We start from the raw sequence: 72,089 nt of genomic DNA, 5'->3' as shown, positions 1-72,089 counted from the left end.
ATGCATCTTTGTTGGAAAGATGTGTTTCTTGTAGGCAGCAAATAGACGGGTTTTGTTCTTTAATCCATTCAGCTGGTCTGTGCTTTCTAACTGGAGAGTTGAGGCCATTAACATTCAATGTGACTATTGATAAGTAGTAACTGTGCCCTGCCATTTTCCCAAAGATATTTTCTAATATATGCTTTGAGCGTCCTGTGATCTTTTACTGTGAGGTTTTCTTCCTTTACCTTCTTTCATATTGATGGCTGTGTTTCTGTGTTTCTGTGTGTAACACACCTTTAAGCATCTTTTGCAGGGCTGGACAAGTGGCAACAAATTCTTTCAATTTCTGTAAAATCTGTTACTTCCTGAGAAAGAAGGAAATTTCTTCACGATTAGAACATGGAAATCATGCCTGAGTTTGTAATTTGCTGCCCTGGAGAACTCAGAATTCAAGACTGTAAGATTAACTCCAGCCTGCCTGAGTCTCAAGCCTGCTGTCTGCCGGCCCAATAGATTTAAAACTCGCCAACTGCCAACCTGCCAACCATCCATCAGATGAGCCATTTCCTTAAATGTGCCCTGTCATCTCTCTCTCTCTTTTTCTCTCTCTCTCTCCCTCTCCCTCTCTCTCTCTTTCTCTCTCTGCCTCTGAAATTTCCTAATAACACTTGCTCACTGCAATTTACATACACCTTTTTCTTGTTTCATTTGTAATTGGTTGAATAATAGTCTATGCCCATTTATCCAGATCAGTTAATATAAATAGAATTGTTTTCAAAACACTTTTTAGTGCCAATGTCCTGTTTTTATTGTCATTCTGTAAGACCAAGTGCTCATCTACTAATGCCCAGATTATCTATTATCTTGTTCTCCCTTCTTGTATAAAAGTGATGGTTTATCCCCCCCAAAAACACACATATTATCAATACATAGAGATTGTTCTAATTCTGAGATAAATCTAAATATTCTAAAATATCAAATAAGATAAAGACCTACCTTTACGATACTTATTAAAAAACCTTCACAATTAGATCTTCCTAGATTGCTATTTCCTCAATTCTAGAATAAATTCTATATTCTATTCAAGTCAAATTCCTCATCATCCCAAGAATTAAGCTCACTGGTGCCCCTTTTTTATTCTGTTATTTCTTTATTTCTCACTATAATGACACACTCTACTCTTTTTTAAGGTTTATTTTCTTTTTTGAAAGTCAGAGATACAGAGAGAGAGGAAGATGAGAGTGGGAGAGGGAAATCTTCCATCCACTGGTTCACTCCTCAGATGACCACAATAGCCAGAATTGGTCCAGGTTGAAGCCAGGATCCAGGAGTTTCATCTTAGTCTCCTACATAGGTGGTAGGGTCCCAAACACTTGAACCATTTTCTGATGCTTTTTCCAGGCAACTAGCAGTGAGCTGGATCTGACATAGAACAACTAGGATACAAACTGCTGCCCAAATGGGATGTTGGCATTTTAGGTGGTGGCTTACCCACTGTGCCATAACAACAGTCCCATGCACTGTGTTCTTAAGTCTACCTAAATCCTTCCCTTCATTGGAACCCTCGCTTGTACTTTATATTTGCCTAAAAATTCCTAGACTGTTCTAGTCTACCATGAAGTCCCTCTTATTTGAATGCTATATAATCTAACACAGACTAGCATAGACACACAGAATCAAAAACATTAAAAAGATTTCAGAGTTCTTCCATTCCAACCATTACCAAGGCATGAAATACTTTTGACAATATTCTCAACAGTGGTCTTTCATTCTCTCCTGCACACCTCCAGTGATGAGGAATTCATTACCTTCTCTGCATTGTATTTCACTAACAGATCCTACTGCAAAAAGAATCTTCTGCTATAGTTTGCCTGATGGGTGTCCCAAAGGTCCATATGTCAAAGACATGTCCCTGTGATGCTGCTACTGGAGCATGGGAAACCTTTTGGTTTAATGGGAATTCCTAGGGACATATGGGTCATATAGGTATGGTCTTATCAAGTAGTCTCATGTGACCTCTTGAGTTCTCACAAGAGGGTTGTTACAAAAGCCTGAACTTGGTTCCACCAAATCTCTCTTCGTCTCTGCTTCTGGCTCAAGATGTGCCCATGTGTTCTGTAGCATGATTTCTCCATTGGCATCTACCATTTTCCATTTTGTCTAAGACAGAACTAACCCAATGTAGGTGCAATGTCCTTGAGCCTCCAAAACTGTTAGCTAAATAAATTTTTGTGTCTTATAAAATTAACTGTGTCAATCTTTTCATTAGATTAACATGAAGCTGACCATTATAGAAAATTGGTGCCCAAAGTGCGGTTGTTACTGTAATTAAGCCTGAAAATGTTGACCTGAATTTGGAAATGGTTAATAGGAAAAGTTTGGAAGAATTTAAAAGAACAGACTTGAAAAGGCTTAGAATACTATTAGTTGAGCAATACTGATGATCCTGGTGAGGGCTCAGTATACCAGAATGTTGATAGAAACATGGACTATAAAGGGCATGCCAATGATGTTTCAAATGGAATTGAGTATTCTTTGGGGGTACTGAAATAAAGGCCATCTTCATTATACCATAGCAAAGAATCTTGCTTCATTGTGTCCATGCTTAGAGTATGTAGAAGGTGACATGAAGGATGGAGTAGTTTGATGGAGGGGATATCAAAACAGCAAATCATTCAGGCTCTAAAGTGGATGCTATTGGTCACTTTCAGCCAAATTTACAGTGTTCAATATGGATCAGAATGAAAACATTTGGAAAATTCACTCACTAGCCAGAACAAAAGTGAAAAAGCATGCATGGGTGTGGTCAAGGGGGATATAGTTGAGGAATAGCTTAGTAAACAGATTAGTGGTAATGTTAACCATCAGAACAATAAGAAAGTTTCATCAAGGGCATCTCAGAAATCTTTAAGGCTGTTCTAGTTCCCACAACAGACTCAAGTTTAGAAGTGCAAATTTGTTTCAAGGACTTTCCATGGAATGATCATTTCAAGGAAACACTCTGGAGTGCCCTGTGTACCCTGAAGTGTCTTGGGATTTATTTCTGTATGCGTAGCTGGTAAAGCACTCCATTGCTGCTGCCACGGTTCAAGAAAGTCCATGTGCAATACCTGACAGTGGCCTTATCTATATGATACTGGTTTTAAAATGTATCAGAAAGCAAAAGTTATGGGTTCCATGGCAGCTTCCAGGAAGGTTGCAAAAAAAATGGCCTCAGGGGACAGGAATTGTGATATAGTGGATTAGACCACCACTTTTACATCTGAGTCCCTTATTAGAGTGCCAGTTCAAATCACAGATGCTCTGCTTCTGATTCAGCTCCCTGTTAATGTACCCAGGAAGACAGTGGAAGATGGCTTAAGTACTTGTGCCTCAGTCACTCATTAGGGAGACCAGGATGGACTTCCTGGCTCCTGGCAGACTTGGCAGTTATGGCTCTTTGAGGAGTGAATCAACAGATGGAAGACCTCTCTCTCTCTCTCTCTCTCTCTCTCTCTCACACACACACACACACACACACGCACACACACACACTCCCTCCCTCTCTCCCTCTCTCTCTCTCTCTCTCTCTGTTACTTGTTTGGATAAATAAATCAATCTTTACAAGAAAAGAAAAAGAAGACTTGAGAGGCCAGGAAAAAGGTGTGCTGCTAGATTGGATTCCCTGCAGAAACCCCCTATCCCCACCCCATCCCATGGATGGAAGTTTAATGAAGCTGTGGATGTAGAACTGCAGAATAGACCTGAGAAGTGGAGCAAATAGCAATGTACAATATCTACCAGGAAAAGCTGCAAATAGCATACTACACAGTCTTGGAAAGCTGCAGACATCAGGGCAGTTAAATCCACAGAGGTGGGACCTGTGAGATCAGAAATTGTAGGGTTTTCAGTGTGTGACGCTAGCCTGGAAAAGCTGCAGACATGTGACTATAACTGTGAGAAATAAAGCATGGGCTGAATCTAGGAAAGCCATGAGGGGCAGAGCTTCCAAAGGCCTTGGAAGCCTAATCCCTCTCTGTCCTAGTATGCACAATATGGTGGAGCTGGAGCTTTAAAATTTGACATCTAATCTGCTGGATTTTGAGCTTGCTTTGAGATGATTACTTCTTTACTATTCCTCGCCTTTGGAATAGGAATGTTTACCTGATGTCTGTCCTGCCATTTTTGTCTTGGAAGTAGGCAAATGGTTTTGACTGCTAAACTTCACAAATGCAGAGTTTGCCTTGAGGCTCAGATAAGATTTTTAGATTTTGAACTTTGAATTAATACTGGAGTTAAGACTTTAAAAGCATTGAGGATGGAATGATTCTTGTATTTTAAGAAGGATATGCATTTTGAAGTGTCAAAAAAAGAATGTTTGAATATGATTTCTCCCCTGAACTCCAGCAGAAAAATAATCCCTAGTATCTTAAAAGGGTGGGAATTCAACTCAACTATAGTGTTAGATGTGGAGGTCTTTGAAAAGTGATTGGATAAGATTAATTCATGTAGATGGATATCCAATGATTGAATTCTATAGATAGACAGATAAAATAGGCTCTCTGCCTCTTACCACATGGTGCTTTGTGCCTCCTTGGGACTCTGCCAGCAAGAAAATCTTCAACAGATGAGGTTCTTAGACTTGCACCTCCAGAATCATGAACCCAAGTAAATCTCATTTCTTTATAAAGTTGATGTACTTCAAGTATTTTGTTATAATAACAAAAAGCTAACACATCCCCCACATTGAGAGAAATATCCAAGAAATGAAATGTTACCTATGGGATGTGACTTATAACATTCTTTCTTAAAAAGATTTGTTTATTTATTTACTTAGTAGAGAGAGAGATCTTCCACCCACTGGTGCACTCTCCCAAATTGCTGCAACACCAGGCTTGGGTCAGGCTAAAGCCAAGAGCCAGGAACTCCATCCAGGTCTTCCTTCCAGGAATTCCTCCACATGGGTGCAAAGTGCTCATATATTTAGGTCATTTTCAACTCCACTTCCTGGGATGTGCATTAAGAGGGAGCTGAATTGGAAGCAGAGCAGAATGTACAATATTCTTTGTCAATATATAGACTAGTAGAATATATAAATTTATCCCAGTATAGATAGTAAATTTTACATAAAATAGTAAATTTTGCCTAAAAATTATACATTGGAACAAATAATATGGGCAGAAATTAGTTTCCTTTTTACTAGACTAACATTTCTTAATGACTTCTAACAATACTTGAGACAGGTTACAAAGATATGCCCATCCAAATTTTTTTTAGTTAATTATATAATGTTTTATATCTGCCCTTGTCTTCATTGTCTACCAGATTATGGCATCCTTCAGTCAGACACTGGCTTACCGTCCTCTTTTATCTCTTTGCACTTACATCAGTGCAAGTAGCTCTTTTCATGGAATTGCTCTGAAATAATCACTGAACTAAATTTAAAAATTATTTAAGTAAGCAAACGTACGAATCAGTAAACACTCTTAAAATTCTTTGTAGTATCAAACTTTAAGATCAAGCTATAGAGAAAATCTGCTGTGACTCTTCTTTCTCTTTCTTTCTTTCTTTTTTTTTTTTTTTTGCTTTATTTCTTCTTGAAAATATATGCCTACCAACAAATAGGGAATTTCTTTATTCAAGAAAACATGTTAGTCTTTTCTTAACTGAAATATTTTTAGAATGAAGCTGACAGATGTAGATAACAGTAAAAAAAAAAGTTGTATCAAGATTTTAAAATGAAATTATAAAGCAAGCCCACTTATCTAACTGCAAATTGTTGGCCAACCATAACTCAATCCAGGTTATCATTTGTGAGCTTTAAAGAACAATGGTTCCTATGTGGTCACCTCTTTTTTTGTTTTTGTTTTTTTTTTCAATTTTATTTATTTATTTGAAAGGCAACATGATAGAAAGAGAGGAGGAGACAGAGAGAAAGAAAGAGATCTTTCGGGGCCGGTGCCATGGCTCACTTGGTTAATCCTCCACCTGCGGCACCGGCATCCCATATGGGCACCAGGTTCTAGTCCCGGTTGCTCCTTTTCCAGTCCAGCTCTCTGCTGTGGCCCAGGAGGGCAGTGGAAGATGGCCCAAGTGCTTGGGCTCCTGCACCCATGTGGGAGACTGGGAGGAAGCACCTGGCTCCTGGCTTCGGATAGGCGCAACGCCAACTGTAGCAGCCATTTGGGGAGTGAACCAGTGGAAGGAAGACCTTTCTCTTTGTCTCTCTCTCTCTCACTATCTAACTCTATCTGTCAAATAAAAAAAAAAAAAGGGAGAGAGAGAGAGAAAGAGAGATCTTTCATCAAAATGGCCATGACAGTCGAGACTGGGCCATGTAGAAGCCAGGAGCTAGGAACTCTATCCAGATCTCCCAAATGGGTGGCAGTGGCCAAAGCAATTTGGGCCATCTTCTCCTGCCATCCCAAACACATTAGCAGGGAGTTGTATCAAAAGCAGAACAGCCAGAACTCAAACCAGTGCTTATACGGGATGCTAGCGTTACTGGAAGCAGCCCAACCCACCAAGCCACAGTACCAGCTCCAGTAATCTCTTAATGTTACCCCTTTCCTTATTCCACTGTGTTGTAAATGAACTTGCATCTAGTGCTTCTACTTTTCCAGAACATTGGATCACATGAACATTAGGGTTGCTGTGTTTGTTTTTAACCATCTCTTATATATTCTTACACAGAAGGACATTAAAGGAGTCATTCTTTGTGTATATTCTTCATTTTCTAATAATCTTGCAAGGTATTTGATAAAAAAAGACATGGAATATGTATCAAAGTGGTAAAACAAATAGTCAGTCGTGGAGATACACTAAAAGATATTGGTTTAATTGTACTGAACAAGAAAGAGAAAAATGAAAGGAATAATTGGCAAGACAAGCATTAAGATGATCTGCTAGGTTATTTCTTGCATTGCTAATTTTAGTTTATCAAAGAGGTATATCATAGTGTAACAGAAAAAAATCTTTCATGTATCAAGCATTTAATTTTTTGTATGTAGTCGCTTTATGTTTCTCCAAAATGTCCACCAGCAATCTTTCTGCCAATATAACCAATTAAGTTTCATTCTATAATAGCCTCAAAGGTAACAACTATAGTTTCTTAAAGGGACAGCCCACAATAGTAGGCAGCTAAGCATTCCTCTACTTTCCATCAGTACTTCAAGAACATGGTAGCAGCCCACCACTGTCTTATGGTAGCAACACTTGAATGGCTGCAGTTTGTTTTTTTTTGTTTTGTTTTGTTTTTTGCTTTTTTTTTTTCTCTCTCTGCCCTCTTCTGATAAGCCAATATCAACACCAGACTCTCATAGCAGCAGCTATGACAATCAAGGGGAATTCTGAAGATTCTCACTCACCTGACTGGCCACAAGGCACACAGAGCAGTGATAATTGTGCCCTAACATAAGGAACCTATAATGCCAACTTTCTATCCAGAAATTCAGGAAGGGAATACTACATTAAACAGAAACTAGAGATAAGATCAAAGAACAGCTAGAGCTGGATAAAGGAACACTTTAAATCTGTGTGTTTTGAGATCACTCACAAGCCGAACTTTACTTGAATGAAGCCAATCAAAATCAATGCAGCAAAGATTTAAGACTAAATTACAGAATAAACCACTAAACTTGTATCTGGATGATATATGATTGGAGGAGACCAAAAGAGCTCTGGAGAGCTTTTGAAAACTAAACTGGCTTTGGACATCACACAGGGGAAAAAAATCATATATTTGAAGTTTATACCTTATTGGACCTGCTTTAAAAAAATGGGGGTGAGGGGTATCAAAGTTCTCCAGATTTTCATAAGTCTGTGTCTCATAATGGAACAGAATTCTTTATTTGAAGATTTCAAAAGATACAATTCAAAATTACTCAGTGTACAATGTACATTGTACAATGTACTGGGGAGACTGAAACAACTTTTAAGAGAAAATGCAATCAGTGGAGATGACAACTCCATATGACTTGCATATTGGAATTCTCAGAAACAAGCTTTCAAATACTCTATAACAATGACTCAGGAAGGAGGGAAAAGTCTCTTGAAGCAAATGGAAAAAAATAAAGTTCTCAAAAAATAAATAGAAACTATCAAAAAACAAATGTAAATTTTGAAGCTAAAAAATAAAATAATTAAAATAAAAAATCCATGGAGGATTACAAAAGGAGAATTAAAAGAACAAGTGTATATGAAGCTAAATCAATAAAAATGATCTATTTTGAAATGAAAAAGGTAAAAATGAGTTAAATAGGTGAACACAGCCACAGGACATGTGAGACAAAACTAAAATTCTAACAACTATGTCATAAGTGTCTCAAAAGTAGAGGAAAGTATGTTTGAAGAAATTATGCCTGGAAATTTCCCAAATTTGGTGAAAGTCATGCATTTACAGATCAAAGAACATTAGCAAACTCTAAATAGCACAAATGTTAAAAAGGAAACCTAATTGTAGCCAGAGATAAAAGAACAGAGAACCAAAAAAAGACAACTATGATGGTTATGGCTATGAGTATCTCACTGGAAACCATGAGGCCCCTATGGCAATGGAGCAGACTTGAGGTGCTGCCTCATTTGATCCCCTGAAACAGGGGTCTGGGAAGCAAGCCATCCAAATTAACTGGCCTGCCTCATTCTATGGTGAGAAAAACGCAGTAACGATCAGTGCCTGGACAACCCTGTGACGGAAGTTTGTACTCAACCAATGTTAGTTAGAAAATGAGTAATTGGGTGAATGAATAAGTAAGGGAATGAATGAATGTTTCAGCACAGGCAGTTTTCTTGTACTTGTCCCCATTTCGAACCCCCAGCGCAGCCAGGCCCGAGGCCACGGGAGGCAGGGAAGAGGAAGGCGCGGCCGGCGGCTGGCAGGGGAAAGGCCCTACCCGGCACTGCGCTGGAAACTCCCTGCTCAGCTGTCCCTCCCGCCTTTACATAAATTCTCTGAATCACCTTTGCATAGAAAATAAAAGTGCTTTGTAAGGAAAGTCTGGAAGTGGCGGCGGGCTCTCAAGGCATCCCGCGAGGCCTCGGTCGCTGTCTGGGGGGGCCCCTGGTACGGCCTGCGGGTTGGGGCTGTCCTAAGAGGTTGCCATGGCCTGGGCCGGCGTGGCCGGCAGCAGCGTGCTCACGCCCAGAGCTGTGGCATGGGGTGGCCGCATGGGGTGGCTGTGGGGACAGCAGCAGCAGAAGTACAGCTTGCAGCCCGTAGCCAGCAGGGCGTGCAGCAGCACCACTGTGGACAGCAGCGCCACGGCCGACAGCCTGCTGTCCTCACGGACCACTGGCCAGAGAGTAAACACCAGCCCGGCGGCCGACAGCATCAGGGCCAGCGCTCCCAACAGCCATTGCAGCCACGGCACAGGGATGAGCCACAGGACCACAGTGCGGATGCAGACGACGAGGGAGTAACCGTAGACATACACGGTCTCCAGGAAGGTGTATGGCCCCACGCGATCCCGAACGGCCTTGCGCCACTGCAGGAAGTCCCACAGCACCAGCGGCAGGAGCCACTCATAGCAGTAGATGGTGATGCCTGCCACGGTCACTTTGTGGAACTGGGGGCTGTTGTGGATGGAGGGGTCCCTCTTCTGGGCCAGCACCAGGGTCAGATTGCCGGTGACAGCAAGGACGGACGAAGGCCAGGGTGGCACAGATCCAGAAGGGGCCGTAGAGATCTGGCCGGTTCCGCAGCCCGTGCCGGATGCAGTTGTGGCCAGGCCGCGCAGCAGGGAGCCCTTGATGCAGTCTTGGACCTGCCAAGTGTCCACGTCAAAGAAGCTCTGGTAGTAGCCAAAGGTCTCAAAACCCTCACTTTAAATCTGCATTATTCTCTCACATGTGGGTTATTTGGGGCTAATCCCTAAACCTCATATTTGAGGAAGTGAGACAAATCACCAAGCAAGAGAAGGTAGTACCTTCAATTTGAAGAAAACCAGTAAGTGGAACAAATGAGATTCTGACTCTGAAAATACTTAATAAATCTGAACTGGGACACAAATGAAAGACATTTAATTTATTACTTGGAATACATTTTTACAAACATAAGGTGCTGGGTCAAGAAAAGATAAAGATATGGAAAAAAAGTCATGATTTTTGTAATAATTCCTCCTTGAAGAAAAAAAAATAACAGGAATTAATTATAGCTGATGAAGGAGTTAATATATTTCATATTATATCAAAATATGCAAATAAATTAAAAAGGAAAATAAGCAGTAAGAAGCAAACAACTTTGAACTTTTTTTAAAGATTTATTTATCAATTTGAAAGTCAGAGTTATAGCAAGAGAGAAACAGAGAGAGAGGAGAAAGATTTTCCATCCACTGGTTTACTCCCTAAATAGCTGCAAAGAGTAGGGCTTGCCAGGCCAAAGGCAGGAGCCAGGAGCTTCTTTTGGGTCTCCCATGTGAGCGCAGGGGCTCAAGCACTTGGGCCATCCTCCACTGCTTTCTTAGTCCCCTTAGTAGGGAGCTAGATCAGAAGTGGAATGACCGGACTTGAACCAGCACCCATATGGAATGCCAGCACGGCAGACAGCAGCTTGACCTACTTTGCCATAGCACCAGCCCCAACTTTGGACAATTTTATTTCCAAACTTTTTATTTGCTTTTTCTGCTATAAAATCAGTGAGGCACAAAATAATACTGTGGTAAATTACTTTATCTCAAAAAGTATAATATAAAATGAAGTAATATATGCTAACTTATCTCTGATAGTTACATTATACTTCTCATATTTAATTTATATTTCTCCCAGAACTTACCCTTTTTCAGCTTTACCATTTATAATTTATCATATTTCTAATGAATTGAATCTCTTCAGTTATACATGATTTCCAGAAACGCTTGGTAACCATCTCATTGTTTTCTGCAGAAGTAGCTTTGGAAACAGTCAGAGTTTCCTAAGCATGCTTCCGCTAAGTGCCTTACAGCCTCAGATGTCTCCTGAACTGATGTCCACAGTAACACTGAGGAAGGCTTAATGATTTGTCCCTTGAGATTTTTCTGTTGGACTCTAAGAATGAAAGAAGTCTCCAGTAATACCTTTATGAAATGCGTAAGTCATGCTTTGTTAATGTTGATGAATTAAAGAAAGGCAATTTTCTACAACTCACCCTTTCTTGTACCAGCAACAATGCTCATAAGAAAAAGAAAGATTCCATTCTGGATCATCTCAAGCTGTAAAAAGGTAGCTGTTACTTATGCAGATATGCAAGCATATAGAACTCAAGCATGCCTCCAACCCTATTTCAAAACACAGAATTTCACTTCCTTCGGGAGAGATTTCTTGCACTAACCTATATAGCATTTGACACCTACATATTCCTCAAATTCCACACTTGATTCTAATATATCATTTTCTAAAAGTATTTGATCTATATTGCATACAATGTTATTTTAAAAGCAAATCAGTGTATTTAATATTATATTATAAGGATGAAGAAGATAAGTATTTGCGTCAACAGAGGTAATTTCAAACCCAGCAGATTTTTTTTTTAGATTTTAACAAGATTGATTAGAGTCGAAGACCTCCAGCCAGAGTGGCATGAGGGACACCATGAGAGGCAAAACCTGAAGGGACGGGTGGTATTGGGGTTTTTAAGTACAGTTTTGGAGAAAACAAAAATTTGACAATCAGGTTGACATTCAGTTACAAGGCAAGGACAAAACTCATCAAAAGACTCGATTTGTAATCTTTTTACACTGTCTGGCTTGCTCATGATAAAACAAAAGAGCCTTCAGGAGGATGGGATACCTAATTTTTTTTTACAGTAAGCTGGAAGATCAGAAGGAAGGAGTCACCACCCCCTTGCTATTCTTATAAGATTGGAAATTCCTAAGGAATGGGGCAGTTACTTTTGCCTTTCTAAGGGTAATTTTCTGGGGAAAAAACATTTTGCATCCTCAGTTTCCACTGGGACCAACCTGACTGCCCATTAACCCATCTGACTCCTCACATTTCCTCTCCCAGAAGAATGGACCCTAACTTCTGTTAGGGGAACTGGGAGATGACTGCTCTGGCTGCTTCATGCTGAAAAGGGGCGTTGGGAATGGCAGTCAAGACAGGATTCCAGCAAGAGATGGCCTCTGGAGGATTCGCAGTGCCAGCTTGCAGAAACTGCCTCCATCCAAAGTTTCATGTGCATGGCCATCTATCATTTCACTATTTCAAGTCTGGAGAAAGATTAGATACACAGGATCTAGAACAAAGGACAGAGTCATTAACTGAGGACCCAAGAAAGTTGCTGTCTAAACCACCAGGAAGTTTTCCCACTGAGAGGCAAATAGAAACTGACAGGAAGGGGACTTGATAATAATCAGGTGGGCTTAACAGCCTGGCCAGGTATAAGGCTCAGACCTCTCTCTCCACATGGAGTGCTGGAAGAGGCAAATGAGGGAGGTGTGGACCTCCTTAGGGAAGGAACCCTGTTGACTTCTGTTACCTAGCTGGCCTGGGAGGGGACCTGGCATCTCTAAAAGGAAATCTACCATTTTGCCTGCAATGTTACTGACCCCACTTGGCCATCCCCTCAGCAGTGGTTACTTTGGAAGCCGGGCCAAGTGAGGTTTTTTTTTTTAGCTAAAAGCCAACAAGGTCTGTATCTCTGACCCAGGAGTCCTTCAACCCCTAGGGCAGTTCCATTTCCAGGGACCCAGCTCATTGCTGGCAGAGCAGCCAGGACTTTTCATAGGCTGACTTCTGCTGAAGCCCTGGGTTTCCACATCAAAAAACCAATGCCATTTGTGGTGGACTGGTCTGTTAGGTCTCCTTGATGGTAGATCACTGTGTAAAGCAGCCATGAATCAGCCTGCGAACTGTCTTTACATTGCTTCTGCTGCCTACCTGGCTCTTCTCCCTCCTGGTTTCTGATAAAGGAGACCACAGAGGAAGCCTTTGAGAGGATGCAGGTGGGCCGGCGCCACGGCTCACTAGGCAAATCCTCCGCCTGCGGTGCCGGCACCCCGGGTTCTAGTCCCAGTTGGGGTGCTGGATTCTGTCCCGGTAGCTCCTCTTCCTGTCCAGCTCTCTGCTGTGGCCCAGGAGGGCAGTGGAGGATGGCCCAGGTCCTTGAGCCCTGCACCCGCATGGGAGACCAGGAGGAAGCACCAGGCTCCTGGCTTCGGATCGTCCCAGCGCGCTGGCCATAGCCGCCATTTGGGGGGGTGAACCAACAGAAGAAGGAAGACCTTTCTCTCTGTCTCTCTCTCACTGTCTAACTCTGCCTGTCAAAAAAAAAAAAAAAAAAAAAAGAGGATGCAGGTGAAGGAGACATTCAGTTCCATTCCTAATCTTTGGTGGTCTGTGCTAGGAATCTATAGTCACAGGCATGTTCTGAGAGTGGTTTTTCTATGAGGTAGACAAAGCCCATGAGGAAAGCTATGTCCTCACTTTAACATAAAACATGATGACAATCTTATCTATACAATCTGAAGTCATTAGTAAAACTTTCCCTTTGTTTGGTTTGAAAAGGGAAATTTTGCCTATTTATTGTGCCCATGGCAAAGTAAATCTAGGTGTGAAATCGTAATTTAAGCTCTCATTTTGGCTACGCTATTACTACAGAAAAATGTTAGCCATCCCCTTTATAAGGTCTAAAGATCAAACTGTACATCCTGGAGAGTCCTTCAGAATAGAATCAATTTCCCATCTTGAAGAGAATAGAGAAATGAGGAAACAGGTCACCATTTCCAGATCACTTACTGTCAATAACTTAATATCAAATGAAAACTTAGCAAGCAAAGTTTAACTGTTAAATAACAACTTATGAAAACCTTTATCAGAAGGTTCAATGCCTTCTATAAATTCTACAACAATAGTACATGTATTTGGAAACATTGCTTAAATATCTAAGGCAAGTGTAACTTGTTTGATCAGCAAATCCAAGTTCAAATATGTCAATGACTTAAACATTTTTAGTTTCTTTCAATCAACAAATTTAAGACATCTCATACAGAGATTTATTTAGGTAATGTGAACCAAAAAGTTATCTTTGAGTAATTTAGCAGCTGACCTTTGACTATCAGGTGCCCTGGGACTATGTCCATTCTCTACCACAAGACTGCTATATGGCTTTGGCCAAAGACATTACTCAGCCAAGATTCCATACCATAAACTAAAATTGTGAAATTTCTGTAAACATCACCTATGAATCTACAAATGCTCACGGAGAAAGATATGATATGTCACTTAGATTTATTTGGTTGCAAACTAAAGAAACTGACCAGCTAGCTGAGGTTAAACTGGAATTTATTAGAAGGATGTTGTGCGGTCCCACAGAAACTATGAGATGGTGGTTGAACAAGCAGACCTAAACAAGCAAGCAGCCTGCAGGTTCCAAGTAACAGGAAATAAGGAGCAATCTCCTCAGGTAGTCAATTTTTTTTTTTAACCCTTAATTCAAAATTCATATTCCTAGCACAAAGGATCCCTTAGGCCTATCACCACACATCACTGTCTAGAGGACTTCAAGCTTCTTGACTTAAAGTTTTCCTAAACTGACTCATCATGAGGAGGATTTATATTCAACAACAAGGGTCTATTACTAAATAGATTATAGTAGATTAATTAGAAATTAGATTATCTTAGGGTAGATTTAGAAGAGTTGATTCTAAAAAGCCATGGAAAATATAAGCAAAGAGCATTTAGTTGGATATTTAATATAACATAGCATTAGACATTTTACTGTAGGCATTATTTAAGGAATTTAGGATTAATATTATAAATGCTTTTCTTTATCAAGGAATGGAAATAATGGAGCACTGATTATGAGAACTGGTGATTCCATAGAAATTATTTTCAATAACAACTTGTGTTAATGGATCTGCCCTAAAATACTCAAAATAGCCAGAGAAAATACTTAGATACACAGGTTGGGTTGGATTTTTCAACTAATGGAGACAATATTGGCATGGTGTTTGTTCCAGCAGAGCCATCATTTAAATTTGATGGCATATGATACTATTTTTACCTAGCAGGTATCACCTCTTCCAAATCCCTCCTAAATTCCACCACCAGAAAGCCACTGCTCTGAGATGAGTTTTTCCTCTCTTTTCCATTCATATGTTCCATTGTTTGTTCATTATCACATAAATGCCCATTAGATGTAATCATCCATTAGAAAAGCATTAATATTGAATGCCTTCCTCTCAGAAGGCAACACAGACATCTCTGGGATGGTAAAGTTAAAAATCAACCAAAGAAAGTTCGGCACTGTGGCATGGCAAGTAAGGCTGCCACTTGCAGCGCCGACATCCCACATGGGTCCCAGTTCAATTCTCAGCTGCTCCACTTCTGATCCAGCTCTCTGCTGTGGCCTGGGAAAGCGATGGAAGACAGCCTAAGTCCTTGGGCCCCAACACTGGAGACCCAGAGGAGGCTCCTGGCTTCTGGCTTTGTATTGTTACAGCTGTGGCCATTGCGGCCATCCAGGGGTGAACCAGCAGATGGAAGACCTCTCTCTCTCTCTCGCTCTCGCTCTCTCTGTCTCTCTGCCTCTCTGTAACTCTTTCAAATAAATAAATAAATCTTAAAAGTCAAAGGAACTAAAGACTCACAGAGAGGAAAGCAAGGGAAAGAGGGCGCTGCTTGAGGCCTCCTCTGCTGGAAATAGTACTTAGCTTTCTGCCCTCCCCATCCAACAGCCACTCTAAAATCAGTAGGGTTTGATTAAACTGAAAACTTACTTCTACACTTATTGGACGTTAAAACTATAGCCTTTTGTTTTATAAAATCAACCTTCAAATTATTGAAGTCTCTGTTTTGCTTGTTTAAAATATTTCATGTACCCATTTAAATAAGACTTGTTATGTTTGTTGGACTCTTGAATAATTATAACTTTTCTAATACTTCCAATTTATCAGTATCTCATTTGGTTTCAACCTATTGACTTTGTTATAAAAATTATCCATTCAGTCAGACTTGTCTTTTTTAATATTTGTAACATTATTTATTTCTCTTAACAAAACATAATAACCTTTCTAAAATGTTTCTCCTATACACATACATATTACAAGCTTCAAGTTTCATTGCTTTGTAGTAAATGATAAAATACAACTTTTGGAATGCTCTGAATTTCTTATGGCAAGAGTCTCTATGGGTTCACTGGATTTAACTGAAAGGTGGTCACAAGCTTACACCTAAATACTCAGATCATGCTTAACACTGTCTTTGCAATGCTTAAACACCTTCCTAAGAGTGAACAAAATGGACAGCTGTTACTTTTGTGCATGATATTCTTAGCAAACTCCCTGCTCATACTGAACCAATCGATTATTTGGCTTTATTCTGTCATGGTAGTGATAAATATCTCCTATATAGTAAACATGAAAATATTCTAACAGAAATACATGAAAAGAGTGTTTAAAAATATTCCTCCAGAGTCAAAATGCCAGGGTACTTGTAGTTTTATAGTTAGCTTGGCAGTCATAAAAAGCCCTGTTGAGAGCATTACAGTAAACCATACATTGAAGCCAAAGTAAAAATAGTAGTTTTTATAAGCTAAGAACAAAGAAGTTTACCCACAGCTGAGAAGTTACAAATAATTCTAGTGGAACTTTTAACTTGGAAAAGGAGCATAACTATTTACCAATGGAACATTCCAAACTGAACCGCCCCAGGGCTGAGTGGCAATGCTGCTACCTTTTACAGTTTTCTTCCATCTGTCTCTCACTGTCTAGATTTTGATTTCAGACTCGTCGTCTTCTCTTTCTGAGCAGTACACTTTTTTGACAGTAGAGGGCACTTTGAATTTAGACAAAGCCCAAGAAATCTCTGAATCTTCAGAGAGCTTTTGTTTGATTATCAAGAAATAAAATACAATTTTAGTCTGTGTTTTAGATGATGCATATTTTAAACTGCATGGTATAAAAATCTGTTTCTATTATGTGAAATCATTTTCTCCTTTTGTATTGTTTCATAAAAATACTGTAATATGAATTTCATGCAATGTCACTGTTTGGAAGAGATCCGTGGTAATATGACAAAAAATTGTTATCAACCTGTGAATGAACAAATCTTTGATTTTTATTTAATGAAAAGAGCCATTGAAGAACAAAAATGCATGTATACATTAAGCAAAAACCTCAAAAAATACATCAAAATACTAACATCACAGTGTAAAAATATAAAATAATGAAATCAGAGGCACAAGAATTCCATTCATCCTAGTTCCTTTTTAGAAAGCTACTTAAAGGTTATTCTTGGTGAGAGTTAAATTTTCATTTATCACTTTATTAAAATTCTTTTAATCTAGTATTTGCAAATAGTATTAAAATAATCTGATGGTCAGTTTTCTTAATTCTTTTTAAGGAAATTCTTTTCGAATTTGTGTGAAATGCATCAACATGTTGCTGAAATTTATGCAAAATACTTCATCTAAATATATATGTCTTTCTAATACAAAGAAATAACTTGATAACATTCCTTTAGGTAACAAATGTAATCTTACTTATAAATATTCTACTCCATTTCAAAGAACCAAAAACCAAAATACAATGCATTTTAAAATTTCAAAATAGTCTATTACAATTTCTGTATCTTTTGTCACCACATCAAATAATTACTTCCTTGATTTTTAAGGCACTAAGTTCTTTCACCCCTCCAAATGTTCATTTTCCCATGCACTTGAATACCTGTTGCCGTATTTGGAGAAGTAAAAAATTTGAAGTTTGACTCTGTTCAACCCAACGAAGAATGGACCTACTTGGTGACATCCCCAGTTTTACCCTTCATGTAGTTTATACTTGAAAAGAGGACATGAAAGACACAGAATGAATCTATCTAATTCTCTAGCAAGTAAACAATGTGCCTGAAATCTTCAATGGTAAAATGCCCAAGTGTACAAATACATAATTGTTTGGCAGAACAGTATGTGAAATATTATAAACTTCTGGGCATAGTTAAATGGTCATATGGAGTAGTTTTAAGTGAAAGTAAACAGGATGAATACAAATGCCAAAAGAAATGTACAATTAGTTTTGCCTGAGAATTTAACAGAGACAAATCCGTACTTTCAAAAAGGGTTTATTGATTGTTTGCTTATCTAAATAAGGAAAAATAAAATTAAATGCTTCCACTTACCCTGACATCCAAAATTATGAGAAAAAAATAATATAGAGATGTGTGCCTCACATGTAACCTTGCCCTGTGTAATTTTCATAAATGAAAAGCAAATAAACAGCAATTGTCTGTACCCTAAATGCACTGAGTGTCCAGTCATATTTATCCTTACTCCTTGCCTCATTTATTATTGCTGGTAAACTGTGTATTTGCCACTAACACTGTCTGAATAGATTTGAAACAGTAAGTGTAACGGGCTCAAATGGACAGTGCCTATTATCTCTTCCCTTTTCTCCCGTGCCCTTTTATGGCCTATAACTTCATTCAATCTGTAGCTACATTTATGTTCCTTTTACAACAAAAAGGGTCATAATGCTGCCTCTGATAATACTGAAATTGCCTAATTTGTTCATCTTCTTGCAAGGCCTCGGAGCTGGTCACCTTCTCAAGTTATGCCTGGGTTTGTCCCCATCAACTTTGGTGAAAATTAAGATTCCCGTTTAGGCACCGGCCATCTCGCCCACGAAATGCCTCAGGGCTGGACGAATCAACCAGAGAGAGAGGTGGTGGGGACGAGGCGAGGCCTAGTCTCACTGGCCCGGGGAACTCTCTCTCTCTCCCCCAGCCGCAGGGACCCCCACTGGAGCAAGCCGAGGCGTCCCCAGCGAGCTTCTAGGCGGGGAGGGGGCAGTTCTGCAAATCCCCAAGGCTGGGAGCAAGCTGCCCTGCCGGTCAGCTGACGCTGCGAAGGGGAGAGTGAAGGAATGAGAGGAATTTGCTTGCTCAGAAGATGGGAGCGATAGGGACTCCCCATTCCGACCCCGAGCGCGAGCAGGCGCGGGGGCGAAGCCGGGCCTCCCCGCAGCTGTTGCCACTCGGGCTGTCAGCGCGGCGGCCTCTGCTTGCGGCCGCGCTGCTGGGACTCTGATGGCCGTGCGGGGCCGGCCGCGGCAGCTGCTACTGCCTTGACTGTTGCCCCTGACCCTTCTGCTGTTTCTTCCTTGATTTTAGCATCAGCTTTTTTTCTCCCCCTCTCCTTTTTCCTGGCAGCACCTCTTGCAAAAAGGCAGAAAACAGCCTCCACATTTGCTAGATAGAGCGCGTGGGTGCGGGGGAGAGAGGCCGGGGCGGAGTGCTCCAGGCTTCGAACAAAGCTGGGATCCCGGGCCCCTCCTGTCCCTTCTCCCCGCTCTGGTTAGCGGTGTCCTTCCCGCTGCAGCAATGCTTTGTCAGCCTCGTGCCGGGAGCGAACTCCCGCACCGTCTCCTCCTGCCTGCTGACTTTGAAGGATGCTTCACCCCTCACCCCCTCCAACAAGGGAGAAGAAATTCCAAAGATAGAATGGGGAGGTAAGTTCTCTAAGATCACTTCACGTATTGCAACCCAGATTTTACTGGAATTCATGTGATTGAAAGCGGATCTTCAAGTCCTGGGAAAATAAAATAACACCCAAATGGAAGAGTATGGCAGGTTGGGGAGCAATTAACTGCTAATTTGGAAGAGCGCTTCTTGAGGATTTTCCAGACCTGCCCATTCTCATCACTTCCTTCTCTGAGCTTCTCCTTCCCCCTTTCAAGGCCAAAAGCTGGGTATGATTCAGCGCATAAAAATATGTCACAGCAATTGGAATTTACCCTTTGACCCTCTGCTCACTCAGCACCACCTCTGTCCTCCCCCAACACCCTAGCTCACTCTCGTGCACGCGCGCGCGCGCACACACACACACACACACACACACTGCAATTCACTTGCGAGCTCTGTTTTCGCTAAACAGATGGCTGTGTTACTGGTCAAAACTGCCTTTTGTACACAGGATAAAACTTCTAAAATTCTTAAGATAGGACCTGTTTGCCAAAAGAGCTGAAAGCCACATTTTCTGCCCTGCGTACCTGATTCCTGAGACAGTTTATTAGGGAGGGAGATGGTCTATAGATTTTATATGCAAAGGCACAAAAAGAAAACTGTTAGTCAATAGTAATCTCTCTTTTAACACCAGTCTTATTCTTTATGAAATGTGTTTCTGTGGCTCAGTGTGGGATGGTCATATTCAGTATTAAAAATGAGGAAGCACAATTCTTTCAGGGATTCTGGGGTTTAGATTTAAAACATGTAGGAAAGGGGGAGAAAGAGGACAATTTTCCAGTTCTAAAAACCTGTTCACCTCTCCAAATAATTTTTCCTTGCTTTTGTGCAGTGAAAGCCCCATTACAAGCTATGAACAAATAGTGCTAAGTGTTTTGTACAGTTTCTTTTTGTGTATGTGAAGCCCAAAAAGCCAAGAAAATGGGCAAAAAACTGATCCAGGCCACCAGGTCCAGTTCAAATCCACAGAGACATTTCTAGTGCTTTATTTGAACTATTACTAAATGAAATGCTTTCTTCCTTAGAGCTTGGCTGAGCACTAATTTTCCAAAACACAAATACAACTTCTGGTGAAATGTTAGAAATAGCTTAACTGTGGCACTACAACATTGCACATTCCCAAATTAACAATGCTGCTTGGCCTGAACATGGTACCAGTCCTCCAATCACATTTGGAGATTCTCCAAAGATCCAGGAAACATTTGAATCCAGAGGGTGGAGAACAAAATGAACTAGTTAAATGTTACTTTCTCCATGACCATAGTGACTGGAAATGACGAATTGAAGCAGTTTCTGGTAATTCATTACCAGATGCCTAAGTAATGACTAACTGATACACTAAAAAAAGAAATTGCCAGACAAGAGTTAAGTCGTTTTTAACATTAATATAATCATGCTCTCTCTCTTCTCTCTCTTTATTTTTTTTTTGAAACAATTATTTCTATCCTTTGTGTTTGCACAACATGCTGCTAATACTGATGAGAAATTACAATGGGAATACAAATACGTAAAGAATTAGGCAAGTTCTTTTCTAAATTAGCACCATTTCCCCCAAATCTGGGAAAAGATGTCTCCAAATTTCCTGTAGCAGTTATTCATATTTGTTCATAATAGTTCTATTTGTCATATCACAGAAGATGGTAATTCAGCGATATTTAGTGAGTTTTTAGGCAATGACAGTTTCTCTGTATTGTTTCTACATGATGATCAAGATTTTCTGGCTTTTTTCTTCTTTTTTTATACTCTCAATTTTTATTGAAATTCAAGGATATAAAAACTTAAAAATAAATATGCAAATATACTTAGAAACTTATCATTTTCACAGATCAGTGAGGTCCGCCATTTTTCTTGAAACCTGGGCACCAACTGTTGGTCAAAAATACTTTTATGGAATTCTTTGTACTTTAAATAAACTACTACTCCAAGATCTACCATATGTATCTCATTTATCTTGAAGGCACAGAGTTTCATAGACCTTTTGGTGAGCTTTGCACTGAAATATTTGTCTCCTATGTGCAATCTCCAGCAGTTTTTCAACTCAGTGCAGACTTGTTAATCACTTTCATCAAATTAGGGTAAAATATGTATCTTAAAGGGTTTGCCAATATTTCATTTTGTGCAAAAAGCAAATCATTTTGAAAAATCGAGCATAAGTTTAATTTTCTGCTCTTTTTACCAATATTACATCTCTATGTGGGTTTCATATAATGAACATCACAGAGGGGAAAAATTGTTGTTTCCTTTGGCATTTCTCATTTTAGGTGGTAGAAAAATATGCATCTGCTTTTCCTGTGGAGAGGGAGATAATATGATAACCTTCTGATTATATACATAAGTGGAAACTGATCAGCTTCTCTTGTGGTTCCTTTTTTTTAAGGGCATGTTCCAGTTGGATTGTGCTAATGCACATATTCATGAATCTCTCCAAACAGGATTCACTGCTCTCCAGGGAACCCTTGAAGTATGCATCATTGTTTCAATGAAGTATCTTCATTATAAAACATAGGGACTATAAAAGGTGAATACCATTCACTAGTGCTTAATATAATCTCTCGCTTTCCTTCCACCTTGATTTTTCTCTGTCTTTCCTTCCCTGCCTCTCATGTCCCCTTCCTCCTTTCCTTTCTTCTTTCTTTCTGTCTTTTTCTTTCTTATAACAAATAATAAAAATGACAAAGAATCATTAGAGATATCAGACACAATAGGGAAAGTGCTTTTGTTTTCAAAGTCCAGCTTAATTTCCTCTGAAAGGTTTTATGGATGGAATAGAAAACTTAACTCTAAAGCTCAAAAATGCTTATATTTGTATAAACATTTTATTTGATGCAAAATAGGTTAGGGAGGGCCGGCGCCGTGGCTCAATAGGCTAATCCTCCACCTTGCAGCGCCGGCACACCGGGTTCTAGTCCCGGTTGGGGCGCCGGATTCTGTCCCGGTTGCCCCTCTTCCAGGCCAGCTCTCTGCTATGGCCAGGGAGTGCAGTGGAGGATGGCCCAGGTGCTTGGGCCCTGCACCCCATGGGAGACCAGGAAAAGCACCTGGCTCCTGGCTCCTGCCATCGGATCAGCGCGGTGCGCCGGCTGCAGCGGCGGCCATTGGAGGGTGAACCAATGGCAAAGGAAGACCTTTCTCTCTCTGTCTCTCTCTCTCACTGTCCACTCCGCCTGTCAAAAAAAAAAAATAGCTTAGGGAAATTTCTGATCTGTGCATATGCATAAGTTTCTTGCCAAAGGTGAGAGATACAGTAAGTAGGAAAACCCTTTAATGTAGGCAATGAAGGCACTGTGGTAGGAACAATGTGATGAAAAGAGGCCCCAAATTTCTTCAGCTCGTTGACACTATTACAAATGGAATTCTTGAACTGGTCAGTCTTTAATTCGCACTTACACTAATGCACACTACATATTCTATATGTCCCCCTTGTTTTTAGAGTTCTTCCAGAGAACCTGAGATTCAGGGAGTTCTACTAATGTGCATGTTACAAAGAGGCCTTTATTAAAGAGAGCATGAATGGACTTCTGAGTGAGACTACAAAAGCTCCATACTGCAGTCGGGTATAATGGGGTGCTTTATAGGGAAGGAGCACTGTCTTTTGGCTATGAAGAACAGTTTAATACATCTATTGCAAGAAAACAAAGGAGTTGTGTAGCTCAAAAATTAGGGTATTCACATCCAGATCTATTACTGGTGGAGTGTAGAGAACTCAGAATTCAGTGTAAAATGATATTGTCATCCAACATAGCACACTGTGGAATGTGGCATTCCTTGGATGTAAGCTGTATAATCATCCAAATAGGTTGCTCAAGTCACAAATAACTGGCACTCTGTGATTCTCTAGTGATTAACAACCAAAAATAGTAATTCTTAGTGACACTAAAAATAAGATGAGACATCTATGATTAAGCAGGAAATGACAAATGCAATTCAAGACACTATATATTCAAGTTTTATCAAGTTTCTCAGAGAAAATTAATTGAGGCTAATATTTTTAAGAGTTATAAGGGGCATAGCACATACCACATTTAGCCAATGATTTATTGTTGCAATTTAAATCACTGATTCAAATGGACAGGCAAATCTCACAACTCTGTAGTCTAACAGGCTCTGAGCTGAAAGGAGGGGGTGGAAACAAAAACTCAACGACTCAGCAGCAAGCTACAGAAGCTCCTAGTGTCAGCTGAATAGGCTGACAGGTAAACTATAGTAATACTCTCCCTCCTCACCATGAGAATTAGCAAGATCACAGCCAGTTCCATGCTTCTAAGTAACTGAATTACTTTCAACCCTCTTTTACTGTGATTGCTGCCAACGGTTGATACCGTTGATCATACTCTCATTCTTTTGGCTTTCCCCCTGTCCGCCTTTATCACTTTGCCCTAATCCTTTATAGCCAGTGTTATACTTGACTTCTTGAGTTCCATATCTTCAGCCTGCTCTTCAAATGGAGGAACTCCTCTCAATTCAGCTCTCAGTCTCTTGCTGTTCCCATTCTAAGCTGCTTGCTTTAATTATCTCAACCAATTTTATGATATTAATTATTTATCTACTGATGATCCTGGCTCAATAGCCCAAATCATGATCTTTCCTGTGAGCCCAGGCTTATATAATCCACTCTTTCCTAAAAAGCACTTGGATCGTTCATAAGCACTCTGAATTCAACATGTTCAAAGCTGAATTCATATCATCTTCCCCCATCTCACACATTCTATATATTTTCTTTCTCCCGTGTTTCCTTAGAATGGTATCATCACCCAAAGTGTTGCTTATGTCAGAAAATTATGGATCATTCTTCTCTTTCATCCTGTATTACCCACTAGTCAGTAGTTTTTATCCTAAACTACAGATTTTTCTCCAGCTCCATTACAACTCTCATAGTTCAAACTACTGTGATCATTAGTTTTTGCCACAAAATTCAGCTCTTGTCTCTGCTTTTAATTATACTTTCTTCAAATATTTCCTCCCCATTGTTCTAAAATACAAATTAGCCATGACAGAAGCAAAACTGTGTTTGTGTTGAGTAGAGTACAAGGGGAAGAAGATACATAACATTTTGCATATCATGGTATCGCAAATATTCACCCAATCTTTTAGCAAATCTGGTTGAGTCTATCTTCGATGTATGTTTTAAATGATAGTATGTGAATGAATTGTCCCTGCTTGGCCTCATATGTTAGACCTTATTTTCCAGGAGTCTATTCTTTTTTTTTTAATTTGGTAAATTTATTTTGAACTTTTTCATATATATTATTTTTACAAAGCTGAAATTCCATTCTATGGGCACAATGTCATGTGCTTATAGTCTATACTAAAAGGAATATAATAATATTTAAGATAAATTGTACTGTCCCTGAATGTTGGATTTTCTAGAACTCTGAAGGGAAGTGCAAGGAAATGTTAGACTATGTTCTTGGTGCAAATATAAATAACAGACTGATCAGTTTGATATGTTATTCCATTTGCAATAATGTGAATGAAATGGAGAATTGTGTGCCTGTTTTCATTTTGTGTGTCAACTCAAAACCCTCTAGTGCCTTTCATTTCAATCAAAGAAATGTCAAACTTTTAATGGCCCATGAGGACCTATATGAACTATGCCCTAGGGTGACCTATTTTATTTTATCCCCTAAAACTCCTCCTGTAGCACACCGAGGTCTCAACATTTGGCATCATAGACCAAAGGAATTGGGAAGACCAAAGTCAATAAGCTCTTGGTACGATATCCAAGTCCTGCAGCTGTCTGGCTTGGAGACCTTAGGCAAATCGGTTTCTTCATCTGCAAAACTAGAATAAAATGCTGACTTTAAAGGGCCATTGTAAGGTTTTAGATATGTAATAAGATATACAGCTGCCATGAAAAATGTGCTACATATTTTTACTTTTTCCTCATTTAATCATCTTCAAAACCAACTCACAAAACATTTCCTATCTTGAAGCAATATATAATTAGTTTTTCCTGAAAAAATGATTTTTATTAACTTATAAAGCTAAGAGTTCATACTTATATTCTATAATAGAGACTGGATTTTAAAATACATCTTTGTTGTTTATTTTATCATCAAAAAGTTCAATGAATTGCCATTATTTATCATTATGATTTAAAATCATGAATATTCTCATTATCCCACCTCTTATCTTTATATATTAATATAATTAATGGTTCTGAGTCTCAATTTCTTAGCCATAATATAGGATAAAAAACTACCATGCAGCTTATAGCAGAAGGTTAAGCAAGATATACAGGTAAGACAGCTCAGTGGTGATGACTGGGTCCAGCAAGGCAAGCCACCACTTGCTCAACCAGCATTCTGTATCAGTGTCAGCTGGAATCCCAAATACTGTGCATCCAATCCAGCTTTCTGCTAATGCACATAGGAAGGTAGAAGATGATGCCCCAATACTTGGACCCCTGTCTCCCATGTGGGAGACCAGGATGGAGTTCCCGGTTCCCGGCTTCAGCCTGGCCCAGGCCTAACTGTTGCAGCCCTTTGAGAAGTGATCCAGCAAGTAAACCATCTCTCTCTCTCTTTATCTCTTCTTTCTCTCTCTCCTGTTACTTTGCCTTTAAAATTAATATTTTTAAAAAAAATGGTAATGAACATAGCAGAAGTAATGGAAGTTATTTTAGAAGTAGTAATTTTTGTCTCCCTACAAAAGCCTGAGTCTTGAAAAAAAATTTTGAATGATCTTGGAAACTCTTCTTTATTATTACTCTCTTCATATTCTTAAGGGAAAAATAAATTTCTTTGTTCCCAGACTATTTTTCCTAGCAGGAAAAAAGTAAGAATATCCTGCCAAAGATTTCACAAAATATAAGGATACACTTAAGAGCATTCATCGATGGAACTTAAAGTTTTATAACACTGTTTATCTGGTTAATACTGAAGACAAATGATTGATAAACCAAACTATAAAAACCTGTCCCAGGGGCTTTTGGTTAGACAGTGATTAAGAAGGCACTTGGGATGCCTGCATCTCATCGCAGAGTGCCTGCGTTTGAATCTCTGCTCCCCATTCCAGCTTCCCAGTAGTGTTTACCTTTGGAGGCAGCACTGATGTTTTAAGTGGCTGGGTCTCCGCCTCCTATGTAGGAAACTCAGATTGAGTTTCAGGCTTAGACTTCAGTCTAGCCCAGCCCCAGGTATTGCAGGCATTGGGGAGTGAACCAGCATATGGGAGATTCTCTCTCTCTCTCTCTCTCTCTCTCTGCTCCTCTCCCTCTCTTTCTATGTTATTCCATCTGTCTCTATGTCTCTGCCTCTGCAATAAACAAAAGAAAAATAAACTGTGCTGTAAGCCGTGGTGGTTTTTCTCAGTGATATTAGAATATAAAAAAGAAATATTAAACCAAGCTTCCAATAAAACAACAGCGGAAAAAGTCCACTCAGGGAAGTTACACTTTCTCTGCTCAAATGCCTGTGTGTGTGTACGCTCACACTTCTTCATATCTTGATTTTAGTTCGTGAGGATAATTGTTCTGTGAAAAATATTTTCCTAGCAAATATAACCATCAGCGATTGAAAACAATCCTGGGGGATGGGACAGGGAAGTCAGGAAAATGACTGGAACAGGACATTAGCACACTTTTTACCCAATCTTTAGTCTGGGGCAAGGTCAGCCGACAATGCATTTTCCACCTCCTGAAGAAGATACACATCATCATTAAAGTGGCAAAGAGCTGGGCTATATATCAAGCACATACTCTGTATTTTGCTTGAATTTCACTACATGCATTGTATTATTTTACTACCAGATCACACAGTTCTTCCATATGAATCAAGCATCAAATGCATTTTTTGATAGAGTCAGGAAATCAGTATGAATGAGATAGCATTTTTATAAAAGTCAAAGGAGAATACTCAAGGCCCTTCAGCCAGATTCCTCTGAGGCTAAGATTCATTGTCATATCAAGGAGGCTGCCATGGAGAGACTTGGTTTTTAAAGATGCAAGTTCCATACACAGCTTTAACTCTCACTGGTGGTATACAACAAAAATAATAATGACAATAAATAGCAATAAAGAAACCAAACAAAAAACCCACAAACAAGCAAGTAAAAACCTCATTCTTTGCATATCTTTTATGTGCCCTGGTGTTCCATGGGAGCAACTAATGCCACATATCCCCTGAACTCCATGTCATAAAGCCATAGGGGATGCACTTGAATAAATATATTGCTCCACTTGTTTATTTTATACATGTTTATTCTTGCCCTTTTACATCTCAGGCACCATTCTAGACAATGAGAACAGACACAGAACAAAACAGGTCCCCCAAACACTACAGAAAACTGACTGCATAGAACTTATATCCTAGTAAGTATTAGCATACATGCAGCAAAAGATATAATCAAGATAAGTAGTATATTACACAAGTCCTGTGGCTAATATAACCTACAGAAAGAGAATGCAGGCTCGACTTTTAAATATGTAGCCTTAAAAGGCCTGAGACAATGATATTCCAAGAAAGACCTAAAGAAGGTAAGAGAAAACTCAAGCAGATCTTTAGAGGAGAATTCCAGGAAAGAATAGCAACTACAAAGACCCTGTGGCTGGAGTATAAGGGATGCAAGTGAGAAGCAGCAAGAAGGTCCCTTACCTAAAGCACCTGTGCAAAAGGAAGAGCAGCAGGAGATGGGACCAGAGAAATGAAGGAGGGGCAGGATTGTTCAGGACCTCAATAACATGGTCTCCCTTGATATCACAGGGACACAGTATGTTGAGGGCATAAGGCAGGGAGAGAATGACAGAAGCAGAGAGAACAGTAACACGCTGTTGTAACAGTCCATGAATGAGTCGATGGTATTGCTAAGGCAATGCTAAGAAGTTACCTGATCCTGGATAGATTTTGAAGGCAGAGCTGACTGCTGTTACTGATAGGTTGGAGAAGTATTTCTAATATCATGCTATAAAACGTGGAAGAGGAATTTTGGTCTCTTTTTTTTTTTTTACTTACCATTCACCACTTTTAATTATGCATAAAACATAGATTAATTTTGTCTCAAAGGTTAGGAAAGCCTTTACAGGAAAATGGCATTTGACTTTGAACTTGCATTTTAAGAATGACTAGAACTTTTCTAGAATAATAACTTTAATGAAATCAGTGTCAATGGGAGGTGGAAAAATTGCATTCATAAAACACAAGAGGGTATTGCTTCATGACCTGATAGGGAGAGTGTGAGTGGTACACATAAATATATGCACCTGCGCCAAGAACTTCTGATCACACAAAAAGGAGACGAAATTCAAATGAGTCGAATTTAAAAAGAGAAGAACAAGAAGAAGAAGGAAAAGAAGGGATGTAAACATGGCTTTTCTTTTCAAAAGAAAGAAGATGCTTTTATAACTTGCTCTCCTGTTTTCCATTTCTCAATTCTTGTCTCCTCTGTTTGTTTCCCTTATTTTGCTCACAGGCGGTCTTCATGAGGCATGTGAAATGACTGCCAATAACTTCACCAAAAAGACAAATTTGTTTTTTCTGTACTCTAATATTTTCCATCCAGTGGAATAAATCCTGTTATAAGGAAATAGGGTAGTATAGTTGGTTTACTCTGTACCCTGTACCCATGTCTGCCTCACAAAGATGCAATGGGATGGTGAAATGATGTCATGAAGTAAAATGGAATTGCTGGGCAGATAAAGCAACAGGCAAACACTGTAGCTTGCAAAATAGGTTAGTCACATAAAGGATCTGATAACACAAGTGATAAGTGTGTATTTTTTACCAAAAAGCAACAAACAGATTTTTAGTTCAGAAATTAACATGATCAAGTTAACCATTCTAACAGTTAGAAGTAATCAGGAAAACAGATTAGAATGGTAAGAAATTAGATTCAGTATTGTAGTTTACATCACTGGTCCTAATCCTTTATTCATCGCTGTATCTATGTGTTTTGTCACATGAAAAAAGAGGCAGAATATTTTTACTCCTTGATTTTGATCACAAGTCAATATGACTTGCTTTTGCAATAATATAAAGTAAAAGAATGTTGTACAAGTGCACTAAGATTCAGAGGCTTTTAGAGTTACTGCTTCTGCTAATGTGGTTTTACCACTGCATACTTGGGCTAAATGCTTGTCCTAGCAGGATAAAGACAGACATGTGGAGCAGAGCCATATTTTCCAACTTAACATAGCCTACATCAACCAATTCAGCCTGCATCAGTCAACCACCAGATGAACACATAACCAGCCCAGATAAGTGAATCAATCACAAGCAAAGTTCAGCATAGACAGTTGACCCACTAATTCAGGAGAATAAATTATTTCTGTTTTAAGCAACTGAATGTTGAGTGATTTTTTTTAACAAAAGTGTGAATTTGGCCATAGTTAACTAGAAACATTCAGAACTCTGACATTGGAGTGTAACAATAATCACCAGAAAAATGCAAGGAACTAAATCAAGACCATTTTGGAGGGGTTGAAGAAGGGCATCTAAAACCTGAGAGGTATCTAGGATGTTTCCAAGCATGGTGACAAAGTTTCCAACTGAGTGAGGAAGTACAGAATTGGAGATGGCAATGCTCAGTTAATTTTTAAAACTGGGTCTTAGTCTAAGTGAGAATATAGAAAGCAAACTAGTTTCATGAATTTAACAACTAAGAAAAATATGTAGAACATGAGAGAATCAAGATCCTGGACTGCAATAATAAATCATAAAGAGAAGCATCAGAGTTAACTCACTGAAGCCTATGAGGATAATAGAGAAATTAACTAACTTGAGTTTTAAAAAACATAGTTTGTCAGTTGAAAGGTCATTGGCAACCTTATTGTTATCAACTTGGACGTAGTGGGAAAGGGAAGTAAACTGGGGTGAGTTAAGCATCAATGGCAAAAGGTGGCTCCCAGGTAACAGGAAAGGATAATTTGTTTGACATGATGACAAGTCCAAAGGGAGCATGGTGTATCCTAATGAGAAGGCTAGAGACATAAAGTATAGCAGAGAGGATCACCTGAGGAAAAAATTGGTCTTTCAAATATTTGTGATGCTTATATTAGATAATCTTGGTTAATAATAATGTAATATTTATTTACTGAGTACAAGATGGGAAATAATAATACTCAGGGTACCGAGAATTAAAAGTGTATTATCATTTTTAAAATGCTAAAATAGACTATGATATATGAAAAATTATTATGAATAGGAAAACTATAGGCTTAAAGATATTATATAACATTTCCAAAGTCATGAAGAGCAGAATTTTGACACAAGCATATTAATTCTTTTGTATTAGTCTAAAGTACTCAGTAACTTACAGAACACTAGAAACAAATGTGTGTGTGCATTGTACATACACACACATGTACATTCACATATACGAATAGTATGAATGGAGTAGGCAGATTAATTTCCCAGTGCCAAAACAACACCTTGAAATAATTTCCCACATATTAATAGAGAAATTTAATGGTTAAGAACTCTGAGTCACCTGAAGGTTGGAGATATCAAATAGCATTTCTCTGCAGATGACTAGATGGAAATTATTCTTGGTTCTTTAACAACTATAGTTACAGAAAATTCAACTCCGAAATTCCCATTGTAAGTAGTATAGTCCCTTACCTTTAATAGTTGAACATTTAAAAAGGAAATTACTTTGGATTTTTGTATTGTGTTTTTTTGTTTGTTTGTTTGTTTTTTTTTTTTTTTTTTGAGAACTAAGACATGTTCGTGTACAAATTTACCTACCTACCACCCAGGAAATAATTATTTTAAAATATTTGCGTAGAGGCAGATGTTGCAGCACAGTGCTTAAACTGCTGCTGGGAGTGTCTGTACTACCTACCAGAGTGCCTGGGTTCAAATCCAACATCTGCATCGGATCAGCTTCCTGCTAATACATAACCTGGGAGGCAGAAAGTTATGGCTCAGTCAGTTAGGTCCCTGCCCTGCATGTGGAAGAACTGGATTGAGGTTCAGGCTCTTGGTTTCAGCCTGACCCTGCCCCAGCTGTTTCAGGCACACAAGGAATGAACCAGTAGGTGGAAGATCCATTTCTCTCTATTTCTCTTTCTCACTTTCATCTCTCTTACTCTATGAGACTTTAAGTAAATAAAAATAAACAAACTCAGGGGAAAGGAATTTCCTTTTAAAATTGTATATAAGTTGATACACTTAGCATGAATTAATGGGGATTCCAATACAATCCCATCAAGGTGGCATGTACCAATGCCATCTCACTAGTCCAAGTGATCAATTTCAGTTCACACTTGATCACACTGATAGGTCTAAGAGTCAAAGGGATCACACAAACAAGATTAGTGTCTGCTAATACTAACTGATAGAATCAAAAAGGGAGAGAACGATCCAACATGGGAAGCTGGATACACAGCAGACTCATAGAATGGCAGAAGTCCTAAATAGCGCTCTGGCCTCAGAATCAGCTCTTAAAGCATTCGGATATTACTGAAGAGCCCATGAGAGTATTTTAGGCATGGAAAGCCAAGACACTCTGGCAAAAAAAAAAAAAAAAAAAAAAAAAACACTAAATGAAAGATCTCTGTGAGTGGAAAGAACAGGTCATCAAAGAAGGAGGTACCTTTCTCTGAAGGGAGGAGAGAACTTCCACTTTGTGACTATGACCCTGTCGGAATAAAATCGAAGTTGGCGAACTCAAAAGGCTTCCATAGCCTTGGCAACTCATGACTAGAGCCTAGGGAGATTACTGATGCCATAAATAAGAGTGTCAATTTGTTCAGTCAACAACAGGAGTCACTGTGTACTTACTTCCCATGTGGGATCTGTCCTTAATGTGTTGTCCAATGTGAAGCAATGCTCTAACTAGTACTCAAACCGTATTTTACACTTTGTGTTTCTGTGTGGGTGCAAACTGATGAAATCTTTACTTAATATATACTGAATCGATCTTCTGTGTATAAAGATAATTGAAAATGAATCCATGTGAATGGAATGGGAGAGGGAGCGGGAGATGTGAGGGATGCGAGTGGGAGGGAAGTTATTGGGGGGGAAGCCATTGTAATCCATAAACTGTACTTTGGAAATTTGTATTTACTAAATAAAAGTTTAAAAAATGAATTAATGAATATCAACTGCTTTCCTTTCTTGCAAAATATACAGTGTTGGATATCATAAGATCCAGAGTCTTCACCTTTATTATTTAACATTGTACAACCAAATAAGTGCTACAAATGTTACAGATAGATTTAATGTCTATTCATTCCATGATATACTTTGAAACTCATTTTTAAGACATTCATTTTAGTATGATTTTCAATTCGAAACAACATTGAAAAGAAAGTTTAGGGATTTCTCAAATACCCTATGCCCCTACTCATATATAGTCTCCCACACTATCAAAATCCTGCACCACAATGATACATTTATTTCACACACAGACATATCATTCCTATCCAATATCTGTAGTTTATATTAGGATTCATTCTTGTGAGTGTACCTTCTTTGGGTTTTGATGGATATATAACATGTATCCTAAAATATAGTCCATAAAAATATGACAAAGGTCATCTGTGCTTTGCTTTTTCATCCTCTTCTGTCTGCAAACCCTGGAAAATGTATATCTTTGTATTGTATTTTTTGTTTTGCCATGTCTACAACATGGTCAGAATCATAGAGTGTGTGGCTTTATCATATTGACTTTCACTTAACAAGGTGCATTTAAGTTGCCTCCATGTGTTCTCATGGCTTGTCTTACTGCATTGGCTAGGGCTTTCCAGTACAATATTGAAAAGCAGTGCTAAGAGAAGACATTTTTGTCTTAATCCAGATCACAAGTATACTTTTCAAGTTTGTCACCATAAATTATGGTCTTAGCTGTGGGATTTATTAGATGTTCTTTATTAAGTTGTACAAGTTACCTTCTTTTTCTGGTTTTCTGAGAGTTTTTACCATGACTGGATGTTGGATTCGATCAAATGATTTTTCTGTATTTACTGATTTGTCTTCTTTAGTCAGTTGATGTGATTAATTGCAATGGTTGATTTTTGAATGCTCAACCAATCATGTATAACTGAGGTAAATATCACCTGGTCGTGATGTGTAATTCTTTTTTTTACATTGTTGAACTCAATGTTTTGATATTTTATTGAGGATTCTTGCATTTATGCTCATGAGAAATACTGCTCTTTACTTTCCAATTTTTGTAACATATTTTTAAGCTTTTGGTATTAGTGTGATGCTCATCTCAATAATTAACTAGGAAGCATTTTTTGTTTCTATCTTCTAAAAATATTGCAGAAAACTGATAATCTCTTCCTTAAATATTTTTCAGAATTCACTAGGGAACCCATCTAGGTGTGGTGCTATCTATAAAGTTATTAATGGTTGATTCAATTTTTGCAATAGATACAGGCTTAAGTAAATTGTCAAACTTCTTTTTGTATGAAATTAAGCAGATTATGTTTTTTAAAGAATTGCCCTATTTAAAGTAGTTTATCCCATTTTCAGCCATAGATGTGTTCATAATAGTCCTTTGTGCTCATTTTAATTATCATGAGATCTGTATTTCCATCTTTTCTTTTATTTCTGATACTATTAATTCAGGGTTGTTTTTTTTTGTTTGTTTGTTTGTTTTTTCTCTTTTTAGGCTGACTAAAGGTTTAACAATTAATGGACCTCTTCCAGGAGCCATCTTTTAGTTGGGCTAATTTTTTCTGTTGGTTTTTGTTTTCAATTCACTGATTTATACTCATTTTTTTTTGCTTAGCTTAGATTTAATTTGTTCTCAGTTTTCTAGTTTTCTCAGGTGGAAGCCTAAATTATTGGCATTATGTCTTTCTTTTTACTTAAATATATGCCTTCCATGCTATAAATTTCCCTCTTAGCTCTACTTTCTGTGAATCCCAAAAATTTTTGGTAAGTTGTGCTTTTATTTTCATTTACTTCCAAATAACATTTAATTTCTTTTAAGACTTTTTCTTTTACCCATGTGTTATTTGGAGTTTTGTTACATAATCTCCAAGTCAGGTCTATCTATTGGTAATGAATGCTGTCCTTTTTGTTTGCCTGATAAGTATTTCTCCTTCCCTTCTGAAGGATAATTTTGCGGACTATAGAATTGTGGATTAGTGATTTTTTTTTGTTGTCTTTTATAGTCACCAGTAAGTATTTCATTCTACTCCTCTAGCATGTGTGGTTTCTGATGAGAAATTACAATAAAATTGTAACTTTTGCATCTCTGTAGTAAGGTATTCTTTCTTCCTGATTTATTTAAAGATTTTCTTTGTATATGTGATTTTTTGGGGGTTTGATATGATTTGCCTAGTGGGTGTGTGCATGTACACATGTATGTTTGCTTTCATGTTTTATTTATCCTGTTTGATGTTCTGTGGATTTCATGGATCTTTAGTTTGAAGTCTGCTACTAATTTGAGAAAAATCCTCATTCATTATTGCTTCACATATTTCTTTTCTTCCTTCTCCCTTTCTTCTGTTATTCCTATTACATGCATTCATATTTTTGTATCTGAGTCTCTGCTGCTCCTCTTCCAATCCAGCTTTCTGCTATGGCCTGGGAAAGCAACAGAAGATGGCACAAGTGCTTGGGCCCCTGCACCTGCATGGGAGACCAGGAAGAAGCTCCTGGCTCCTGGTTTCAGATGGACCCAGTTCCAGCTATTGCAGCCATTTGGGGAGCGAACCAGCAGATGGAAGACATTTTTCTCTGTGTCTCCCTCTCTCTCTCTGTAACTTTACCTCTCAAATAAATAACTCCGTACATCTTAAAAAAAAGAGAGGGTTGCTGGACAGTATTAGCCATCTACATGGTGATAATCAAATGCTGGTTAACCAAAAGTTAAGGGGCATTTAGAAGATCAATTTATTGTGGTTTGGAAGAACATTTAGAGTCACAGATTTTGGCACAACTTGGAAGTTGCTTATCATAAGCGTTTTTAGAAATTATCTGAACCTGTTCAGTCAGAAAATTGGGCTGTAAATCCCAAGATACTAAATATTTCTCCTAAAATATCAAGAACATATAGGTTTAAATTGGGCTGGAAATTCTGCAAGAAAAGCACTTTTGTAGTATTGCAGTATTTCTGACTGCTGTCTGTTCTAATCCCAGGGTATGCATACATAGCTTCACGAATGTGCAGCATCAAGCAAATTACCAATCTTCGCACTTCAAAAAGTGACAAAAAACAAGAAAACTCTTGATTGATGAGAGTTAAAATTTGAGGATTATTTTATTTAAGGCAAATGATCCAAACTTTATTAGAATGTAACCACATAATGTAAAGACCTCAAATAAATAATTTATCCATGAAAATTTGTCACTTTAATTTTCACACATGTGTTTTTTATCTCTGTGCCTCAATACCATATCACACTTACATCTCTGGCTTTTTTTCCTTCTATGTGTTACAAATCATATTACAGCAGAGTTTCAAGACTACCAAGTGTCATGAGAAAGGTGATATGCACAAAAGAGAAGAGCACAGGAGCGTCTGTCTGTTCCCTGAGGCTCCCCTCCCTAGCCTTTTCAGGTTGTCCTCCTTGCCCACTGAGCCTCTTCCAAAGGGCAGCAGCCTGATAGCTGTCTACAGAATCATTGTAAGAAATAGCTAATGACTGCAAAAATTAAGAGGGAAAAAAGAAAGGAAGGAGGAGGGATGGAGGGTAGAAAGTATCATTATGTGCTTAAAATTGTGTATATGAAATCTGTTCTCTTTATATAAGTAAATTTTTTAAAATGAAGAGATAGCTGAAATCTAGTTTTCACTATAAATTAATGTGTCTCTATGATATCAAGGTCCTTCTCGCCTTTATCACTTTTAAATAGGATTAAAATTTAAAGTAATTTTAATAAGAGTAAAAATTAGAAGCTCCACTGTTAATCAAATGCACTTAATTAGTAGAGTGATTCATTACAGTAGATGGAAAATAAGAAAATAGTTAAACATTAGAGGAATATGAGTTTAAGATATTCTAACCAAAAAAAGTAGGGAATGAGGAATTTACAGAATGCTACATTTCAAAAAGTTACATCTTTTTGTAAGCATTCTAGTTAGTTTCCATGATACAAGTAAATAAATTCATATAAAAAGCATTTTGTAATTTTAATGAGGATCACTTTTGTGCCAGGAGGTTATGTTCTTTACCCACACTATTCTAGTCTAAAGACATGTCCTCTGCTCTAAAGAATTCACATTTTAGTATATGGAAACAGAAGTACAAAGCAAATGAATCAAATATATTACACAATCCTTTTACTAAGGGTGAATTATTTTTTTAATTCTAAAGTTTTTCATAACCTTATATTGTAATGTTTGCATAGACTTTCCGTAGAATTTTAAGTAAACAAATCAAATTTTATTCAGTTTTATTCAGGAAAAAAAAAAAAACTCAAACTTTAAAATTTAGGCTCCATGCCATGTTGTAATCAAGTTTTGTGTTGAGAGATGTAGATCTTTTTGTTTTGCTTTGTTTTTTACCTGGAAACCAAAAAAGAGGTTATCTATCCCCTCACATATCAGAAATCTTTTGAACAACAACTAGATTATATATTCATATCTTTCAAGAATAATGGTTTTGCTGGTAATAGACAGCCAACATTGATAAAATCCAGCCCTTGTCTGGGAGACTCTATCAGGAAAGAGAAAGTAAAAGACGCTAGGAAAGAAAAGGTATATGGCTCACATTTGGGAAAAGAAGCTGTTGCTCGCTTCAATTTTCTTCAATTAAGATGGATGTTACTAAGGATGTTAACCCTGTCATTCTGGTTTAAGTCTAGTTTGAGTAATTCTATTGTGCCGACTTAAATTCTTTCTGAGTCCAAAGACATCCTTCATTCTCACCTCACCGCACTTTGTGGTGTTGCCACACACAGCTAAACGGAGGCCACGTTTAACCCTGGTGATGTTACTATCTCTAAGTTGAAACCTGATCTTTCTGTATAGTATCGGTATAAATTCACTTTTAGGGTAAAGGTTTTAGAACTTGTAATGTAATAAAGCAAAAGAAGCCATGTGACATTCTTAACAGAGGATACGAAAAAAAAAAAAATCCACATCCATAGAATGGATTGACTCTGACAGGGTCTCTGCAGTAATGGGAGTTTCTTTTTGCTTGCCCTGGTTGCAAATGTAAGATCATTATCATTCGATCTTTGAAATACCAACAAGCAAAATATGAAGAGATTTCGAGTCACCTTTAAAATCACCCCAAAAGTTCAGTCTCAATTATCTACAATCAATGTCATTCTGCTTGACTAAAAATTGGTGCTAGAAAATAGATTTTAAGAAGAGGAAATTTTAGAAGTACAATTGATGCTGACAGTTTATCAATGGAAGTTTCTAAGTCATGCTCATTTATGCACCAAACCTCTGTTTATTTCACCACTCCATCTGCTTTACACTTTTGCCATATTTTTGTAGGGACATTAGACGCTATTCAAGAGTAACCTTTACTACAAATCCTTCAAACTCTTTCTTATAGATTGCCTTTACAGATATGAATTGAGCTTCATGCACAGTAAGATTACAAAAATTTTTGCAAACATTTAGAAGTTCCCAGGGCAAGTTTCTTATGTTTGTAATATCTGTGAATATAGCCACTGAGGGTTGGCATTCCTTAAATTTAAAAACTTAGTTGTCAATGACAATAAATGCATGACAGCTATCATATAATTACCTATATAAAATGAATGTAGATTTTAAGATTTGTTCAGTTAGGGGCTGGTGCTGTGGCTCACTTGGCTAGTCCTCCGCCTGCAGCGCCGGCATCCCATATGGGCGCTAGGTTCTAGTCCCGGTTGCTCATCTTCCAGTCCAGCTCTCTGCTATGGCCCTGGAAGGCAGTGGAGGACGGCCCAAGGACTTGGGCCCCTGAACCCGCGTGGAAGACCAGGATGAAGCAGCTGGCTCCTGGCTTCAGATTGGTGCATTGCTGGCCGTAGTGGCCATTTAGGGTGTGTACCAATGAAAGGAAGACCGTTCTCTCTGTCTCTCTCTCTCTCACTGTCTATTTGTCAAAAAATAAATAAATAAAAGATTTTAAAAAAGATTTTTTCAGTTAAAAATTGACAAAATGACAAAAAGAAACAGGCCATCTAACCACAGTTGGATCAAGGATAAATAAGGTGATTTGTAAAGGTGGAAAAAACACACTACATATAAAAGTTATAAAAGTTAAAACGATGTTTTTATTTAATTACTTTATTTATTTTTATAATTATGATAGAGAGAGAATTTGTGTCTGCTGATTCACTCCCTAAATACTGGGTGATCAAAATCAGGAACCAGAAACTCAACTTAGATATTTTATGTAGTGAGAAATTCAATCTAGGGTCTTCCTTTAGGTCACAATATTCCAATCACATGAGCCATCACTACTGTTTCCAAGGGTCCACATTAACAGGAATAAGGAAGCTGGAATCAGGAGCAAGAGCCAGAAGTGGATCCCAGGTATGCTTAAGTGGATATAGGTGTCCTAACCAACACCTTAACCTCTAAACCAAACAGGTGGTGTACATTTAATGCACAGAGATTTGCAATTAAATAACTAGCATATAACATTTTGACAGTTGAACTTCCCAAAAGATGATAATATTGAGAATGAAATGAAGTAAACAGTGGTATATTTTGGTAAGGATGCACATTGCTACAATTTCCTTAGAAAGCAACTTGACAAGAGCCCTTAAAAATTCATTTTCCAGTAATTCTATCTCTGATTTTTGATTTTAGAAAAATAATCCCTAAACCAGATAAATCTGTATGAAAAAAACACATATGATAGAAAAGAATATAATTTCATTCCATTAATAAATAAAAGGAACACTGGGGACAGTGCCGTGGCACAGTAGTTTAATCCTTTGCCTGTGGCACTGGTGTCCCATATGGGCGCTGGTTCTAGACCCGGCTGCTCCTCTTCCAATCCAACTCTCTGCTATGGCCTAGGAAAGCAGTGTAGAAGATGGCCCAAGTGCTTGGGCCCCTACACACACGTGGGAGACTGGGAGGAAGCTCTTGGCTCCTGGCTTTGGATCGGCATAGCTCCGGCCATTGTGGCCATTTGGGGAGTGAACCAATGGAAGGAAGACCTTTCTCTCTGTCTCTTCCTCTCACTCTCTGTAACTCTACCTCTCAAATAAATAAATAAAATCTAAAAAAAAGAAAAGGAACATTGAACTTATAATGATAGTCTCCACTGGACTGATATATATTTGGAAGAGACAAAGAATAAATTTAAATGTGATACATGATATTTATATGATGATAAACAATAAAGAAGAAAGTTGCATAAGTAGAACAGTGCAAAGGGGAATGGAAACCCTCCTAAGGAGGGGTAGGCTTGAGTATTCAGTATGGCAATCAAAGCCATTCTTACTCTAAAGATGATATTTGAATAAAGCTTGCACAATGTAAGAAAAATGAACCACAAATACCCATTGGATGACGATTTTAGGTTGACATAGAGCCTTGGTAAAGGCCATAGGGTAAGACTTCCCTGTCAAGTTCAAGGGACAGCAAAAAGCCAGGATGGTAGGAGCAGAATGAGGAAAAGTGTGAAGACTTTAGAAAGGCAAAATGTAGGCAGAACATGGGGCCTTGTGAGTTACCATCAGTATTTGCACTTGTAGTTAGGATGACATGGGGAGCCACAGCCATGAATTTTGCAAAGAGCAATGTCATGATCTGACATATTTTAACAGTATCGGTTTAGCAGCTGTAATAAAATCAAACTGTTTAGAATAAGAATGGAAGCCAGAGAGGCCAGTTAAAGAAGCCATTATGGTTCTATAGGCAGTGGATAATGGTAGTTTGGAAGACAGTGTTTGGGAATGTGAATGGCAGTGATCAGATTACAAAATTTTTTTGGAGAAAGGGCCAACAGGATTCCCTAATAAATTGCATGTTGAGTAACAGGGAATAAAAGAAAGAGAAAAGTTGTAAATGACTCAAAGGCCTTTGACCTGAGCAACTGGAAGGGCAGAATTGAGATCAAGTAAGCCTGGAAGGGGCAGAAGGAACAGGACTGAGTGTGAAAGAGATCAGAAATTACATTTTAGGCATGTGACTAGATGTGGACAGAGATGTGCTGAAAAGGTAGTTAGACACACTAGTCCAGAGTCCAGAGCTGGACTAGAGCTAGAACAGTGGGAGTCATCAACTTATGGTTTGTTTATAAAATGATGAATCTGGATAAAATTTCTGGGTAAAATAAGTGTACATATGGAGTAGAAATGACCAAAGGACAGAGCCCCAGGCTTCTCCAACATTACGAGTTTAAGTTAAACAGGAGGAATCAGAAAGGAGCAATCAATGAAGCGGAGAAAAATGTATAATGTTCCTAAATTTGAATGAAGAAAGTACTTGAAAAAAGAGGGAGTGATCAAACATATTAAATGTTACTGATAATTAGATTAAGATTGAGAATTGATTGTGGAGTTTAGTAACCTAGAGATCATTGATAATTTAAATGAATGCTGTGTTTGTGCAATGGTGGGAGTGAAACCTTGTTTGGAATGGGTTTAAGGTAGGATGGGGGAAGGGAACTTAGCTATCTCTATAAAAGCAGTCATTTAAACTAAAATTGAATTATCTGTAACTACATCTCCTGGTTACTTTCTTTCATTCCGTTTATTCCTATTTCAACTAGATTCAGAAAATATATGCCTAGCCTGAAAAATGACTTTAAATGAAATTTCATTTACTTTTAGCATGGAAGTGTGTAATAAAATCTGTCTAAATTCCATGTTCTCATTGTTAATATTTGGATTTATGCCAATGCCATAAGTAGGATCTTAACCTACATTATTGTTAGAGGAAAAATGTACAATTAGCCTTGTTAATTAATAAATATTAAAGTGTTTAACTATTCTCATTTATATATGTCGGAATCTTTCAACCTTGTGCCCTACCTCGGGCATTAGCTTTGGTGTTAGGATCTACTTCTTGGGCTTTATGTCCATAGAAGTGGTGTAAATCTTGTTCTTCAGAGATTGTCCTCCATACTCCTGAATGCTCAGGTCATCGCAAATGGAGTGTGGGAAGGGCTGAGGGGGGAGGTAATTCTTTGCCAGTTTCAAAAGTTAGCTCCTTTACATTTGCCCTTTCATCCTGGAGTCATTCCACCTGGTATCCCATCCATAGCTTCTAACTCTTTGGCAAAGGAATCAACAAGAGAACATGGACTCAATTCATAAAGGCAGGAAAAATGTTATTGGAAGTAGGTAGGGAAAAGTAACCAGAAAAAATGAAAAGAAAAAACTAAAAAAAAAAAAAAAAAACAAAATAAGAATATCAAAATCTTTTAAAATATTCACTTAGCAATCCCACATGTGATTGACCCTTTCAAAAATGATTTATCTGCCATAATTGGAATTCCTACTCATGAATATTTCCCAGCTGGCTCCCTTAAGTTGCTCTGAAGAACTGCACAGATATGATATGATCTTTACTTACTTATGTCCAACTTTATTCTAAAAGGCATTTGAGATTACCTAAAGAAACACCACAATACAATAACAAAACAACATAAATGGCAAGGGAAAACTACACAAAAATCAAATCTATTATAATGCTAGGTGCTTAAGATGTTATGCACTGTTAGACACCTAAATAATTTCTCATTTAATCTTTTTAGTTGTTTCATGAGGAAAATGTCTTTAGTTTCTTATTTTCCAATGAGAAAATGAAAGCAGACAATTTACATCATTGCTCTAAGGTCACAGGTCTAGTAACTGCTAAGAGTTGGGTTTCCAATCTCTGGTTGATGGACTTCAAATCCATGCTATTTATCATCTTAAGGTTAAATGACATAAAAATGCACATCATAAAGTATTGCATAACTAAAAAGGGTAAGGTTATATTCAGAAAAAGATTCCTAGTGGTCAGAGCAAAAAGTCAAACAAAACAGTTACAAGATGCATGCACAGAGAAAACATATCAAACTTCCACTTATGAAAAGAAAAATTTCTCCTCTCTCCCCATGTATGACTTCATGTAGCCACAGAGAGGATATGTATACTATATGTCCACAATGACATCCTAGAATAATTATGTTATTAATTTTTTTATTTGACAGTTAACAGTGAGAGAGAGAGAGACAGAGAGAAAGGTCTTCCTTCCCTTGGTTCACCCCCCAAAAGGCTGCTACAGCCAGAGCTATGCCGATCCAAAGCCAGGAGCCAGGTGCCTCCTCCTCCTCTCCCATATGGGTGCAGGGGCCCAAGCTCTTGGGCCATCCTCCAGTACCCTCCCGGGCCACAACAGAAAACTAGACTGGAAGAGGAGCAACCAGGACTAGAACTTGGCGCCCATATGGGATGCCGGCGCTGCAGGCAGAGGATTAACCAAGAGAGCCATGGCATCGGCCCCTGTTATCAAATTTTATACAGCTTTTACCCAGAAAGTCTCTTGATGCAAGTGAACAGAATTTCCAAACATAATTCTTAAATAGCATTACTGACAGAGGAAGAAGTAGGGGAGCCATGCCAGCCAGCTATATAACTCATTGATGGTCTGGCTGGATCCAACAGTAGCATTTGGAATATGTATGATAGCTATAAGAGTAGTTCTCAACTGATGACATACTTCATCACCTGTTTAACTTCTCATCACAAACCAGGTAGAGAAATCTCAGAAATGGAGAGTGAATTATGATGAATGATGTTCAGAATTAGAACATTATTTAATACTTACAAAATTTCAAGAATATTATAATAAAAGTAAAGCCAATTTTTTCACTGGTAGAATATGCACAAAATAGTTCTACTGGATAGACAGACTTCTGGGACTCTAGGAAAACATGATATTTTTATATTTATGAATTAGTGGAGAGTTATGAAGCATTTGTTTTAATGAATAGACCACATATTTTTGTGCAATGCTCACTGCATCAAATTTGAGGTTATTTTGGCAAGTCACAGTGCTGAAATTCTATGTAGCTAAAGACATATACATGTGCTTTAACAAGTAAATGATCTGAAGATGAAGTTTTCCCCCTTTCATGACAATTGAAAATGGAATTTTAATCTTAACAGCTGCTCACCCATATTCACATAGAATGAGGCCACAGAAATGCCTATGAACAACACAAAAATTACCATTTGTTAACAGCCCTGTATCCCCTCTGTAGACAAACAATCATCTGCACTCTCTCATACCTCCTTGAAAGGGATTAACAACCCAAGGCAAACAGTCCTGTTTAGAGAGCTGTTCTGTTGATGATCATTTGGGAGCATGACTATATAAAGAACATTCAGATTTTGTAACAATTTAATTAGCTGGCAGATAAAGTCTCCTTGTCACTTATAAATACACTCTCCTCTCTATCCTTTCCTCAAAGAACAATTATTCTAAACATTACCACTCTCACCCTATTTTGCAGACGATGTGAGTTTCCATTCTGTACAGCACATGGAAAGAAATCTGGCCAATTGAAGACAACATGATATGTATTATGTCTCTCATAGGCATAATATCTTGATTTAAGAGATGGTTCAGAGAAGAGAGTAATAATATATCTTTTAATCTGCCAAGAGCTACTCCAACAGATGTTTTTCTTGGGTGTGGTCATAGTAAACAGTTGCCACATATCCACAAACACTTCCAAAGCATCAAAAGAGTGACTTGAAGTTTAATAATTTCATCACTGACTCACTCTTTGCAGGCTGTGTATTTCCAGATCTCTCTCATTGCATTCTTGCTTTGAAATCTTCACCCATAGTTCCCATGCTGAATCTCAGCCTGGCTTCCTAGTGGGAAGTTTTCATTTTGCTTCCTTTGGTGAGATTATATAAGAAAACCACCAGGGTGAATAGTTAGGGGGTATCACTGAACAACAAGGTCTCCTGATCCTACATTTTTGCAATGGCTCCCTCAGCCATTAGCAGTTGCTCCTGCTACCCTCACACATCAACAGCCTCCCATGTATTCACAGCTTCTCCAGACAATGGCAGCCTTTATAGAATCCTGCATCTCTGCAGAATTATTTGCCAAGTAAAATAGAATCTGGTCTCCTCCATACACAAAAGCTCAGAAATAACTCTCAGAATTTTATTTAAAGGGTAAAATTTACTAAAAAAATTTGCTTTAGCAAGAATACCAGAGTCAATGCCAGTGCTATCTAATTTTTCAAACAGAACAAGTTATAGTAAATTTGGTTTACAAAAGGGACATTTCTGTCAACCACAGTGATATGTCTCCAGTCATTCTCTGGACTTGTTGTTGTTTGAGGAAAACTAACCTGAAATTCCCATATCTCCATTCTGGCAATTTTCAAATACAAGTATATTAACTGGAGTTTTTCCTTTGTTATTCCTGTTGCAAACTGAGACTGTAAAATATCCTAAAGCCAATTATAGCTCATCAATCTTGATAGTAATGAAATTCAAAGGTACAATCCCCTTGCTAAATATGATTACTCTTTTTGTGTCATAAATGTTTGTACCATAAGCTTAATTTTCAAGTCAAAATATTTTCTTGCCATGTCCTTATACTAAATCAGTATTCCCAAGGTCTATAGAATACTTTGCATTATCTTATGATCTAGGAACATCTCTCAGAAATACATATATTGCACACCTCTCAGACCTTAGAAGTAGCTAAACTATTATAGGATCTATTATAACATGGTTGATGCCTCTGAGATCAGAGGCAAATTGCAGAGCCAACTGAGAAATGTAACTTTCTTAGAAACAATTTATATTGGCCGGTGCCACGGCTCAATAGGCTAATCCTCCGCCTTGCGGCGCCAGCACACCAGGTTCTAGTTCCGGTCGGGGTGCCAGGTTCTAGTCCCAGCTGCCCCTCTTCCAGTCAAGTTGTCTACTGTGGCCCGCGAGGACAGTGGAGGATGGCCCAAGTGCTTGGGCCCTGCACCCCATGGGAGACCAGGAGAAGTACCTGGCTCCTGCCATTGGATCAGCACAGTGTGCCGGCCACAGCACGCCAGCCGTGGCGGCCATTGGAGGGTGGACCAACGGCAAAGGAAGACCTTTCTCTTTGTCTCTCTCTCTCACTGTTCTCTCTGCCTGTCAAAAAATAAAAAAAAAAAAATAAATAAATTAATTTAAAAATAAATAAAAGAAACAATTTATATCAATTGTATTGACTGATCACAATCCTTTCTCCTTATTTCTGAGTATGGTGGTTTGATTGCCAGTGGGAAAAGTAAAGATTCATTACACAAAACAAGGTTTCAATCAACCTCTGTGTTGATCATCAGTATATATAACTTTTCAATGCCTCTTCATCTATGACAGCCAACTTTTCTGTCCATGTCTCAAATTCAAGAAGTAACACCATTCAATTATGCTAGTGTAAAATTTAGAGGAAGAACTTAAATGCCAAACAAATCCTAATGAAGCAATTGAAGCCATCCCACAATTTGAGAATGTACTGAATTAGCAAAAGTTGAGATTTTTATTCAGTCACATGATAAAGTCATGTCTTCACACCCTGAGATATATCTTTTTGGAATAATTTAACACATCTTTTCGTGCCCTGTTACAATGGTTCATCTACTGTGCAATTTTCCATGAAGAACATTTCTCCCACAACCCTACACACCAAGTTAATAGCTTCTTCTTTGCATTCAAACAGACCTCTTTTTAGGGCACTTTTCATACTATCGTATCCCACAATTCAGACATTACAATAGCTTCCCAGAAGCTTCACACTGATCTAGAGTGTGTGCACAAAGGCAGAGTTGTGGTTTTCCTAGGAGGACACAAAGACAATGTATGGATTACTATCTTGGAATCCTCATCACCAAGCATAATGCCTAGCATAAGGTAGGATCTCAGTGAACACTATTTCAACATTTTTCCTCACTGTTTCTGTTAACAAGAAAAATTATTTCACTGACTGGACTGCATTATTTATTTGGCAATTTCCAAAACCATGAAGTTATACAAATTAAGCAGAAATGGTCCCACAATGTGGAAATACTGGAGAATGAGGAAAGTTAATTATTATTTCAAACATAATGGTGGGAACGGCGCTGTTACATAGTAGGTAAAGCCGCAGCCTGCAGTGCCACCACCCTATTTGGATGCCAGGTCAAGACCCGGCTGCTCATCATACAACCCAGTTCTCTGCTATGGCCTGGGAAAGCAGTAGAATATGACACAAGTCTTTGGGCCCCTGTAACTGTATAGGAGATCTGGAAGAAGCTCATGGCTCCTGGCTTTGGATTGGTGCAACTCCAGCCATGCAGCCATTTGGAGAATGAACAAGCAGATGGAAGATCTCTCTCTGTCTCTGTCTCTCTGTAATTCACCTTTTCAAATAAGTAAATAAATCTTTAAAAAAACCACAAAGGCTTATTTAAAAGATCCATGAAAACAGTATGTGCACTTTGCCATTTGTCCTGCACTGTGCAGGCTTTCTAAAGCTTCATTCATCCATTTTATAAGTGATATTAGTAAACACCAATTTACAAATGAATAGAATGAGAACAGAGTTTTAGTAAAAAAGTTGAGTGGAATTAGCTTGTTTCCTTATATCTTAATATATAATGTGATGACATATAGAAACATCACTATTGACATACTATATAGCAGTGATTATGTGTAAGTGAAGGTATCCATCAAAGATGTAAATCTCCCCGGTTGCTCCACTTCCAGTCCGGCTCTCTGCTATGGCCCGGGAGTGCAGTGGAGGATGGCCCAAGTCCTTGGGCCTTGCACCTGTATGGGAGACCAGGAGAAGCACTTGGCTCCTGGCTTCAGATCAGCGCGGTGCGCTGGCCACAGTGTGCAGGGCACAGTGGCCATTGCGGGGTGAACCAATGGAAAAGGAAGACCTTTCTCTCTGTCTCTCTCTCTCACTGTCCACTCTGCTTGTCAAAAAAAAAAAAAAAAAAAGATGTAAATCTCACTGGTGAACTAACAGACGTGGAAAATTTACCAAAGGGCAATATTGACATTGCTCTAATACTAAAGCCAAAGATAAATATACTCAAGGTTACCTACCTAGAACATTTTTTGTCAAGGTCTTCTCTACATAGAATATTTTTCACTAGATTCATTCTTAAATGTTCTTTTGGTCACTGAAAAAGAGAGGATAAGATCGAAGTTCTTGTAAAGTACCAAGAATTACTTGTGGCATATATGCCACTCTTAAATCCCAAAAGGAGACTAGATTAGTTATTACATTCAAAGTGGAGAATATAGTAGGGGAGGAAGTGGTTCTGCCCATGTAGCAAGAACTAAAGCTTTGAAATCTGGGGTTGGCACCGTGGCTCACTTGGTTAATCCTCTGCCTGAGGCGCCAGCATCCCATATGGGTGCCAGGTTCTAGTCCCAGCTGCCCCTCTTCAAGTCAAGTTGTCTACTGTGGCCCGCGAGGACAGTGGAGGATGGCCCAGGTGCTTGGGCCCCTGCACCTGTGTGGGAGACCAGGAAGAAGTACCTGGCTCCTGGCTTTGGATCAGCGCAGCACCAGTCGTGGTGGCCATTTGGAGAGTGAACCAATGGAAGGAAGACCTTTCTCTCTGTCTCTCTCTCTCATTGTCTATAACTCTACCTGTCAAATAAAAAAAATTTAAAGCCTTGAAATCTGCATTATGAAATTCTTCAGTCTATGGAATACAAAATGATCTTTAACTTTATTTTTGTGTGGCAAACTGGAGTAGAATTCAAAACTATTTCTCTGTAGACTTTATTGTCATTTCACGACATTTATTGCACAGTAATGTGGACAAGTATACATAAGAGTATATTAACGTGCAGTTTTGCACTGCACAGTGACATTTTGGTCAATGATGGGTCACAGATACAAAAATGGTCACAGAAGATTATATTGCCTATTGATGTCACTGCCATCTTGGTTCATGTAACTACATTCCATGATGTTTGTCCAACAAAAATGACCTGACAAAGCATTTCTCAGAAAGTATTCCCACCATGAAGAGACTCATGACTACATGTTTGTTTGTGTGTGTGTGTGTGTGTGTGTGTGAATAAATATATATATATATGCTTATAAGAGGGTTCTTCAAATAGTTGATGGAAAAATGCATATTATCGAAAAACTACACATGGATTTAAAATTTTTGCACCAAAATAAACATCTTTTACTTTTATTTCCACAAATATTTTTAAGTCCTTGTGCGTGTGTATAAAATATGTACATAATAATGACACATTTCAATACTCCAGTATTTTGTGCAAATGACCAGCCCACTATCAGACTATTATGATCACTTTGTGTGCTTTTATCAGGTATTTTTTGCTTGTGTGTGCTTGGAATAGTTGTAAAATTCATTTTGTGGCTGAGTCATTTTTCTCACTTGTCCCCTACTTATTTACTACCTATCTCCTTAATGGTTCATAACAGAATTTTTTTTTCTGCTACAGCCCATTTCTATTTCTTATTTTTTTAAAGATTTATTTATTTATTTAAAGTCAGAGTTAAAGAGAGGCAGAAGCACTGGCAGAAAGGGAGGTCTTCCATCCTCTAGTTCACTCCTCAAATGGCCCCAACAGCTAGACCTGGGCTGATCCAAAACCAGGAGCCAGGAGCTTTTGTTGGGTCTCCCACATGGGCCCAGGGGCCCAACCACCTGGGCCATCCTCTACCTGCTTTCCCAGGCCAAAACAGAGAGCTGGATCAGATGTGGAGCAGCCGGGATTTGAACCAGCACCCATATGGGATGCCGGCACGGCAGATAGTGGCTTTTCCTGTTACCCTATGGTGCTGGCCCCTCTTTCTCATTTTTTTTTTTTTATTACAAAAGTGGACACCAGTGGCCAGCACTGTGGTGCTGGAGGTTAAGCTTCCTTCTGCAACTTGGCATCCTATATAGGTACCCGTTCATGTCCCCACTACTCTACTTCCAATCCTGCTCCCTCTTTTTTGCCTGAGAAAGCAGCAGAAGATGGCCCAACTGCTTGGGTTTCTGCATCCACCTAGGAGACCCAGCTGCAGTTCCTGGATCCTGGTTTCAACAAGGCCCTCACTGTTGTGGCCTTTTAGGGAAGTGGACCAGTGGGGGAAAGATCTCTCTTTCTCCCTTCTGTCTCTCCCTCTCTCTGTAACTCTGACTTTTAAATAAATAAATAAGCAAACAAACAAATAAATCTTTTTTAAGTGAACATCAATTGTCAAACAAATGAATCAAAAAAGGTCTAAATAATAAAGTAAGCTCCCCTTAAAATTCCACTATCTGGAGTGAACAAATCACTGACAGAATTTTGAATATTGTTGAATATCTAATAGTTTGTGACTGAATATGAAATTTTCCTTATCAAACTACAGCAAATGCATAATTCAAATAAATAGTTCCCTTCTATATGTATATTTGCAGCACATTTTTCCCCTAGGTAATATTTTAGAAAGTTTCCTCCATATCAATGAATATAGATATACTAGCCATTTAAATAATTGCATTGTCTTATTTTTGTAGATGCCTCATAATTAGCTAACCACTGCAATCAGACCTTTAAGCAGCCTGTCTACTGAAGCCTGTATTCATATAGATTTACTTGTTTAAGGACTCCTTCGGATAAAACCCTACATGGAACTATTAGCTTAATGAATAATGTTGCCTTTTAGCGTGCCAATGTGGTACTAACTTTCTCAGGTTGGCTTATAGTTTCAAATCTAGCCCCTAAAATTTTTTTACCTATTCCTCAGAATTATGCTGTGGTGTATACTTACACAGGTATCCCACCAGGCCCACCTCCCCTCTGAAAAGAGAAAGGGAAGGAAATGATGCTTTCCAAGAATGCTACTGTGACTCTCTTTACACATATTGAGTAGAATGCATGCCATAAATAAATTGTAAGTAGTAGAGCTTACAGGATTGGAAAATAGGTCAGGACACAAACTAAAAGGATAAAGTTGGGAGTTGGGCCTGAGCAAGGACACAAAGTTAGTTAAACCTTAGAAAGAAAACAAATGATGAAACAGAGTAGGAGAGAAAACCACTGTATATGGCTTGGTAAAGAAGGTCGCACTGAAGAGGTGACACCAAGCTAAGGCTACAGTCTATCATGGGGAAAGTCAAGTTATGCCTGTTCCAGGATGAGGGTTAAGCACACAATTACAAAGTTCTGGAGCTGGGGGTGGGGGGGGGGGCGGAATTTGGATTTTATTCTAAATGCTATAGGTAGCTGTTAAGTAGAGAGTGGTATATTTGTGGTGTGTGTGTGTGTGTGTGTATGTGTGTGTGTAAAAATCAAATCTTTTTATTTTAAAAATTCACTCTGGATGCTTTATGATACAGGTTTGTTAGTCAACAAAAATGGAAACCAGGAGACCATTTGGAAAGTACCAGCCATCAAGAGACGCTGTGGTTTGGACTAGGATTGTGACAGCACAAATGTATGGATGAGAACCTGGTTTCATAAAGTTTTTTAATTGATCACAGAATTTATCCTCCATGAAGCTTAAGAAACCCCAAAAAATAGAATAGCATGAATTCAGAAATCTTTGGAGTTCAGGTTTATTACAGAGGCTTAGAACATCAAGAAAACCTTGGGTACTATAATTCATGGTAGGATTCTGGACTAGATGATGAGAGGTGAGTATGGATACTGTGTGGGAACAATGTGAGAGAATTTTCACTTATAGAGATCATGACATAAAACAAGGAACACATTTCACTTTCAAGAAACACTGTTAGTGTGTACTTGTGATACTACCCACTGCAGTATTCCCCCATCATAATTTTTCTGCCAAAATCATTAATATGTTATCAATGTGTCCTCTAAAAAGGACATTGGCACTACTCTGCATATTACTTATTACTTAACAATTGAACTTGATATAGAAAAAAAGTCAGGATCCTAATCATGGTGTCTCTGACCATTGAAAGCAGTGGGCTAACAATGTCACTCCAAAGTGCAACCTCATTACTGGAAAATTCACTCCCAAGTTCAAGGGAAGTTGGAGTTGTGTGGACTAATTTCAAATTAACAAGCAGGATTACAGGACACATTACTAAGAGTTTTAGATTGTAAGTAAAAAAAAGGATGGAAGTTATTATTACTTAACTCTGTTGCAGAAGGTATATCAAATAGGTTATCAGAGATGACTTATACAGTCAAACGTCCAGTGTCTTGGCTTTTCTACTTTCTTAATTCAAAACTTAAAGAGTTTCACTTTTCTTTAATATCTTGGTGTGGACTTCACTTCTATGTGCATTAGCTCTTTCGGATGAAATGAGCGGAGTTTATCCTAGTCATTTAAACCAATTAGAAACGTGTTTCTAATATAGCAAGAAGTTCTACCATATTGCCAGTCTTTCTCACTGATTCCTGTTTATCTACCTTGAGAATACAATACATATTTCTCCATTTTGTTTATGTCTATACCAACTACCAATGGGTTATATTTCTACGATTCTAGCTCAGATTTCTGAGAAAGAGAAAAATATTTGGACCTGTTAATCACTATTTTACATGTCTGTGAACAACGTAAATGAAAGGCCAAACCACAGTCACTAGGCATCTCACGGTTTGCCTACTTGGGTTTGGGAATCTGTGTTAGAACAACTAGCTACATGATCAGGCCCAGGGCATAAAATACAAAGAGAACCAGTAGGACCATTCTTTTAACTAAGAATTGTGATATAAATAAGACTACTAAACTCTGGTATACAGAAAAGTCACCAAAGAGCTTAATAAAGATGTCAATTCCTCTGATTAACTAATAGACATTCCTCTAAAGTAGTTTCGCACTGGAACCCAGGAGTCTGCCTTCTTGATACATGATTTTTCTAAGAAACCAAATAAGGAAATTAACAATGAACTTTATCAAATGGTCACATTTCTGGGTCCAAACAGTTCAATATCAACAATTGTTTAACCTAACCAGAGGATACTATCCTCTACAAAATTCTTCATATGTCCCTTTACCACATACTCACCTTCTGATTCTCAATGTTTGCAAGCCATGTGTGCCAAATTAAATATTACTTCTATTTTCCTCTTACCTCCAATACCACACTACACATACACACAAACACAATCACATAATTTTCCTCCCCATTTACTTTATTGAAAACTTAGTCCCTCCAAAAAGCCTTTCAAGAATACTTTCCCTGATTTTGAGCACTGATTTGTTTTCTTCATTGCACACTTTTAAGCAAAATCAATTGGTTTATTTCTAGTTTTTTGGTCTTATGTTTTGTTATCACAAGTTACACAACTGTGAAAATTCATAGGCATTTCAGCTGGTGTACCTATGCAAGAAATTCTCTAGGTTAGAGTAAGAAGTCATAAGGAGCAGTACTGTTGGATCTTAGGGTACTCACAACTTTAACTTTGATTGACTAAGCTAAATTTCTATTGTTTTAAATTTTTACTAATATAAAGAGAACAAATTTCATGCATTCCATAGCTACAGTTCCAAGAAGACAACCACGCTTCCCTCCCTCCCACATCCCACCCAGATCCCCTCCTCCACCTTTCTTTCATTAATCCACTCTATTCACAGGCTTCATTCACCACTAACTGCAATATTCAACAAGTAAAACGTAGAAAGACCACAGTTCTACAGGAGTTTAAATAAGGGCTAAAACAACACTCAAATCACAGGATTTTAAATGTCTGTACATTGTACTTTCTTTCATGGTCTTCGTCACTTTCTTAAATGTGCAGCCTGACCATACTTTATACCTTTTTAAAGCTATGAGCTCATCCTCTATAGCCTTTGCCACAATGTAGAATGCCTCACTTTTCCTTGTTTTTAGCATTTTGTCTGTGCTAGATATGCCATTACTGAGCTGAGTAAAGGCAGAGAGCCAAAAGGAAAAGATATGTTCAACATTTATAAATTTTAATAAATTATAAATTTTACCATTAGAAACATTTAGAAGAGAGATGGAAAACTGATGCCTATGCTTTCCTTCCTGCAATTATGGAGATTTTATTTAATTTTATAATGACAGTGCAATGAGAATTCGCTATAGTGGTAAATTTGTTAGTCAAGATTAGCCTTTCAAATGTTATCTGAAAATCATTAAGATTTGGTACTTTCTGAGCTCTCAAAACTTTATCTCAGATTATATTGAATTTCTAAGTAAAAATAATGATTTACAGCTTAAAATATAATCAGCCTTTAGTTAAATCATGTAGTTACAGTTTCAATATTCCTCATGTGGGAATTTTTGATAACATTTTCTAAAACTGTATTTAGCTGTTCCTGCCTAATATTTGATGACAGAAGATTAGATGTAGATAGATTTGAGGGTGAATATTTTGGTTCATTGATCACTCCAATTTGCAGACTAGTGCTTAACAGGGAACACAGCTAAGTAATCTGCATTAGTCTGATGGGAAAACACCCTTCTCTCCAAACTTGAGATCATCTCTTTTTGAGAGTTCAACTTTATTATTAAATTTTTAGACAAGTACTGATGTTGTTGATGCAAAAGTATTTGAGAGTTCTCTGGGGCCGGTGCCGTGGCTCACTTGGTTAATCATCCACCTGTGGCGCCGGCATCCCATATGGGTACCAGATTCTGTCCCGGTTGCTCCTCTTCCAGTCCGGAAGGCAGTGGAGGATGGCCCAAGTGCTCGGGCCCCTGCACCTGCATGGGAGACCAGGAGGAAGCACCTGGCTCCTGGCTTCAGCTCGGCTCAGCTCTGTCCGTTGCGGCCATTTGGGGGGTGAACCATCGGAAGGAAGACCTTTCTTTCTGTCTCTCTCTCTCTCTCACTGTCCAACTCTGCCTGTCAAATTTAAAAAAAAAAAAAAAAAAAAAAAAAAAAAAAAAAAAAAAAAAAAGAGTTCTCTAACCATATGGGGAAAATAGGTTTCCAACTGGAAGCTATCCATTGGAAAGATGTTGTATGTTCAGTTAACAGAGCTTTATTTTCTCTGAGTTTTCAATAAATATTAGCTGTTTATTATAGTTTAAAATGTTAGTAAGACTGTGGGTTCCAGCACTATGGTGTAATGAGGTAAGCTTCCACCTACAGGTGGTGCTGGTTCAAGTCCTGGAAACTCCACTTCTGACCCAGTTATCTGCTAATGTGTGTGGAAGAGCAGTGGAGGATGGCCCAAATCCTTGGGTCCCTGCACCCATGTGGGAAACCCAGAAAAAGCTCCTGGCTCCTGGTTTCAGTCTGGCCCAACTCCAGCCATTTGGGCAGAGAACCAGCAGACAGAATATTTCGCCCTTTCTCTCTCCCCTACTCTCCCTCTCCCTCTCTGTAACTCTTCCTTTCAAACAAATAAATACAATCTTTTTAAAAAATACAAGCAGTTTTAAAATCACTGGGATTCTTATCTCATGACCATGAAATGCTGCTTGTATTATCTGAAAGAACTAGATATGAGCTCTATGATTCTTCTTCATTACCCTTCTGTTTCTTTAAGATTTATTTATGTATTTATGTATTTGAAAAGCAGAGTTACAGAGAGAAGAAAGATCTTCAGTTTGCTGATTCACTCCCAAATTAGTCACCAAGGCTGGGGCTGGGCAAGGCCAAAGTTAGGAGCGAGGAGCTTCTTCCCAGTCTCCCATGTGGTTGCAGGGACCCAAGCAGTTGGGCCATCTTCCACTGTTTTCCCAGGAGAGCTGAATTGGAAGTGGAGCAGCAGTGACTCTAACTAGTGTCCATATGGGATGCTGGTCTTGCAGGTGGCAGCTTAACCCACTATACCACAATGCCAGTCCCTACATTTTCCTTTGTGACCTAAGTTTATTGAGGACCCTGTTAACTTTAACATTGAATTTCAGGAGTATTGAAAATAACAAGAATACAGAGTCAAAAGGTAAGAAGAGCTCCTGTGTAAATGAAAGAATGAACATTTTCCCTATTGCAGTATAATACAAACCAAGGAAAAATGTTGGATATAAAATGGAAGTGCAGAGGCCGACACTGTAGCATAGTGGTTTGAGTAGTTGCATGTGCACCAGCATCCCCTATGGGCGCTGCGTCAAGTCCCGACTGCTCCAATTCTGATCTCTGTTAATGGCCTGGGAAAAGCAGTAGAAGATGGCTCAGGTATTTGGGCCTCTGCCACCCACATGGGAGGCCTGTATAGAGTTCTGGCTTCTGACTTCATTGTGGCCAAGTGCTGGTTGTTGTGGCCATGTGGGGAGTGAACCAGCAGATGGAAGACTTATCTCTCCCTCTCTCTTTGTAACTCTGAGTTTCAAAATAAACAAATTTCTTTTTTAAAAAAGTTCATGGAAGATGGAGTTAAAAAATGTTTACTTAAAAAAATGGAAATGCATTTCATTTAGAGAAGAGAACCTGAAATAGTTTAAGATAATGAATAATACAGAAGATTACCAATCCAAGGACTTTCTACCTTCACTGGAATGTTTCAGAAAATGACAAAGACACACTTCTCTAAAGGATGCTATAAGAATTAGCATTATATTGGGAAGGACTATGGATCACTGGATGATTCCTTAATATCCTTCTATCAGGAAATTCACAATTGCATAAAACACTGTGTACAGCTGTGTACTTATTGCAAAAAAAAGTTTATTGATAAATTTATTGTTTGTTTGCAAACCATTCCTTCAATATCCAATAGAAATTTATAAGACTGGCACCATCTTATAAGATCAGACATAAAAAGTATTCAAAGCCGGCGCCGTGGCTCAATAGGCTAATCCTCCACCTTGCGGCGCCGGCACACCGGGTTCTAGTCCCGGTCGGGGCGCCGGATTCTGTCCCGGTTGCCCCTCTTCCAGGCCAGCTCTCTGCTATGGCCAGGGAGTGCAGTGGAGGATGGCCCAGGTGCTTGGGCCCTGCACCCCATGGGAGACCAGGAAAAGCACCTGGCTCCTGGCTCCTGCCATCGGATCAGCGCGGTGCGCCGGCTGCAGCGGCGGCCATTGGAGGGTGAACCAACGGCAAAAGGAAGACCTTTCTCACCTGTCTCTCTCTCTCACTGTCCACTCTGCCTGTCAAAAATTAAAAAAAAAAAAAAAAAAAAAAAAAAAAAAGAGTTTTAAAAAAAAAAAAGTATTCAAGTTATTTGAATTCTTTTTATACTGGCAGTTTATAACTTTTATCTGTGACTACAGTCATATCAAAGATGACTATCATTCTCAATAATCTATTATAAATTTTCTGAGCAAACAGAAGACAGAAATGTGAAGGCTCTGTTTGTAAAGTAATGACAAAAAGAAAGAAACATTAGTGACCCTGATTTTATAACTACATATAGTATACACTTATTAAAATATCAGTGTACCCATAAATATATACAATTACTATAAATTAAATTTTTACTAGTGCTTAATGAATTGGAAATGTGACCTAACCTAATTTGATCTTCACAGATCTAAGATCAATTTTTCAGACTGTACTCTAAGTATACAAAATTATATTTTTTAAAAAATGTATTTAATTGTTTATTATTTCCTAGAAACACACTGAGCTAGACATTGGGGCTGTGTATCATGAAAATATGATTCAAACTACCAACAAGGCCCAATAACATCTAATGAAACAAACTCTCAAGTCATAATTTGTTGAGCACCCCATCACTTTTGTTTTTTTTTTTTTAACTATCAAGTACATCTTTCTTATAGGTGATTTCTGACATAGTCTGTCTTTTCAATTTTGTAACTTTGTTAGCACAAAGTTAGTCAATCTGTGAATCCAGGCACAAGGCCAACCTTGTGCCCAGCTCTGAGTCTCAGATCTCCTTAGGTGGAGTGTAATGAGTTTCTGGACCATTTTGGGGGCAGAGCAAATGTTAAGATCATCCTCAGAGAGTTATCTGAGAATGAGTCTTTGGGAATGGTTCTGAGAAGCTCATTTGTTCAGGTGGAAAGACTTAAAATTTCAGGAGTGTCATTAGCTGTGTCTGACTGCTAAAATTAAATAGAATCACCTAATCATAAAACCTCTAACTGTATTTGCGAAATGGCTCTTATGTGTTTAAGTAACTTAAATGGATCACTTGATATACTGATAGTAATAAGAGGCAGAATTTAGAGCCAAGTCACCACTGACAATTTTTGAAGACCCAGAATACTAAATTTATGAGTCTATGTATAATTTTTTATTTACCTTCCCTTGCATCATGTCATGAAGTTCTCCAAAGGGGACCAGATAATAACTTTTTATCCCCTATGTTTACCTCATATTAGATATTGAAAAGGAGTTTGAAAATGTGGTAATGCAACAAAGTAGCAATAAAATAAAAAAAACAGTATGTAATTTCTACTTTTATAATGGCTCCATAAAAATTATTACAAGCACCTTTAATGTCATGCATATCATTTAACTACTTATTTGTTCATATAAAGTGTGTTGTCAATTTCATACTAATTTGGAGGTTTATTACTATTTTAACAGATGGTCAGGAAACCTAGGTCTGGATATGACTCAAGTATTGCTCAATGAATGCAACACTGGGTTTAAAGTCAAAACCCAAGAGCTATTCCAAGTTCTGCCAGCAACTTATTGGATAACAATAGAGAGCAATGTCTGTCCTCTGTGTCTCTATTTCTACATTACTAAAATAGAGAATTTTCTTTTCTACATTTATGGCATAGACTTGTTGAAAAGATTAAATGAGATAATTTATACTAAAGGTACCAATGACTACAAATGCCTAGTCCCTAGAGTGGAAATCATGATTTATAATTACAGCAATCTATTTCTTCCATAGTGGCAAAAGTCACACCATAGTATTTTTTAAAATGTCAACTTCATTGTCATATACATTAAACAGCATCTGAGTTTGTGGCATGGGCTAAATGAAATCATGTCCCCCCAAAAATGTTAGGGAAATACTTCCATATTCCCCCAGCCCAAGAGAAGTAAAATACTAAAAACGAGAAACTATCTTTGTTCTGTCTACATCACTGTGATCTCAATGATCATATCACACAAATTGAAATTATGCTTTTCTGTAAAAATTAGAGAACAAAAATAAATATAATCTTTCTTATAGGTAAGAATTGATCAACAATACTTATGAAAATCACTGATTGATCAAAATTTGTACAGTGGACACATAAAATTGATAATAACTAAACCCAAGTCAATACAAATTTAACAAAAAGAGATAAAACAAATAATATTGGCTCCATGGTATGACATCACAGAAAATATACTGCATCACTTTTTTTTTTTTTTTTTACAGGCAGAGTGGACAGTGAGAGAGAGACAGAGAGAAAGGTCTTCCTTTGCCATTGGTTCACCCTCCAATGGCTGCCGTGGCCAGCGCACTGCACTGATCCGAAGGCAGGAGCCAGGTGCTTCTCCTGGTCTCCCATGGGGGGCAGGACCCAAGCACTTGGGCCATCCTCCACTGCATTCCCGGGCCACAGCAGAGAGCTGGCCTGGAAGAGGGACAACCGGGACAGAATCCGGCACCCTGACTGGGACTAGAACCCGGTGTGCTGGCGCCGCAAGGCAGAGGATTAGCCTATTGAGCCGCTGCACCAGCCTACTGCATCACTTTTACAAGAAGAAGTGCTTATATGTATTTTGCTTCCCTGCAAAAAGAATCAAATCAGATTTAGAAAAAGAATCATGTTAAACAATACTTATAAGGATACAATCAGCAAAATCCACTGTGTAGGAAACTCTCATCTCTTCCATAAATAAACTGCAGAAAACGGAACAAAAAACTATTGATTTTGAGTTCCATAAGAAACATATGAACCAAATGTAATATTTCACATTTGTTTGGATTTGGATTTGAATATATTAATTGAAAAAAATAATGGAGACAATAAAGGAAATTTTCACACAGACTAGGTATTTATTGATTCTAAAATTATTTAAATTTTTTAGATATGTTTATATTATAATACAAGAAAGTGTCCTTACATTTTAAAGATAAAGACTGAAGTATATATGAATGAAATAACATGTTGTTTCAAAATAATAGAATGGCAATGGCAGGAGAATGGTTGAGGGACAGTTGAAAGAAGATTGGTCCTCTGTTGCTAATTGTTAAGTGATGCATTTTGGAGGCTCATTATATGTTTCTCTTTCTTTATCTGTTTATATGTGTTTGAATTTTGCTATAATTAAAATTTATAAAAACAGAATTAACACAAAATTAAGAAGCATCTCATCCTATACAATTACCAGAACTAGAATCACTTAAGATTTGTAAAAACAAAATCTATGTTTTACGTCCTCTCAAGAACACAATGAAAAAGAACTATAGATATGGTTGAATTCTCAAATACAAAGTGAGAAGAAATATTTTATATAGATGATCTGCTAAAGAATATAGCAGACACTCGAAACCTGTTAGAAAGACAGTGAGTAATGAATCTATTGTCCACTGCAATAAGGACGTATTCTTTGGAATAAAACAATACAGGTTTGGATGATACAATAACAGAACTAACAAAACAAAATAGATGGCTTAGGGGGTCATTCAAGTGGGCCAACTGTACAGTGAGCTGTGTGGCTTTATTCTATTGGAGAACATACCCTACTATTAAACATGACTATTCCTGAATGGCACAGCTCAAGTTTAAAAGACTTGTGCATATGCGTACTTGATCACTGACTGTTTTATTACAATAATTGTAATCTGAGAGAGATTGAAAAAGCTATCGTTTCCAAGTGGACAAAAATTTCAGAATTAAAGAACAGGGCTTTTATAAAGTCTACATGATGAACTTCACAAATGTTGACTATGGCTGAATGTCAAATGTAGTTTCTCTATGTTGCAATTAATCACTACTTGGTATGCATCATTGTGTCCGTCATTATCACTGGTAGCGTTTTTGGAAAATTAAATGAATTATTTTTGTAAAAATTCAAGTTAAGAAGTCTCCATTTTTAAGATGACTAAAGAAAAAAATTATATTCCCATAAACTACCTGCTCCTCTTGTTGATGAAGTGGGTACTAAGAATCGATGGTGAATAACATAACAGGGAGGTATGCCCTTAAATCCCTTATTCTCCTTCATCTTCTGTGAAACACTAACAAATAATGCTTTTGAATGGCCTTTAAGAGCACGAGCATGCACACACACACACACACACACACACCCCTGGCAAATGACTATTTTAAAATCATAATATAAACAACAAATGTTGGGAATAGTGACTCTCTGAAATGTAGCTTGCAATCCATCTGTACCATATGTTAGAGGCACACAGTATACATTGAATGTCTGACTCAGTGTTTAGGTAACTGTAGTTACTTCTTCCTAGAACTTTCCAATTGTTTCACTATTATTATTGGAGGAAGAGATTTGTCCTCTATAGAATAGAGGTTGTTAACAGCATGGTTGTTAACAGCAACCATGAGTAGTCACTCTACAAAATTCCAAAGTTGGCCTTTGAGAGTGTTCTAATTTTTAGTGTCTCAAAAGACAAGGTATTCATCTGGATTGTCACTGCAACCAGCCTTCAGTGATTTCAAAGTAATCTGTGACTTAAGTCTGATTTATGTATACAGACACCATTTAAGCCTCTGAAACTTGTACTGGGCTATCAACTTTGTCTTAATGCCAGAGAGTGCTCAAAATATGTAACAACACCAAATACTGCTCTACTTTATTGCTTAATAACCCCATTTCTTTCTTTCTTGTAGTTCTGCAAATCAAAGTCTTCTGTTTACACTACAGATATGGATTGAGATGTCTAAATGTAATTTGTTTAAAAAAAAAAAGCAGGGGCTGGCACTGTCGCTTAGCAGGTAAAGCCACTACCTGCAGTGCCAGCATCTCATATGGGCACCAGTCCGAGTCCTGGCTACCCTACTTCCAATCCAGCTCCCTGTTGGTGCACCTGGAAAAGCAGCGAGGGTGGTCCAAGTCCTTGGGCCCCTACACCCATATGGAGACCAGGAGGAGCCTCCTAGTTCCTGGTTTTGGATCAGCATGGCTCCCGATGGTTATGGCCATTTAGGGAGTGAGCCAGCAGATGGAAGATTTCTTTCTGCCTCTGCCTCTGCCTTTGCTTCTCTGTGGCTCTGCCTTTCAAATAAATAAATAAATCTTTTTTAAAAAGGCAGAGTAAAACCAAATGCATTTATGTTCATTATTCTGTGACCAAATCATTTGGATTAAATAATTATAAGAAAAGGTTGGGCTGCAGCACTGGCATTCCATATCAGAGCTCTGGTTTGAGTTCTGGCTGGTCTGCTTCAGATCCAGCTCCCTGCTAGAGTGCCAGGGAATGCAGTGGAAGATGGTCCAAGTGCTTGGGCCCCTGCCACCCAAGTGGGAGACTCAATGGAGTTTCTGATTCTGATTCCTGGCTTTGGCCTGGGCCAGCCCTGGCTGTTATAGCCAAATGGGGAGTGAATCAGCAGACCAGTGGAAGATCTCTCTCTCTCTCTCTCTCTCTCTCTCTCTGTAACTACCTTTCAAATAAATAAAAAATATGTTTTATAAAAGAAAATGTGTGCTCTATGATAGGTTTCCAAAACACATTTTACAGGGGATAAATTCTGAGTATGACATTTATATTCTATTTATGTTATTATCTAACAATGCTAAACTTACACATTAATGCTCAATACTTTTGACAGAATTCAGTCAGCTACTAAACCTAATAGTCAACTTTATTAAACACACTCATCATAGGAGAAGAATAAAACCAATGCCAGAGTTTCAAGATAGACACGCAAGGCTTCTTTTTTTCATAGTATCTGAAATTAGTCACAAGTACATTTCAAGGCTGAGGTGTGTTCCTTGTGAAAAACAGTATTTAAAAATGAAGTGTGATCTGAGACGGCTAAGCTTATATGCAGCCTACAGACGATAAACCCTTCATTTCCTAAATGTTTTGTCACTGCAATGGAAGAAAACATGTGATTCTATGAACTGTAACTGACATTCATTATGTCTGTCTGCATTTCATCTTCACTGGGTTTTCTGGGCAGGGGAGAGGGGCAAGAAACTGTCAGAATATAAGGATTCATGAAGAGGAAGGGTTTTTTTTGTTTGTTTGTTATTTCATAGTAGCTTATTGCATTTCTGCAGCATTACAGAGCAGACATAACTAGCCCTTGGTCTGAAATCACATCGTAACAAAGGGAACAAACCTCTCAGGAAGCTTTAATATTTCAGAAGTAGTTTGTTATGTGTAAATTGAATGGAGGAAAAGTTACCTAAGTTTGACGTTCTCAAAGTCTAGCACAGTGTTAACAAAATTTAGGTGATCTAGGGTGACAGACTTCTCAGTGAAAAAAAAAAAAAAAGTAAATGCCTTACATGGGATGCAGAGAAAATTCAGTTCATTTTTACTCCTTCCCAGAAATTGCTATTAATTCAGGAAACCCTATATGTTCTGCTTTTTAGTTAATGTGGATTTATATCTAAAGAGTAAATAAAGAATTGCTATCTACAAACATTCCCATTAAAAGATGAGTGGGTGATCTGCACTTATTAACATCAGATAGTCATAGTATTAGAAGTGAATTTAGAATTTGTCTCATTCTATCTTCTGCCCCACTGCACCAGCCATTTTTCATAGGTGAGAAAACATAGATCCAGGAAGGATCCAGGACTGATCCGGGGACTGAAAGCTGGTGTGAAGATGGATTAAAACTGAACTACACAATTACATGTGCCCCAAATTCCATCCTTTTCAAGAATACAATGTTTCCCCTATCTTGATATTAAAATTGTGCAGCATTTTTAAATTAGCTGAAAATTTAGTAGTTTATTTCAATGCTTGCCTAATTTCACCAATCCGCCCTTTATCATTGAAACACTGCAAGAAACTTCAGATGTTGGATGATGTAGACCTAGCCCAACATGAGACAACATCAGTAGAGAGCAGCATAGAACTGTGAAAACTTTTCCTCTTCCTTATTATGGAAGTTATATAGTTTCTAAATATGCACAACCATAAACATAGGAATAAACCTTAAAAGATGTTTTCCAAAAGATATGAAACTATACTTATCAAATAGCTGATATAATCACAAATAAGTTTCATTATTTTTTAAAAAACACTATTGTGAAATTTTTTCAACACTTTTAACATATCCACTTTCAGTATTTAGAAGCCACATTACTTTCAGAATTAACTAAAAAGTAACACACTTTCTAGACTTGGGATATACACAATTTTTCAAAGTACAAAAGAAGGGCTGAAATAGATTTCATCAGAAAATGTTTACGCGGAAACAGATGCAACATGCTCACCTCATATCTCTTCATGTTGAGATTCATCAAGAACCTAAAGGAAGTTCAGAAGATAGAAAATCCTCATATTTGGTGGACAGGAGGAATACAAGTGGTGAGGATATTTAGCTAAAATAAAGGAACAAAATATGAACCAACAGGGACTTCAACACTTTGTTGGAGGACATACTTTCTGAAGTCTACTGTGTCTGGAGAAGACCCAAATCAAATCAAAGGGATGGATTTGTAAACAGAACTGTTTAATTAGATACAAAGAAATTATGGACTTCTTCCTGTTGCCATCTAGGTTCTCTAAGAAGCAAGCAACATGAAAGAATCAGATATGCCAGGAATGTAGTGGACGAAATACATATCCATGTTACGGAAACCAAGCAGTAATAGGTTTGGAGAGTTTCTAAGCCACAAGACAGGTCTGATACCTATAAAAGGACAAAGAGAAGGAAGAAAGATTGGTTAGGCGAAGTACAGTTCTGAGAGAGTTCCAAGAAGGCTGACAAGCAGTTCCATGGACTAGACTGCCATCCTAGGTGTCCAACATGGCAGGAACATCTGGGCTCCAGCATTTGGTCATGCCCATTCATCAGCTGGGAGCATCCTCCAAAGGATGGGGCTTCGGTACAAACAGTGAGGCAGAACTCAAAGTGGAAGCTGTCGGCAACAGCAGCTGCACTTGAAGAAGATCTGAGTTTGTGTGTCTTGGTGATCCCTTGTGGCACACTCATCCTGATCTTGTACTCTCACTTGGCAATACCTTTATTAATTTTATTTATTTATTTATTTATTTGACAGGTAGAGTTATAGACATTGAGAGAGAGAGACAGAGAGAAAGGTCTTCCTTCCGTTGGTTCACTCCCAAATGTCCGCAACGGTCGGAACTGCATTGATCCGAAGCCAGGAGCCAGATGCTTCCTCCTGGTTTCTCAGGCGGGTGCAGGGGCCAAGCACTTGGCCCATCCTCCACTGCCTTCCTGGGCCACAGCAGAGAGTTGGACTGGAAGAGGAGAAGCCCAAACTAGAACCCTGCGCCCATATGGGATGCCGGTGCTGCAGGCAGAGGATTAACCAAGTGAGCCACAGCGCCGGCCCCGGCAACACATTTAAACAAAAGAAATCGGTCTTGGAACTGAATCATTCAGTCTCAATCCTCTTGATTTTCTTTTATAGATTTAAAACATTTTGTTCATTCTATGTTAAGTATTTCATGACAGCTAGTGGATTAAATTAAAATAAATTTTAATTCTCATTTGACGACAGAATAAGCAGAATGCCTTCTATTCTACAGTGATTTAAAGCAAATTGCTGTATGTATTACAGTGATTTCAAATGTATTTAAAGTTTTTTGAAATTGAGAATTATGTGAAATAGTCTAACAGTTTAAGTTTAAACGAGGCAATTAGCTGGTTACAACTGTAACTACTAGGCCCTATTTAAAATAATGAGGTCTGACAGTTATGGAATCTGAATTATTCATTGATAACTAGCTTTTCCTCATCTGCAAACCATGGCTAGCATTAATAACAGAGGTGTAAGTGTGATAACCAAAGACTCTGACATTAAGAACACACACGCTAAAGTGCTAAATTCTTATTTAATTAAAAAGGATCATGATAGCAATATTTTTCTTGAAAGAAAATCATTAAGCAAAATGTGTTTTCTCCTATGTTTCATCTTACTCTTTCTCTAGGATAGATTTTCCTTAAGAAAATAATTATTTTTGATTGCATACAAATAAAATAATTTTCTAAGCAGCTATTGTCAGCAAAGTGCAAAGAAACAAATATTTTTTCTTATTAAGTTTTTCAGATAATCACTTTAAAATTCTACTCCCCTTATTTGTAATCCATTAAAACTGATGAATTATATACTTCAACCATTTAATTGAAAGAGAAAAGTAGGCAATAATAAATAACATGAAAAAAAGCAAATAATTCAATTGATGATCATTTAATTGAAGTGAATACTGTGATTACCATGAGCCAATTTACTTATTGGCAGCACAGTTCAAAACTAATGGAATAAATCAACTTGTTGATACCCATAATTTTGCAGCAAAGAAAAAATGACTTTCAAGAGGCCACAAGGCATAAATTCATATTGTCCTTTATAGTCACAAACAGTACAACCGAGGGAGGGGTGCCGAATGTATGTGTGCATGAAAAAAACTAAAAGGCGTGATTATACACTGTTCATTTCTGCACTGCAGAAAGATTTTTTTAAAAAAAGAAAAGGATTTAAAAAAAAAAGACAAAAACAAGAAACCAGTTCCTCGGTTTGTTACTCTGGTCACTATATGTTCCTATAGACATTGCATACAAATGTGCAATTCGATCTTTAACTTACCCATATTGATATTCAGTCAACTGCTTACATTAATCAGGTTGACTATATGCCCCACTCTACCCAGGATAATCCTGGTTTATGCCTGTTGTTTCAGTATAGTAATTTTTAAAAAAAATATGTAGTGAGCCTGTTCACTCTCCAAAGTACACTGATGTGGCTATTCTAGTAATTATAGTCCTAACAGCACCCACTTATGGACTGTACTATATAGCAGGTCTTGAGCTCGATGCAAGACCTATGCTTTAGGCTTGTATTATTATTATCTCCTTTTCAAAGTTGGAAAGGTGGATTTCTGAGAGGCCAAGCAACTTTCCCCATGTAACACATTTTGTCCAAGAGCCAGGATTCAGACCTTGGTCAGCCTGAATATAAACCCATGCTCTGAACCATGATACTATATTCCCACTGTCCTGTAACTCATGAGAATTCTAGTCAGATTACAGTAAACTGTAAAGTGACAGTCACAAATACACTTCCAGTATTCCCTAGTGTCATAAAGTCAACAACTTTTATAAAGCATGATTGGCTCAATTTTAACATGAAAAATTTATACAAATACACACGCACACACATACACACACACAAATGATAAAGTAAAAGATCTTAGCCAGCTAATAGAGTAAGAAAAATCTGCTATGCTTCAAGATTTTTTTCCTGGTATTCATCAGTAGCTCAACCCAGCAAAAGAGTAAGTGACTCTAGTTAAGCCTGGAGTGTCCCAAGAGTCCAAGTAACGAATGTTCCAAAATAGGCTTTCAGATATGTCTCTGTTACTGGATTTATGGCTCAGTGACTATGCATTTGTAACACAGTGGTCTCTTTAGAAGGACTTACAAAAGGAGAATTTGAAAGATGGCTTTTTTTATTAGTGCAGATATATATGCCATAACCTGATTTCTTTTCGGTACAGATGTCAGTTACAGTATACCTATCATGCTCTGTAGATTGTGTCATTGGTCAAGAAAGAGAGAAACCCCAATATAATGATTAATAATCAATGTGTCTGGCCTTTAAGTCCACCCAGAGGAGAAATGAAACACTGATATAGAATCTCTCCCTGAAGGAAGGAAAACACTGAGGGTGGAAAAAGAGGGCAGGATGAGCTACCCTTGGAGGAATATAAATAGTGGAGCTGTCTAGTGTTGGGTTCTGCTTGGTTTAGTATAAAATGTCGTAAGTGAATGATACATGAAGTTTGCATCAGAGTTTCCTTTTGTAATAAAACCATTAATATCAAATAAAATAAGTAAAATATAAGATATCATTTTAATGCTTTATTCCCTTTTTTTTTTTTTTTTTTTGACAGCTGCCCTGCTGCCTCTGTTCTTTTCCCAACTGAGCAGCACAGTTTGAAGCAGATGAAGAAAGACTTTGCCATTGTATCTACTACTAAAGATTTCTGGGCAAGGAATTATTACAGTTTATTCACACACTGCCATCTAGTTAGATTATCCCTTAAAATAATAACCTATGTATGTACGCTTTTCTGTCTCCCCAATTTTCTATCTTCTATGATGCCCTATGTCCCTCTTTATTTTCTTCTGGTGACTGCATTTGTCCTCTAACAAGAAATCTAGCAGAGGTGTTTGAAACTCTAATACACAATCCCACTGATTATTTTATGCTAATGAATGAACTATCTAGTAATATAATATTTCACTTTTTGTGCCCTCCTGGTGGTAGCATAAGATAAATTCTAGAGTATCTTTAATTAACTAAAGGAAGTAGGAAAAAAATCTCTGAGGATTAATAATATTTATGGCCCTAAAATAAACAAACTAACAGATGAAGGAGGGAGGGGGCACCTAAATGGTAGTCAAATCTTGGAGAGTTAATTAAAAGGAAATTCATGCTTATTTTGGCCTTTTCATCTGCATATGGTATTGATGCTGGGAAACAGTAAATGGCAATTTGTCATGGTCTCATTCTTCCTTCAAACTTCTGTAATCTATATATATTTCACCCTCTCCATTTCTCTTTCTTTGTACCTTCCACTGCCTGCTGACCTACACATTTCTATACATAACCACTAAATCCTAGTCTTTATGCCCTATCACAAAACTCCAGGCATTCTCCAAAGTTATAGGCCAAGGCTGCTCAGGCAGGGGCCCTGGGTTGTTGTTTAATTTGTAGACTTAAATGAATTACTTCAAATAAATGAAGCTGTGCACAAACCAAGAGCCTGATTGCTTTGTGTCCAAACACTGAGCGAGAATATAATTGAAAAAACAAAGCTGGAGGCATCACAATACCTGATTTCAAGACATACTATAGGGCAGTTATAATCAAAACAGCCTGGAACTGGCACAAAAATAGATTTGTAGACCAAGGGAACAGAATAGAAACTCCAAAAATCAATCCATGCACTGGCAACCAACTTATCTTTGACAAAGGAGCTAAAGGACAGTCTCTTTAACAAATGATTCTGGGGAAACTGGGTTTTCATGTGCAGAAGTATGAAACTAGACCCATATGTTACACATTACATGAAAATCCACTCAACATGGATCAAAGACCTAAATCTATGATCCGATACCATCAAATTACTAAAAATTTTTTGGGGGCCAGCGCTATGGCTCACTTGGTTAATCCTCCACCTACGGCACCAGCATCCCATATGGGTGCTGGGTTCTAGTCCCAGTTGCTCCTCTTCCAGTCCAGCTCTCTGCTGTGGCCCAGGAAGGCAGTGGAGGATGGCCCAGGTGCTTGGGCCCTGCACTCCCATGGGAGACCAGGAGGAAGCATCTGGCTTCTGGCTTCGGATCGATACAGCGTGCTGGCCATGGCAGCCATTTCAGGGGTGAACCAACAGAAGGAAGACCTTTCTCTCTGTCTCTCTCTCTCTCTCATTGTCTAACTCTGCCTTTCTAATAAAAAAAAAATCTTTGGGGACACTCTTCAAGACTTTAGCATAGACAAAGAATTCTTGGAAGACTCCAGAAGAAGCACAGGCCATCAAAGCCAAATTTGACAAATGGGATTACATCAAGCTGAGAATGTTTTGCACTGCAAAAAGAAACACTCAGCAAAGTGAAGAGGCAACTGACAGAATGGAAGAAAATATTTGCAAACTACACATCTGATAAAGGGTTAACAGCCAGAATCTATAAAGAGCTCAAGAAATTCAACAACAAAACAAACAATCCAGTTAAGAAATGGGCAAAGGACTTGAACAGACATTTTTCAAGAGAGGAAATGCAAATGGCCAACAGACACTTGAGAAAATGCTCAGGATAACAAGCCATCAGGGAAATGCAAATCAAAACCATAGTGAGGTTTCACTTCACTCCAGTTAGAATGGCTCTCATGCAGAAATCAAAAAAAGACAAATGCTGGAGAGGTTGTGGGGAAAAGAGTACCCTGGTCCACTGTTGGTGGGAATGTAAACTGGTACAGCACTTGGGAAGATGGTATAGTATAGAGATACCTCAGAAAGCTGAATATAGAATTGCCATGTGATCTGGCCAGCCCACTCTGGGTAATTTACCCAAACTAAAAGAAATCAGCAAAGGAAGAAGGGTTGGGTTGGAGCATGGGCAGGAAGGAGGGTTACTATGTTCCTAAATTTCATGTATATATGAAATACTGAAACTTGTATAACTTAAATAAAATGTAAAAAACAGAAAGAAAACTTACAGAGAAAAATCACAGAAATTCATAGAAAGAATTCACTTTTGTCTACAGCCATACCACCACCCCGAATGCACTAGATCTCATCTGATCTCGGAAGCTTGGCAGGTTGGGCATGTTTAATACTTGGATGGGAGAAAGAATTCACTCCAGCTATTGTTCATGGAGCCTTTAAAAATCAAGTTGACATTAACAAACTGAAAATAACTATTAGAAAAATTGGTTAGAATGTGTGGATGACAAGGCCTAAGAAAGATGGGTCTAGATAAAAGAAGATATAGGGAACTGGTCTAAGGCTCCCAGATGGGATCAGCCTTGCTATTGGTCTGTGGTACACACTCTAGTCTTAAAATCTGACAGGCAGCATTAATTAATTCAGCTCTTGATTTCAACTAAACAGGGAAACAACAATGGCAAGCATAAACTAGGTTAAGTACAATTCTGGGATGAAGCTTATATTCTTTGGTAAAATTGTAAATGAGCTTATATTTTCTTCTCAGTATTTTTATATTTGCAAATTTTATACAACAAAATATATTAAATTTAGTTATTGCTTCAGTTAAAGTTATAAAAATAGTAATAATTGTTGAAGTGAAATGGACACTATGAGAAACAGTGACTTCATCAGCTCTTGTCCTGACGGTTGATGTACAATGTAAAACTTTATCCATTGTAGTATTTTTTTTGTTCTAGTACCATTGGTTGAACTCTGTAATTAACACACAATTATTCTTAGGTGTTTAAATTTAACTGAAAAGTGATCCCTGTTAGGAATTTGGAAAACATAATGCTGAGTGAAATAAGCCAATCCCAAAGGGAAAAATAGCACATGTTCTCCCTGATAGGTGACAACTAACTGAGCACCAAAAAGGAAACCTGTTAAAGTGAAATGAACACTATGAGAAATGGTGACTTGATCAGCCCTCACCCTGACTGTTGATGAGCAACTTAATATGTTATCCCTCTTAGTATTTTTTGTGTTTGTTCTACTTAATACTTTTGGTTGAATACTGTAATCAATACACAATTCTTCTTAAGTGCTGAAACTTAACTGAAAAGTGATTGCTGTTAAATATAAGAGTGGGAATAAGAGAGGGAAGAGATGTGCAATTCGGGACATGCTCAAGCTGACTTACCGCAAACGGTAGAGTTAGAAACATACCAGGGGATTCCAATTCAATCCCATCAAGGTGGCAGGTACCAATGCCATCTCACTAGTTCCAGTGATCAATTTCTGTTCACAATTGATCATAATGATAGGACTAAGAACCAAAGGGATCACATAAACCAGAATAGTGTCTGCAAATACTAACTGATAGAATAAAAAAGGGAGAGAATGATCCAACATGGGAAGTGAGATACACAGCAGACCCATAGAATGGCAGATGTCCTAAACAGCACTCTGGCCTCAGAATCAGCCCTTAAGGCATGCGGATCCGCCTGAAAAGCCCATGAGAGTATTTCAGGCATGGAAAGCCAAGACACTCTGGGAAAAAAAAAAAAAAAAAACTAAATGAAAGCTCTCCGCGAGTGAGATCCCAGTGGAAAGAACGGGTCATCAAAGAAGGAGGTACCTTTCTCTGAAGGGAGGAGAGAACTTCCACTTTGACCATGGCCTTGTCTAAATGTGATCAGAGATGGTGAAATCAGGGGCCTTCCATAGCCTTGGCAGCTCATGACAAGAGCCTAGGTTGATTACTGATGTCATAAACAAGAGTGTCAATTTGTTAAGTCAACAACAGTAGTCACTGTGCACTTACTCCTCATGTAGGACCTTTGTCCTAAGTGTGCTGTACATTGAGATTTAATGCTATAACTAGTACTCAAACAGTATTTTTCACTTTATGTTTCTGTGTGGGAGCAAACTGTTGAAATCTTTACTTAATGTATGCTAAACTGATCTTCTGTATGTAAAGAGAATTGAAAATGAATCTTGATGTGAATGGAAAGGGAGAGGGAGTGGGAAAGGGGAGGGTTGCGGGTGGGAGGGACGTTATGGGGGGGAAGCCATTGTAATCCATAAGCTGTACTTTTGAAATTTATATTCATTAAATAAAAGTTTTAAAAAAATAGTAATAGATCATTTGATATATACATATATATATATATATATAGAGAGAGAGAGAGAGAGAGAGGTCACCTTGACAAGATCTTTAAATAATCATGATTCCTCCTAGATCAGATGGCATAGCTTCCAGTTCAAGGCCAATCCTTGTCTTACAGCATGGAGCCCAGTGGGCCTCTAGCTGTATAAAGCTGCTAGAGCTCCTTGCTCCTAGAACTTCCCAAAGACAAGAGTAAAATTCAAATAAAGATGGTTCTCAATTATATAATGAGGATATCCTTTTCTCCATTCCTAGGATCCAATAACCTCATGAAATCCATTGCCACTAGAAATAACAGGTCTTGTAGGCAAGATGATATGAGTCATTCAAAAAGGAACTTAGCCAAGAGGGAATATGTAGGGTTGAAGTTCAGTTCACACTCCCCTCACCATAGTTTTTGTCCTGGCTTGAGGCTGCATGATCCTGGAGGAAAGAGGGCGTTTTTGTTACTCAACCACCCAGAATTAGTGACTTTTTGTGATTTAGCCTGGGAGATGGAAACCTTAATTAATTCACAGAAAGGTGCTAAATCTAATAGGCATGACGATGAAATAGTACATCTTGACCCTCTCTTAGCTCTTCACCTTGAAATATTCTCATGACTGTGGGTGTTTCAATAAAGAATGCTAATTATCCAAGCCTATAT

General features: G+C 38.1%; 1 long non-coding RNA gene and 1 pseudogene across 2 annotated transcripts; one reads left to right on the top strand and one right to left on the bottom strand.

The window, feature by feature from the left end:
• Window positions 1-9,047: 9,047 nt before the first annotated feature.
• On the bottom strand, window positions 9,048-15,036 carry LOC100341686 (protein YIPF2 pseudogene; annotated as a pseudogene).
• Window positions 15,037-18,636: 3,600 nt separating this feature from the next.
• On the top strand, window positions 18,637-67,879 carry LOC103348766 (uncharacterized). 2 transcript variants are annotated; one of them, XR_011387586.1, is made up of 3 exons: window positions 18,637-19,373; window positions 21,764-21,904; window positions 67,015-67,879. It is a non-coding gene; the product is annotated as an uncharacterized lncRNA (long non-coding RNA). The 2 variants fall into 2 exon arrangements; XR_517063.4 differs by lacking the exon at window positions 67,015-67,879 and adding an exon at window positions 28,795-28,909.
• The last annotated feature ends 4,210 nt before the right edge of the window (window positions 67,880-72,089 follow it).

Source organism: Oryctolagus cuniculus, chromosome 3, assembly GCF_964237555.1.
Source record: "Oryctolagus cuniculus chromosome 3, mOryCun1.1, whole genome shotgun sequence".
Classification (NCBI taxonomy): Eukaryota; Metazoa; Chordata; class Mammalia; order Lagomorpha; family Leporidae; genus Oryctolagus; species Oryctolagus cuniculus.
This window is presented reverse-complemented; position numbering and strand designations above follow the sequence as displayed.